This window comes from Ascaphus truei, chromosome 3, assembly GCF_040206685.1.
Source record: "Ascaphus truei isolate aAscTru1 chromosome 3, aAscTru1.hap1, whole genome shotgun sequence".
In the NCBI taxonomy this organism is placed as follows: domain Eukaryota; kingdom Metazoa; phylum Chordata; class Amphibia; order Anura; family Ascaphidae; genus Ascaphus; species Ascaphus truei.
This window is the reverse complement of record NC_134485.1, coordinates 204021854-204093942: the sequence shown is the minus strand read 5'-3', so window position 1 is coordinate 204093942 and position 72089 is coordinate 204021854. Positions and strand designations below refer to the sequence as shown.

Sequence of the window (72089 nt, the reverse complement as noted above, 5' to 3'; positions counted from 1 at the left end):
CTTGCTCCCTACAGGCTCTGGTGGAGGTGGCCATGAAAAATGCTCCAACTAAAGTTCATGCTGAGCAGAAGAATGTAGCTGGACCTCCGTGTGTCATCACAACTGAACCGAGTGTGAGCCCGTGTGCTCCGACCCAAATGGTCCCAGGACTGGGATCCCACGCTCCCGAGTTTCCAGCGAGTAAGTGGACTGCCCCAGAAGTGCCGGGGGCAGGTCCCAAGACAGCCGAGGTGGGAACTGACAGCGTCCCCGAGGACCTGTTGGCCACCGTGAATCACCGCAGTGGTAAGGTATCTACCCTTTACCCCCTGCCAGGTGAAACAGAGACTTTGCTGAAAGAGACATGGCCCATTGCTCGCTTCCCAGTGGAAGCCTCACCAGTATGTAGGGACAAAGACTGTGTAAAGAGGGATTTAGCGAAAATTGCCTCCTTGGAGCCCAAGAAGGTGCGCTCCATTCACCATGTGGTGGACCGCGGAAAAGGTCAAGACCTCCTGGCCTACTGCATCCATGCCACGGATGGCCGGGTAAAGGTCTGGCCCAGAGACATTGTACTCTTCCTTCCACCAGGGGGAGGAAGTAGTACAGAACCGGTGACTGTCACCCCAGAGTGTGCTCTCCAAGAGATTCACCAGGGGGAGGCTCACGGACGCAAAAGTGAGGTACCCCCACATGATCAGTTAGGGGCACCCCACAAATGGTCTCAGCAAGCAGCTAACACTCAGCTGGCCTTGGGTATTACTGTGTGTGATATGCCATGTATCCATGATGTTACAGTCAATATGTTACGTTGTACCGTTTATGCAATGCATTTTTATTGTGTAACTTTCTGTAATGTGATGCTGTTCTCCAAGCGGGGACGTTGGTATTTTCATTAGGGGGAGAGTGTAAGGGAGTCACCCCCGGTTCCCCTGATCTTCCTTTGCCCTCTGCCTTACCCCTGTGGCAGTGGGGGAAGGGGACGGCAACTGCTCCCGGCGGGCACCGCCCTCTTGGTTGTGGCGCGAGCTTCGCCCATGCGCAGTAAAGATCGCGCACACGGTCCCCATAGAAAAGAGCTGTACCAAGAACTACAATTCCCAGCAGCCTCTGGGGAATGCACTTTCACCCTTGTCACAGGCAGCATTGAAGCCAATAGAGCTGGCAGATTCTCATGCTGCAGAGTTGCAACAATGTTGTTTGCAGACAGGGTTTTTGTCAGTCAGAGACCGGAGCAGCCAAGGGAAGGAGGTAGGGTACAGGAGTCAGGAACTCCCTGTACTAGGCCAGCACCCCCAGGGCCCGAGGTAGCTAAATACCCCATGAGAGTGAGTGTTGCCAGGGACTGCCCTAGGTTAAGGGACCCTGTCACTCAGGTTTGCAAGTTGGAGCAGCGGAGCAGAAGGGGAAGGAAGGGTGCAAGGAGTGAGTGAAGTTCCTGCATCGCGTAAGGTCCCCTACATCCCAGGTAGGCCCCAACTCCCCACCAGGTTAGTGGGTAAGCGCTGAGGGACGGCCCAAGAGAGGGACGCTGCCCTTAGTGCGTTAGTGTGCTGTCTTGTCAGGGTCACGGCTGGCAGTGCTGTGAGGCCTGACAAGAAGGCATAGGGTTAGTGTGCAGCAAGTTGCTGTACGCATTCAGTAGGTTGTAGCGCGTAGCTACCCCATTAGTTAGTGTTAGGGAGAGTCAGGACTGGGAAGAGTAAGGGGAACGGAGCAGGTTATTAACCCCTTAGGTCCCAGAGAGGTCCTCACTCCCCAGTTTGTGGTGCTACAGGGACAGGCCCTAGGTTAGGGACCGTGTCATGTAGTGCCAGTCTTAGATAGGGATCAGCGGATGCTGCAGTTCCTTGAAAGAGATTTGGGCCCAAGTCGGTGCTCAAAGACAAAGACTATCTTCAGGGGGGGACCGCCCCTGGCGGACCCCAAGCAAGGATTCACCGGACCGGATCAGACGGGATCCCAGAACGACAGAGCCTTTGTGAAGTTCCTTGCAGGCCCGAGTGCAGGAGCACTCGGCAGGTACTCTACAAGTGCACCAACAGATCATAATATTCTATTAACACATAGTGGCAGCGCTGACCATGGGACAAGGGTTGGGCTGCGGGCACCGTGTGTGGATGTTATAATGTTGGCATGGTACTAGAGATGATGTAATAGTTGTCCTTGTTAGTGTTTGTTCATTCAGTAAACCTGTTATCCATAATACTGGTGTATGTGGTTTCTGAGTGGGATCCTATGTTAGGGTCATTCTACATTTCCCTAGAATCCTACATAGGTGGAGGCGCTGAAAGAAGAAACGTTCCAGAGGATTCACCCCAGGCTCTCACTAGCGGAGGCTCAGACCTCCTGTGAGCCTGCAGGTATACGCACCACACCGGTAACACCGCATGTTCTACTCACCCACACTATATATGCGATTGGGTGGGGTGGAATACCCGTTACATATATATATATATACATATATATATATCTATCTCCCTGTATATATATATATATATATATATATATATATATATATATATATATTTTTTTTGCATGATGAAGCCACTGTACAAATTCATGGGTGAAGGGTGGGTATCGGGCCAGTGTGGCTTAACCCCTTAATTACCTTTGTGGTTATTATCCAATAAGGTGTTTAAGGGGTTAATTGATATCTGATTGTAATTGCAATGTATTGGCTTTGTATTGGCTATGTATTTTGTGGGCAAGACAAGGATGTTGCTGGCGACGGAGACTTCTTATTGATGAGGTCAGTAGTACTTTATTTATTTGAATATGCTAGTTAATGTTTTTAATAATGGGCAAATAATCTATTATGCCTATCTGGATAATAGTTATTTTGCACATTATTGTACTGTAGGTGTCGGGGGGGGGGGGGGTGGGGGTGTATGTATTGAATGTATAGGCCAGGTTTATTTATTTTACATTCAGGGTTTGTTCCGTGGTTCTGCGTGAGACCTCTGGAGACCACCTGTGGTCTGCACGGGTATCTCACGGGTATCAGGCTGGTGGTTCCACGGGTGACACATGCGGGGATGAAGCGGTGGCCTCACATCTGTGGGGGCACCGCGGACCCGTAGTCTATGGGGATGAAGCGGTGGTCCCACATCCGTGTGGGCACCGCTGACTCATAGGTGCGGGGATTAAGCGGTGGTCCCACATCCGTGGGGACACCGCAGACCCTCAGTGAGCACTAGTGAGTTCCCCAGACCCCCGTGGGAACCATCCGAGGCCCCGCAGACACCTGTGGGTCTGACCCGGGGCTCCCAGACATCATTGGGCCTACCGTGGGGACCCAATTGTGGCCCACGGTGACCCAAGGAGACCCCCTGGGGGCCATGGCACTTGCGGGACCCACCACCAGGCCTCCAGAACCTGTTTGAAACGAGCTTCTGGTACCCTGTATGTCTGTCAGGTTCCCTGCCAGCCCACCAGGGACTCGCGTGGGGCTGTGTTATGAACCCTGTTTGTAAAAGGATAAATCTTGTATTTATGGGGGGGCACAGGGGGTGGGTAATGTATATAATAAATATAATGATGTTTATTGTGTGTCATTGTATTGTTTTTATTGTGGGTACTGGGGGTGGGGGGGGGTTTCCCCAACGGTATATGGGTAGGCCTCCCTTGTGGGTAGTGGGTGAGGGTGGTTAGGCCTCACGGGGTGGGGGGTTAGTGGGGGAGGGTATATAGGTGTCCCGAGTGGTGGGTGAGGGTGGGTTAACCCCTTAATGACTGTAGCAGTTAATAACCGCTATGGTGATTAAGGGGTTAAGGGACATTACATTGGATGTTTTCATTTTTGTGTCTGTTTTGCAGCAGCGGATGGGGCATTGGCAAGATGAAGAGGAGGATGGCCTTCATCATGGCAGCCGGAAATGGTGGTGAGTACTATATGTATTTAATGTATTTATTGTTGTTTATGTATTTGAAATACACAGTGGGTGTATGTTGTTTATTGCAATGTTTATTGGGGGCTAATGTCCCCAATAAACATGCTATTCTGCCTTAACCCCTTCATTGCCTTAGCGGCTATCCGCTATGGTAATGAAGCAGCATTTATGTATTTTTAATAATATTGTGCGGAAGCAGGGGGTCCCCTGAGCTGAACCGCATTGATTTGTGGCTCAGAGACCCCCTGCTTCCCGAGTTACAGGCCCCGGTTTGGGGCACCGGTGCCAGTGTCGCCACCATATTTATAGCGGACACGGCGCGAATGGGGTGCTATAAAGATGGTGGCGACACTGCCACCCGATGACACATTCCGGGGTCTGCAACTCGGGAAGCAGGGGGTCCCTGGTCCACAAAGCAACGCAGTTCAGCTCAGGGGACCCCTGCTCACTGTACACTATTATTAAAAATACATTCATGCTGCTTCGTTACCGTAGCACATAGCCACAAAGGTAAGGAATGATTGTTTATTGATATATGTGTTTTACTGATAGTGTAGATGTGCAGAGGGTCTCCGGAGCTGAACCGCTTTGGTTTTAGGTCCGGGGACCCCCTGCTTCCCGAGATACAGACCACTTTAGGGGGTGCCGGTATCCCTCTGCTTTGTTTACATTCCGCGGTCACGTGATCGGGACCTTGAAATGCTGAGGGATACCGGCACCTCATAAAGGGGTCTGTATCTCGGGAAGCAGGGGGTCCCCGGACCTGAAACCAATGCGGTTCAGCTCCGGAGACCCCCTGCACATGTACACTATCAGTAAAAGTTTTTTATAAATACTTTATTTTTTGCCGATGTTTGCGCTGAGAGAGCGGCTTGTCTCTCTCTGCTGCAAACACCTATCGGCAGAAAAGGCCTATCGGAAGGTTATCGGGAGCCAGGCTATATCGGCACAGGCTCATCGGCAGTTTTGCTTTCGCAGTGATTCGGCAGGGATCGGCATGGATTCGGCCCTTACTGAATACTGCGAGGGCAAATCGCCAAAAAAAGGCCTATCGGCAACACTTGCCGAAGAGATTTTATCGGGGCTTACTGCGTGAGGCCCTATGTTTTAACTATCACAGAAATCACCAGAGGGTAAGCTTGAGTGCTACAATTCGGTTTTGTTCTCCACAAGTTCTCTCTACATTATCACCCAATAGCACCGCTTACCTATATCACCATTGTGGCTGTAGCAGGGGCCCCCCTAGTTTTTCCTTCTAAGAATCTAAGACAGAGGGATCGCTTGGTACATCCAATGTACTGCTGCGGCCAAGTTTATTCGAGCATTTGCCCGTTCTTGGCCGCAGCAGTAGCCTGGCGCGCGCCCGAGAGTGACGGGCGCGCGCCGAAGCAGCGGAAGAGCGCCCTCCGATCGGGGCGCTCTCCCTACCGCTGCCGGGTCCGCCGGGTCCCCCGGAACCCCCTGCCGCTGTCCCGCGATCGCGGGACACCAGGGCTCCCTCGGGGAGCCCCTGGACGCGCGTGCAGGGGGCGCACGCTCCCGAAGACGCGTGACCGCGCGTCTATGACGCGCGGCACGCCGAGGGGCGGCCACTAGCAAGCCGGGAAATCTCCCGGCTTGCGGTACCGGCCACACTTTAATAAAGTGTGTCGGTAGTGTATTGGACAGGACAAGACAGGACATAAACCACATGAGTGGTTAAGCAGTGAATGGAACTTTTAATGGGGTATATATACCCATTGGAGGAAGTTTGAACAGATGAGGACACAATAAGATGTTTACACATAGTGCACCTGGATCTACCGCATTTTTGGTTACCAATATGGCCTTTATCTAGATCCGTAGTGGGAACTAGTTCCCGTAACCTACTGGTAACCAAAAATGCGGTAGATCCAGGTGCACCATGTGTAAATGACAAAAAACAACAGCACAAAACCGCAATAGTGAAGTATATCAAATTTAGTTTAGTAAAATAAAGGTGAGTATTCTGCATACATTTGATAGATAGATCATAGGCATATAGTGTATAATTACACAACAGGTTACCACACGATCGAACTGCGGCAGAAGGAATAAGCCCTCTGGTGATCTGGACTGGAATCGTGACGTCAGCTCCGCGATCCGTGCAGAGGACGCGCTGTGAACGCCGTCTTCCCCTTAGGCCATTAGAAATAACATCATATTGTGGCGACGATATATAGATGACATATTGGTCGTGTGGGATGGTGATCTTGAGTCTACCAATCTGTTCATGTCAGTATAATTATAATTTAACGTTCACTCACAAAACTGATTCTTTATCGGTTGAATTTCTAGATCTGAAATTGACCACTTCTGTAAATGGTGTTGTTAATACAGAAACATACTTCAAGGAGGTTGATATGAATAACCTCCTTATGGCCACAAGCAATCACAAATCCTCCTGGATCCGCAATATTCCAAGTGGACAATTTACACGATTGCGGAGAAACTGTAGTGATATCGAGGTCTTTGACCAACAGGCTGGAAAACTCCGTTTGAAATTTGTAGAGAGAGATTATTCTGCTGACCACCTCAAGAAAGAACTCGCAAGAGTGCGGCTTTTGGATTGTGATAATATGTTTGTCCCCAAAGATACGAACTATAATTCAGCACATAAAAATATTGAGAATATTATTAACAAATACTGGGGCATTCTATGTAACGATGCAATCTTGGGCACACATCTTGTGAAAATACCCAGATTCATCTATAGGAGAGCAAAGAATCTTAAAAATGTACTAGTTCCCAGCGATATTGGTAAGGGACTCTGCAATAGAGATAATAATAGTTGGTTAGGTGGAAAACTTTTTGGAAATTATGTATGTGGCAAATGTTCCATTTGCAAATATATGAATCCAGATACAAAACAGATAATTTCTAATACATCAAAGGAAGTTCACTATTAAAGATTTCATATTATGTTCTTCTACCTTCATAGTGTATCTGCTCGAATGTACATGTAGATTACAGTATGTTGGTAGGACTAAAAGGTGTCTTAAGACACGCATCCAGGAACATGTCATAAACATCAGGAGTGGTTTTGACAAACACAGTTTGTCATGGCACTGTTCAACACACCACAATAAAGATCCCTCAATGTTAACCTTTAAGGGTATACAGCATGTGCCATGGGATAGAAGGGGAGGGGATAGAATCAAAACTCTTTCAGCCCAAGAAACCTTCAGGATTCATAAGTTGGACACTATGTCCCCTAAAGGGTTAAATGAGGACATAGATGCCTGGGCCCTGTATTGATTATTGATTATATATTGTTCTTTCATCAGTTCTCTCTGCTTACTAGCTCATTATTGTACATTTATATTAGTAAGATGTCATTAATTATTTTCTCTTTTATTTTAGGTTAAATCTATTTTTAATAAATGTATATGCTTATATGCCGCCGCTGCTGCTGCTGACTTGATTGGCTATTTGTACTTAATTGGTTGGCCAATACGAGAGGCAGGGGGTGTATTTAGTGTCTCTAACCACTGGTGCTGATTTATTCCCTGATGAAGTAGCATTTACAGCTACGAAACGCGTTGGATTAATTAAATTAATTATTAATTGATTAATTAAATCAGCCTTTTATGATTATTGTGCTCCTTTTCTGCATTAAGGGAAGATTGGTTTGCATATTGCTACCTATATTGAGACACTGCCAAATGCCTAAGTGCCATTGAAGGGCTTCATTCGAGCCCTGTACTGTTGGGACTGATATTCCGCATCACGCATGCGCAATGGATTTTCCACTACGTGACCACTAACCATCGAGTGGCGACGCTGCTTTGCACTCTGGGACTCCAACTACTTCCGTCCTTGAGGGGGAGTTCCCACTGAGCAGATCAGGCCTAAGGGGAAGACGGAGTTCACAGCGCGTTCGCTGCACGGGTCGCAGAGCTGACGTCACAATTCCAGTCCAGATCACCAGAGGGCTTATTCCATCTGCCGCAGTTCAATAATGTGGTAACCTGGTATGTAATTATGCACTATATGCCTATGATCTATCTATCAAATGTACGCAGAATACTCACCTTTATTTTACTAAACTTAGTTTGATATACTTTACTAATGCGTTTTGCACTGTTGTTTTTTGTCATTTACTATAGAGTGCTGTCGGAGTGCTGAGCCGCCTCGCTTGATACAGCTGCAACCACCAATGACACGTATTATATATACTTTCTAACACAGAATTTGCTCTATAAGGGTTTATACAAGGGTGCACTTATTTACGTTTACACTAGTAAGTTATAGTACTAGAGGTTTATTTAGCTGCGCACTGTACTTTTCCACTTGTGCACTATGTGTAAACATCTTATTGTGTCCTCATCTGTTCAATTCTCCTCCAATGGGTCTATATACCCCATTAAAAGTTCCACTCATGTGGTTTATGTCCTGTCTTGCCCTTGCAATGTTCAATACTTTGGACGTACCAAGCGATCCTTCTGTCTTAGATTCTTAGAACACAGACGTGCGATCATTAAAGGAGTTCTCAATCATAGCTTTCCACGCCACTTTTTAAGTGTACATTCAAAAAATCCAGCGAGTCTAAGGATCATTGGAATCGAAAGTATCTCCAGCTTGAAACTGGGGAGAGATAGATTTAAACATCTATGTGTCATGGTTGTGCTCACCCCAAACCAGGACTGGACCGCGTGGCTGAGGTGGGGTTGTATAAGCACCGACCTTAGACCGCGCAGGCTGATCCGGATTGTGCAGTTCGTAGTCGTACATAGCAGAGTCGGGACTGGAGAGAGCAGCGTAGTCAGTGGACGCGTCAGGGTCAGGATTGGAGACATCATGGTAAACATAGTCCAAGCAGGGAATCGGCAACAGAAGATCAAGCAGGTCTTCCTGCTTCAACGAAATTGCTGCAGGTCGGGAACGGGGTTTGCACGAGTGGCGTCTATGGCCCATGGCGCCGGTCTCAGGAAGGAGAAGGCTGACCGGAGTGGGCACACCGCCAGGCAGCACTGGTAAAGCAATGCCTCAGCGCAGGAGTCCAGAAAGAGCCTGTGCGGGGAGAGAGAGTTGCAGGCCTCAGGACTCAGAGACAGACCTCTGCTATGGGAAGGGCAGCAGGTCTCAGGAAACAGGGAGCTGAAGTTACGCTGGAGATCCACCGCTTAAGCACAGGAACCAGGACACGGCCTCTGCATTGGAGAGAGAGCAGCAGGCCCCGGGAACTAGAGACAGGCTTCTGCTATGGGAAGGTTAGCAGGCCTCAGGAAACAGGAAGCTGAAGTTACGCTGGAGATCCACCACTTCAGCACAGGAACCAGGAACATGGGCTAGGAACAAAGGACATGAAACAGCAACAAGGTGGCCAAGACAGGTGGCTGTGGCAAACACAGAACAGCCAAGAAGGATTATGCTCGGCAGAGAAGCATTGTGGGAAAGCTGTATTTAAAGGTCAGCGAACCTATAGCAAAAGGGACGTGTGAGAGCATTGCTCTAATGACTGAACCCAAGCTGGGACTGCAGTAATAGCTTTCACAGCTGCAGAATATATCATGGGGAGTGTTCCAAGACTGCACAGGTCGGTAAGGCAAGGTAAGCAGTAAACCGAGGTGTGGATTCCTTACATTATGCATGCGTGAATCCTACTGGATTTACCAGTTAGTCACGTTGGCACCTCAGGGGTTAAATGAATGCATAGACACCAGCACTCTGGTGTAGTCTATCTTTGCAGTTCTATCAAGAATAGGATCAGTTCCATTTTCTTGCTTTTTCATTCCCTGCCTGCATCCAACAATAGATGGTAGTTTAACTATGTGATATATATATCTACAACCCCATACCACTTTCATTCTACCCTTTTTTAGATTGGTGTCTACATCTAGTGTTTATTCATTATGTCTCTTCTGTCACACTCTAGACTATCACATTTATATGTTCTATTCTTATCGGGATACTTGTATTATATTATTATAGGTTTTATTAAAATGGTTTCGTTTTATTATTAATTTTCTTAATATATATAATTTTTATTTTATAATTTTGCAAGACAATCATTACCATATTATACTTTAAGTTGGGTTAATTTATATCATCTCTAGTTGTATGGATAGAATACCTTTATTTATTGCTTATTTATAATTGTCTGCATTATTTATTATTTTTATATTAAGTTCTGTATTATCCTTTTACATTATATTCCTTTAGGTAGACATAGTATGGTGCTATATGCTTTTACTGTTATTACTGACAATTGTATTACTGTATGCTCAGCTAATGATGTGTATCTATTATTCCCATTAATGTGTATTATGTAACTATTGTACTGATGGGCTGAGCAGTCTCACAACATGATTGGCTGCAACCTCCCTGTCACAGCCAGATTCAATCTGGCACTATTACTGGTTAGGTAAATATAGACAGAGAAGCTGTCAGCCAATCATCCCTTGAAGAAGTCACTCACGTGACGAAACGCGTCAGACATTGTGACGCATGACGCACTGACGTCATCTGCTTAAGAGGAAGTTTGTATGCGGAATCTGCAGCAGCTACATGTGGTTTTGAATCAGCGTTTTTGTCGGACACAGAGTGAGAGGAGAGAGATAGATTTTACTGCATTGCTGGGGTGGCGCTCCTACATTGTGCTGTGTGGACATTCCCTTTGGTATGATGAGGGTCCCATCCAAGCGCCACGAGTGCCAATCCTTTGGATTCAGCTTCACCACCACTGAAGTGGATAACATCATCCCTCCCCTCATCTGTCTTGATGACATCTTATACTGATAAGTATCTGCCTTGTATACCCACAGCCTAGCATATTGCTCGGACTACATCTTGGCTGCACCTTCCCCTTTCCACAGTTCCTGGAAGCCTACAGATTGTCAACCATGAATGTTTTTTTTTATATTTGAAGTGAGTGCATGTCCTGGCGACCTCTCTTGAATTTGAATAAATTTGTTTTTTTTTACCACAGTATTATGCTATGGAGCTGGCGCTTCTTTTTCTCTTGTTCTTGTAGATATCGTTGATCTGGCTAGATCATATAGAAGCTTGCCTCCCCATACAGTGACTGGAACATCTTTCTGGACTTGTTTTCATCTACCATATTGGACTGGTCTGTTCTATTTTTATTTTTTTTTACTGGACACTGCTCTAATTACATATATTTTTTGTGTTATTTTTTTTATTTTTGTTATATATATATTATTATATTTATTTTCTCATTTTATCTTACACCATTACACATTTTTTATAACACAAATTGTTATTGCAGAATTCAAGAACATACTAACACCCACACACTGGTAGCGCTACTCTCTTTTTTGTATGTGTGTATATATAAATATATCTATATGACTTGGGCTGATGAATTGCTTGGGTAGCCACCCAGTTAAATAGGGCTGGAATATAAGTATACATATACGCCAAAGGGGAGCAGGTTTTGTTTGGCTCACTATTTTTCATATGTTTTGCTGTGTTTAAAGCGACAGGCACAATACAACTTTATTTTAATTTCACCTTAAAACAGTCTCCATTTCGTATCTCTGCACATGTCCTCTTACATATCATGTCAGAAGTGGGATGAGACGTGGCCCTTGATGTTCAAAGGGGTCCCAGAGACTGCCTGTGAATGTTTTGTGCTTTTGCCTGCATAATGTAGTTCCTGCAAACAGTCTGATCAACAAAACCAATGAAACACATCCAGGCAGCAAAACTGCACGGCCTGTGAAAAATTTTGTCCTTATTTTCCTGCATATAGTTCCTGCAAACAGCCTGAGCAACCAAGCAAAGAATCACATGCAGCAGGGACCAAAATTATAGGGCTACAGTACACTGCACTGAACAAAGTCACAAAACCACAGATGGACTCTTTTCCCCAATCCCAAGAGGAGAGTGAGAGACTGTACTGAAACAGGTAAACCTTACTTGCCTATCACAATAATGTGTAATATGGTTGTTGAAAAAGGGGCTTTGCCTTTCAGCAGTAGTCAGGGTTCAAGAAGTGAGTTAGTGCTCCAGAGGAGCTAGGCTTTGTTTATTTTTTTCTTTAAAAAAAAATTCATTTAAAAAAAAGGGTGTGAGGCTAATGCCTCTGCTGAAGCAAGGAAATGGGCAGCTTGCAAGCATTGTTTTTAAAGAAATAGTGTCCCAATAGGTCAAGGTGAAGAATACACCTGTGTGAAAGAAAGACAAAACCTGGGAATTTAAAATGGCAGCCCAGCTGAAGTCAAATACAGACACTGCAAAAATGGGGAAGAAAATGTGTTCCTGGTGTAAAGAACCCAAACACATGGCGCAGTGCCCCTTCAGGCCTTATTCAGACGATGAGAGAGAATGCATACACAGTACTGCTAATATTGTAAACCTTAAGAAAAAGTCTATAGAGATGCCTGTGAGATCTGCGACCTCTACAAGTAAAATATGCCCACCTGTAGGACTATCTCAATTTGGGGTTCTAGCAAATACAGTGATAACAGTTACAATAGTGCCTCCTGAGGTCAGGAAGAAAAATACACCTGATAGCCCCAAAATGGAGGACAAGATGTGGCGTTCCTGTAATGAACCCTATCCCACGGAAGAGTGGCCCTTCCAGTCCGATAAGGAGGAAGACATCTCTTACGGGGAACCCGAACCGAGTCACACCCACAAAAACACCCCAAGAATGGTGGGTGAACTCTGTATGAAACGAAAAGACCGCTCTCTATGATGACGAATGTGATCGGCAGGAGGAAGAGCGGGAACAGCAGATCGCTGAATATTTACGCCACCTAATGCAACTGCAAGGAAAACATGGCGGATACAGTGAAGCTGCTGAAGTTTCAAATAAAGATGGAGACCCCAGTATACCTGATGGGACGGAGTCATCAAAAACAAAAAGGCGGAAAAAGAAAAAGAAAAAAGGGGTCTTCACTTACCGTGGAGGGAACAGACACATCTGCAGATCCTGCTGAGGAAAAGGGGGTCCGAGATGCCCTGCAGCCTAGAGAAAATGGAGAATTCGTCCGCGGATGACCAAATATCCAGAGGGGCCAAGGCAGAAGTCGTGTACCCCAAAGAAGTGTCTGTCCGGTGCTAATAGTGAGAAACCCTCAACCAACCATACCAGGGAAGCGGAGCTGGAACCAATGAGTGACGATCTCTTGACCAGACCCTGAAAATTGCCAGGCGTGACTGTGATCTGCTCCGGGAACAATTGAAACTGGAGAGGGAAGATAATGCTGAGCTACAGAAGACTGTTCTCGCAATGTACTCTGAATCCGGGACCAACTTAGAGGATCTCAGGACAGATCTAGATACAGCAAAAGCTACTATTACCGCCATGGATGAAAAACAGAGCAAATCTGATAGACTGATTTCTAATCTGAAGCAGAAATATGAGGAGGCACTGAAAGAGATTACAGTCTTTCAGCAAGAGGTTCGCAAGTGCCATAGAGAGGTGAAAGTTTCTCAGAATGAGGTTCACACTCTCCGCATAGAACTGAATGCCTCACACCAGAAGGCCAACAGTGTCCGGACAGAGGTGGACATATCCCAGAAAGAGGTTCATACTCTCCGCACAGCACTGGATGGCTCACTGTCACACTGTGCAGCCCGGAGACCAGTCCCCTGTACTGAGGTGGGACGTAGAGTATACGCACCAACAGCAGAGGGGGTGTGTCCGTGATGTGGCGTAGTAGCGTAGCCAGGCCTGGATGTAGATAAGGAATGGTCAAGTATTTGCTGAGTCCGAGGATATAGAAAGTTCGGTAGTCAAAATCCGTAGCAGAGTCCGAGGGTCTTAGAGGTTAGAGTAGTCTGTAGGAAAGCCGAGTTCAGGAGACAGAGGGGGTATTCAGACGAGCCGGGTCAGTAGCTGTAAGGAATAAACACAAGAGAGCACGACACAGGTTCCAGGCAACACAGGTAGCAAGGAGCTATGCAGAGCAAGGAAGTGAAGGCAAAGCAGGATATTTAAAGCAACAGTGACCAATCCGGACGAGGGGCATGGCGGAGGCGTGTCGAGGAGCTGCTTGTGAGTGGCTGAGAGATCAGGAAGTAGTAGAGCACAGCTGAGAGTCTGTAACACCAGTGCCAGAATCCAAGATGGCGACGGCAGAGTTCAAGGTATGCACTGGGCGGTGGCATGGGTAGCGACGGGGGGCAGGGGCAGCAGCCGCTGCAGTACTGATAGTGGGTAAGGAGTGGTCACGCCACAAGGGACGTGGCCCCCGATTCCTTACACACACACCACGAGATCGGCAGCTGCCGCACAAAACTGGAAGTCTCCAAAAAGGAACTTCACAGTCTCGCTGAGGAGCTGGACAATTCTAAAAAAAATAATATATAATATAGATCTCAAAGTCTCTCAGAAGGAGCTTCAGACCCTCAACCTAGAGACAGAAGTCTCACTCCAGAAGACAGTCAGTCTCAAAGAAGAGATGCGAAAATGGAAGACGGACTATAAGGAGGCCATGAATATTACAGAGACTGGAAAAAGAGAAAATTTAAGACTAGAAAAAGAAAATTCTGAGTTGACAGACTACGTCAATAGAAAGAATGAAAAGCTCCACGAGCTGGAAAAAATAAAACACACCTCCAGAATGCAGAGGAGAAGCAGCGAACTCTGCAGGAAGAAAATTTGCAGGCTGCTAAAGAGGTACAAGCGCTGCAGGAACATCTGAATACCCAGTGTGTCCCCACAGAGCAGTATGAGGAGCTAAAGGCCACGCTGCATGTCACCAGAGCATCGTTGGAGGAGGAGCTTCGATACCAGGTGACTCTGTATGAGAGGGAGCGGGAGAAGGCCCAGAAATTGGAGCAAGAGCTGGAGAGACAGAGAGTCTGTTCAATCCCCTTGAGTCAGTACACCAAGGAGAAAACAGAAGAAACGGCAACCTTGACGACAAAAATTACAGAGCTCCAGAATATGAAGGAGACACTGATACAAACTCAGAGAAAGCAAAGTGCGCAGATAAATTCCCTGAGAAGAGACTTGCAAGACTCACTCAAAACAGAGATCTCTCGCAGATGAGATTACAGTACTACAAGGACAAGTATTGACCCTGACCAAGCATCAGTATCCCACAGCCACAAAAACCCAAAGAAAAAAGGGTACAATGAGAGCTGGGAACACCGCTCACCTAAAAAACAAGGTTGCAAAGTCTAAACCACCTAAGCAAGCACTAGCTAAACCTTCAGTGGCCCAACAGGCAACACAAAAAGGTATACGTGCCAAATCAAAACCAGAAAAATCCTTAGCTGGTGAAGCTGAGAAGATAGGATGTTCTCTGGAAAGGAAGGTGGAAGTGCAACTCAATCCCAAAGAAGCTGAACTGGCAACTCTGTTGAGTGGAGGAAGTGCAGAAAGACAGCTTCAAGGGCGGAAAACTCAAAGGACTATTCCTAACTGCTCTACAACTGTCACCATTCAGTTTATCTACAAAAAGAGGAGCGCCCGACGCAAGGGAAATCTCATGACCACGCACTCAGAAAGAAGACGATACTTGGGAAAAGTCCTCCTGGAGCGTCTGAGGAGTGCAGAGCTCCAGCACCTTCGGGAGGAGACACAAATAATCTGGAGAAAGGGCTCCAATCCCAGTGGGACTGAGGGTTCTCTTCCTCCATCCACTCTCATTTAAGTCACAGAAAGATCTCGAATGAGAGTGGAAGGATGGGCTTTGGCCGTGGCAAGCCCGAGCTTCCCACAAACAGGGGAGGTATGTAACAGGGGAACGTATCCCTGTTCAGAATATGCCGCTAATCCAGCAGTGTGTTGGTTAATTGGATCCAGCAGTTAACCAACTTCACCTGGCTGATTAGAGGTTTGTTAGAAAAGCCTGCCTTTGAGACAGGATGGAAGATTCTTCCTGAGCTCACACGTGAGCTGAACCAGGAAACAGATAGAGCAGAGGTTCCTGAGTCTCACAGGTGAGACTGACCGAGGCAACACAGAGATGTCTGGAGCTTGCAAGATACAACCCAGCTGACAAATAAGACTTCAAAACCTGGATGCTGATATATCTGGCGAAAAGGCAGCAACCCAGCAAACAGATAAGACTTTTCTTATTGGACTGTTTGCTATATCTGTATATATAAATATATCTACAAGAACAAGAGAAAAAGAAGCGCCAGCTCCATAGCATAATACTGTGGTAAAAAAAACAAATTTATTCAAATTCAAGAGAGGCCGCCAGGACATGCACTCACTTCAAATATATAAAAAACATTCATGGGAGACAATCTGTAGGCTTCCAGGAACTGTGAAAAGGGGAAGGTGCAGCCAAGGTTAAGACCGAGCAATATACTAGGCTGTGGGTATACAAGGCAGATACTTATCAGTATAAGATGTCATCAAGGCAGATGAGGGGAGGGATGATGTTATCCACTTCAGTGGTGGTGAAGCTGAATCCAAAGGATTGGCACTCGTGGCGCTTGGATGGGACACTCAGCATACCAAAGGGAATGTCCACACAGCACAATGTAGGAGTGCCACACCAGCAATGCAGTAAAATCTGCCTCTCTCCTCTCACTCTGTATATGATTTGTATATGATTTGGGCTGATGAATAGCTTGGGTAGCCACCCAGTTAAATAGGGCTGGAATATAAATATACATATACGCTAAAGTGGAGCAGGTTTTGTTTGGCTCACTATTTTTCATATGTTTTGCTGTGTTTAACACAACAGGCACAATAAAGCCTTATTTTAATTTCACCTTAAAACAGTCTCCATTGCGTACCTCTGCACATGTCCTCTTACACACCTACACACTTGTGAGTGCACATTTTTATGGTTACTCCAACCAATATATGAAATAAATTGAATTACGCTAGGGGACATGCATTTTTGCTTTTATGAGATATAGATATAACCCCTTGTTTATTCCCTCTATATTAATATGTAAATAAAGGGTGGGAGCCTGAATCAACCTCCCTGTTGGGGGTTAACATTTCTGTTAAATATAAGATGGGAAAGAGAGCCAGGCTGTCCCCCTAGTTTAACGGGGTATCAAAGTTTACAAACACAACTATTTTCCTCACTTCCCAGTGCTTGCGCAATTGTCCCAGTTTTCCCTGCGATATCCCTGGGGCCCCAGTTACTGGGTTGCACCAACTTGTGATGAGAACCATTGCAGGCCTGTGATATGGCAAACGGAGGGAGGGCAGCTGTTTATACAGTATGCTGAGATCCTCATAGGCAATTGTGCTTGCGCAGGTCACTCCCTTGTCACAAATTACTAACGCTTCTCTTCCCACTTATAGGCTCAGAGCAGCCCAGTTTCATGGGGAGCGGCAAATAAGGTGCTCTGTGCCACTGGAGAATCGTTCCCTGTCAGGCTGTCAGTCTTGCAGTCCTTGTAGGAATACCTGGACCTTCAGTTAGGATTAGTTGCTGCTTCCTTTTTGGGGGAAAGTCTTGTCCTGTGACCTTTTACCTCCTCTGCCATTGGTCGGAGCATTTCACTTGTTCCTATTACAGAAGCAGGGGCTTCTGGCAGTTGCAATCTGCTGCTGCTCAGTTTTTAGCTCATTCCCAGCAACACACAGAACAGCAGCAGGGAGAGATACAGGAATGGACTATCAAGGTGCTGAGGGCTGTGATAGGTCAAGAGATAGATTAGATTAATAGATAGGATAGATTGGACAGATTGATTTCTATATTGATACATAGATACTCTATACCTGTATTAAGAGTGTCTTTATTGTCTGTATTAATCCTTTATTGTTTTTTTTTCTCTATTCTCTTTCTATTGAGAAACATAATTTCTGGTTTTATTTCAGTGTTGAAATTCCAGAATAAAAGGTCATTAGGAAAAAATGTGTAGTGTGATTTAAGTAAAACGTGTGAAGCAAGTACAATGCAGATGTATTTTACAATTTAGTACAGAGGGGGGAGGGGAATAGGGTTATTAAGAGGTGCTTTTTGGGCAACATGGTTAATTCCAACAAACCTAAGGACCAAGAAGTGACAATGCACTATCCCCTGTTCCAAAACATCAATAACTTTACAGATTTGGTACCAGCAGGGCTGCACATTAACACCGCCTCTGGCTAATATACAGCAGAACGTAAATGCTCCACATTCATTCACCATTAACATGTTTTTCTCCAGCAGTGCAAAGTGGCTCTTTGAAATTGAAGGCCTGCATTGTATGAATGCTGTTCAAGGCTGGATATAAAAAGGCAGTGACATGATAGAGGAGAATTACTGTTGCATGAACCATTCACTCAAAAAACAGAAAAGGATTGGAAGAGACATGGATAGAGCCAGAGAGAGAAAAAGAATAGGAGAGAACAGAAAAGAAATGAGTGAAGTGTAACATACAAGGATGAAGATGAAAAGAGAATGAAGAGATGGTTGAATCTCTAAGCACACACAAAAAGTTTGCAGGAACAGTTTAGAATACTGCAGTCTGAAAGCTAAAGGCTTCATTGTGGAACAGCAAGATATGATGAATCAACAGACAGTATAAACGCAGAACTCAAATGGTTAACATATTGTATGAGAAAATGGGGCAAGTGCCAAAGGGCAGTTGGTGGAACACAAAAGCACTGAAGAGATAATGAGTGGCTATAACATTTTTCACACTGATGCGATAAGTAGGACTGAAATAATAAGCTGTAATACAGAGAAGAAAGAGGAATGATCTACAGTAGAGCAGAAACTCTTAACCTTTTAAGAATAGAAGCCCAGTTGCTAAATTAATCAAGAATCATAGACTGTTTATCACAACAATATAGAACATTGTGCTTATTATGGATTGTAATTTTTCTTCCGAGTAACCCACAAAAGCAAATGCTGTTAGGAATATTACTTAGAAACACAAATTCTATACATACTGTATTTTAGATTTGCAGTAAAGAATATCTTTCAGCAATCTCAAATGTTATGATATATGTGTACTATATCTTTCCTCAATTATTCCACACTGAGCATCCTTTTTATCCCTATACAATGTACTGTTTACCTGGTAGCCACTGACTACAACTCATCTAATGCTGAATCCCTAGTTTACAAGAGTGTTAAGAGAGGAGATCAGCACCTTCTAAAACTTGGCAATGTTTTTGAAACAGATTAAAGGAAGTAGACATTGTGCACAGATGCAGAATTTGAAGCATCCTATTAATTATGTTTAATGTAGCTCGACCCGGATTCCTCTTACTGAGAACAAATCACAAGTGTACCCCCACCCTCTAGGAGATGCTGCTGGCTACAAGTTGGTTGTTGGTGCACATACATGTGAGGACCAGGAGAGCGGAGTTGATCTGCGGTTTATTGGAGAGCAGGAATGGCTTTTGTTGATCCTTGAGATTCTTTCATGGTGCTAGCGCCTCCAGTTGTAGTGGGCTCCAGGGTTCCAGAGATCAGCCCCCACCACAATATACCTTCCATCTGCCCAGGGACTGACACTCAGACAGAGGTATAAAAGAACCAGTGCTTTATTAGCAGTCACTGCACATGATGGAGATACAGCGTTGCAGGGTTTCCTAGGATTCAGTCCTATGGGTGGTGCTGGATCCCCTTGAGAGTATTGGGTCCTCTATCAATCAATGTTTCCCCAGCCCCAAGGGCTGGGGTGGGCACGTTCATCCCTGATGGAAGAGGCTCACATCCCTACCAGTCTCTTCAACCTCCATACTGGGACTGACTAAATGTTAGGTACTTCCTCTCTGAGATCTGGAAGGGGAGGGCCTAGTGTCTGCACCTTATTGGCTGCTCGCAAACACCAGGTCACGCCTCTTCTGTCAGATGAGGAAGATAGAAAACAAAGCACTACTTCACTAGTGCATGGTAAATAAAAGGTTAAATCAAGTGCGTGCCCATAAAAAGTTGTTTATTGGTTCCAAATATAAAACAGCTACATGGAGAGGGTCCAGGGGCCCCTCACCAACGCGTTTCGACCGTTGGTCTTTCTCAAGGTGTCTACAGAAGTACTAACCTGGCGACTTTTGTACCCTCAGTGCGCGCCATCTCCACCCATCCAAATAACTTCCGGGAGTGACGTGGGGCTTGTGACATCATCGCGCACTGATGGAACATCACAGAATTTGAAAAACTTTATTGAACCTTAAAAAACAAACAAGAACATAGTCGCCAAGTAAGGAAATACATTGTTCATTTCTCAGACACCTAAACGATCTATAATGCAGCAAATAGACTAAAAAAACGTATGTGAAACAGCATTTGATTAAAAGAAGAATATTAATTCAGAAAGGATCTATATGTTTATGCAGACAAAGATCGAATGATGTCTGTATCTAACCTCTCTCTTATAAATGATGTTAGTTAAAGAGGGAACATATTAAAACACTTTAAAAAAAGTTTTTTCTTTGAACAACACTTTTTCTTGTAGAGGCCCCATGAGCTGTATATAACCAATCAGAAATGAGATAGATAGGTGACAATCTTCAGAGGTGTAAATTGAAAAAGAATTATTGTAAGACAATTATAAGACAATTATATGCAAGCTCATAAAGTGGACTTTTCCTGTAGGAAAACAAATCCCAACAATATAAACCGCACATAAACAATAAAAAGAGGAAAATTAATCATATGCAATCACATGTTATAATGATGTTCTACACAGGAAAAATCCATAATTGATACAGTAAAGACATAAATGCATAAAAGACATTCAAAAAATGAAATATAAAAAGTAACACTAAACATAAATGAAAATATTAATATAAGATATTTCATATATGCCTTAGGTGTTCCATAATGCGGATTTTTAATGCACGTGTAGTGCGACCTACATACTGTTTACCACACCTGCAGCCTAACAAGTAAACTACAAATGTGGTATTACAGTTGATGAACGATCGAATGGGAAAATCTAATCTCATACTTGTAGAAAAGAAGCTGGATCCTGGAGTCATATATTTACAGAATTTACATTTACTGCATCTATAACTTCTCATAGGTAAATTGTTATGCCTAGTGTTAGTTACTGAGGAGAACATACTTGGAGAAACAAAATTAGCAATAGTTTTGCCCTTTCTAAATGCAAAACGAGGGCCTTCAGCATATATCCTTTTTAAAAGGGGGTCAGTTGAGAGAACACCCCAATGTTCTGATCTGATTAGATTGTATATTATGTTGAGAAATGAATAGTGGAATTTGATTACCACATCTATCTTTATCACTTCTATTTTGGTTCAACAAGTCTGTCCTTGTCATATTACATACTATTACTCTCTCTAGCAGGTGATATTGAAACTAACCCAGGTCCTCCCATTTCAGCTCTGTCCCATGCCCCTGAGAATTCCACCTTTAAATTCCAAAAAGGGCTATCTGTTGCCCATATAAACATCCGGAGCCTGCTGCCCAAACTAGACGAACTAAGGGCATGGTGCCTTATGCATAAACCCAAAGCCATCGTTCTTACAGAAACATGGCTATCCTCTAAAACCCCTGATGCAAATATCGCCATTCAGGGATACTCCATTTTTAGGAGAGATAGGTCAAAGAGAGGAGGAGGGGTGTTATTTTATATTGCAGACACCTTACAATTTACACTGCTACATTGCCCACCAAGTCCACCCTCTTTTGAAACTCTAGTTGGCAAAATCTGCCTCCCCTTTTCTAAGCCCATCTTGCTTGCTGGCATCTACCGCCCCCCTAAAGCCCTTCTACAATCCTTGACTGATATCACCCAATTTCTTGCCTCCATTTCCTCTCTGAATGAGAAGAGTGAGCTGCTAGTTCTTGGGGATTTCAACTTCAATTGGCTTGACCCTAAAAACCACAAAATCCAGATACAACTCAAGTCACTTAACCTATCGCAACTCATTTCCCAACCCACACGAATAAACCTGAAGTCGCATAACCATTCCTTGCTAGACTGGATTCTCTCCTCAAACCCCAGCAGAATCCAATCCTCTGGCATCCTTCCTGACATTTTCAGTGACCATGCAATAGTGTACTGTGTAAGGAAAATTAAACCGCCCCATTCAAGCCCCAAAGTTCTCCTCACTAGAACATTTAAAAACTTTAACCCACAACAGTTTCTGGATGACCTTACCAACTGCCCATGGCACAGAATCGATTTAATTCCCGACCCTGATTCTGCGCTCGACTATTTCCAATCCGAGTTCTTAAAACTCTGCGATACCCATGCTCCACTACGCAAAATAAGGGTACGGGGGGCCCACCTTCCATGGGTTACACCTGACCTTATAGCACTCTACCAGTTCAGGGATGCCTTGTGGAAAAGCTACAAAGTAACTGGCACTACCAAGGATCTCAATCACTACAGATGCCTGCGGAACGTGTGCACAAGGCAAACAAGGCATGCAAAAGCACAATATTACTCTGACAATCTCCTCCAGAATACATCAAACCCAGCTAATTTCTGGAAGGTTATCAACAATATATTCCAGCCTCCTAACCATCAACAACCAAGTAATATCACTAAGGGGGATATTACTCTGACAAACCCCACTGACATTGCAAATGCATTCAATGATTACTTTGTGGGGTGTGCCACTAACTTATTAGCGAAACGCAGCACAAACCCCAAACCTGAATCTCATCCTGGGAGTACCCCTATAGTCCCACCCCCTCCCAACACTGCCCACAATTTTCAATTTAGCCCAGTATCTGAAGAGGAGATTACACAAGCGCTCCTCAAACTAAAACTAAGCAGCCAATGTGGACCCGACTTACTACAATCTAGGTTCCTACGACTTGGTGCCCCAGCCATTGCCAAACCAATTGCGTCCATAGTCAACTCTATCCTGTCTGCAGGCCATATCCCTAAGACCTGGAAAACTGCCAGAGTTGTCCCAATCTTCAAAAGTGGGGACAAAAACACTGTCTCAAACTACAGGCCAATCTCACTTCTCCCAATTCTATCCAAAGTTATGGAAAAATGTGTCCACTCCCAATTAAGCGAGTTCTACACCAAGACAAATTTCCCTAGCCAATTCCAGTCTGGGTTTCGTCCCAAACACTCCACCGTAAATACCCTGCTAAAAGTTTGCAATGAAATCCAGTGTGGAATGGAACGGGGACAACTCACTGGTGCAGTATTCCTAGATTTTGCAAAGGCTTTTGACACAGTTGATCATGCTATCCTGCTTAACAAACTCCAGAGCTCTGGAATAGGGAAACATGCTTTAAACTGGTTTCAGTCCTACCTATCAGGAAGATCCCAACATGTGTCCATCTCAGGCTCTAACTCCAACCCCCTGGATATCACCTGTGGTGTCCCGCAAGGCTCTGTTCTGGGGCCCCTACTCTTCTCAGTGTTCATTAATGATCTTCCCACAGCTTGTAAGGAAGCCTCAATACACATGTATGCAGATGACACAATCCTGTATGCACACAGCCATAGCCTCTCTGACCTTCAACACATACTTCAGTCTGACTTTTTGAGACTCGAAAACTGGATTTCCCAAAACAAACTGTTTTTAAACACTGACAAGACTGTAACAATGGTATTTGGGACCAAGACTAAATTTGTAAAGCTTCCAGTGACTGAGCTCCTGATTAGAACCAACGCTAAAACCACCCTAACACCTGTCACTAGTTTTAAATACCTGGGCTTATGGTTTGACTCCCACTTAACATTCGGGATGCACATTGATACCCTGACAACCAAGACCTATGCCAAACTAGGGGTACTTTACAGGAACAAATCCTCCCTAAGTCTCCTGGTCAGAAAGCGTATTGCACAACAGATGCTAATGCCAATTATTGACTATGGAGACATAGTATATGGCTCGGCTCCTCAAACCCACCTTAGCAAACTTGACACCCTCTACAATTCAATTTGTCGTTTTGTTCTCCAATGCAACTACAACACACATCACTGCGAAATGCTCAAAGAACTAGATTGGTCATCACTAGAGTCTAGGCGCAAAGTTCACCTTTCCTGTCTCACCCTCAAATACTTTCTGGGCAAGCTACCCAGCTACCTGAACAAGCTCCTCACCCCTACCACATGCAGTACCTATCACCTGAGATCAGACTCCAAAAGACTATTCATGGTCCCAAGACTCAACAAAGTATCCGGACGTTCCTCCTTCTCCTTCCGTGCACCCCAAAACTGGAACAACCTACCAGAGACTCTCATATCCACCACCAGCTTAAGTTCTTTCAAATCTAAGGCTGTCTCACACTTTAATCTGGTCTGTAACTGTTTCATACGCTCATAATATATATTTTCTTTAACTGTGCATGCAATGTCTTGTATATAAATGTATACCTTGTTCATTTATGTAACTGTATTTGTAACCATGTATTATTTGTTTTACTCTGTGCCCAGGACATACTTGAAAACGAGAGGTAACTCTCAATGTATTACTTCCTGGTAAAATATTTTATAAATAAATAAATAAATAATAAATAATATTATTCACTTCCTCAAACAATCTTTTGAGGTCCCTTTGTGAGTACCCTCTATCCTCATATCTGGCCAGGAGGTCATTGGATTGCTTAATGAAATCCTCTTCAGTAGAGCATATCCTTTTTAATCTAATTAATTGTCCCTTAGGTATACCTTTAATAAGGGATTTGGGATGGCAGCTGTCAGCTCTCAAATAAGTGTTACATGAGTTGGGTTTTCGGTATACATCTGAGCCGATACCCATGTCCATGTTAATAAATAACAATAAATCTAAATAGTGAATATGGTGAAAATCATAATTGTGTGTGAATTGTAAATTAAGATTGTTGTGATTAAGATAATTAATAAAAGAAAATAATGTGTCAACATCACCCTCCCAAATAAAAATCAAATCGTCAATATACCTATTTTAAAAAGTGATAAATTGTCGATAGGGGTTTCCATCTCCAAACAAGTGAACTGACTCCCACCAACCTAAAAATAGGTTTGCGTAGGAGGGGGCAAAACTTGTGCCCATAGCAGTTCCACGTGTTTGGAGATAGAAAGCCCCAAACAAAAAATAATTGTGAGTGAGAGGAAAATAAATAGCACCTGAAATGAAGTGCTTTGTGTGAGTGATAAAGAAGAGTGATTAAGATAAAAGTTGACAGCTGCCATCCCTTGCTCGTGAGCAATGCTTATATATAAAGATGTTATATCTAGAGTAACCCAAATATAACCTCTCTGCAAGGTGATTGTAGTTGCTCAAGTAAGTCCCCACTATCTTTAATATATGATGGTAATGTATGTACAAAAGATTGAAGGTAATGATCTATATACCTAGAAACACCATCTCCCAAAGACCCAATACTGGAGACTATTGGCCTCCCCGGCAGGGAGACCAATGTCTTATGGATCTTTGGGAGATGGTGAAATATTGGTATAGTGAAGTAGTGCTTTGTTTTCTATCTTCCTCATCTGCAAGCTACTGAAGACGAAGGCACACGGTTATCCTGAAAGATGGATGCTTATATCTGAATAACTATACCCCACAAAAACGTGAGTTATTACACTCTGGTTTTTATATATTTTGTATATCCACTCTGATGGTACTTTGACTGGACACCAGTGGTGTGGATTCTCACCGCAGTGCAAGTGGAATCCTGGCCAGCTATTCGGAATAATTGTAGAGTCATAATATACTATTCCAGAGGAAAAGTGGGGTATATCATTTTGTTCATGGAGAATATCACACTTATGCATTTATTCTATAATGCTTAAAGACTGCGAATTAATTTGTCTGGAGTTTGGAGCATCACACAGCTATTTGCAATCCACGCCTCTTCTGTCACTCAGAGAGTAGCAGGAGGGGGTCAAAAGCCCCTAAAATGGGCCTATCATAGCCTGTAGTTCAGGACTTAGATGACAGGAGGCAGAGAGGCAGACTGGACCAGCCTAGGCTACACAAGCTAACACAAATGGGGCAAAATTTTGATTAATCGATGCTACTGTAGCTGTAATGTTATGTTATCTTTAAGGACACTGAAAGTACCATCCAATCCATCCTTAACATAACATTAAAGCATATAAACATTTATTTGGAAGAGGTTAGGTCAGCAATTTAATTCAGTCACTAATGCACACCTACACAGAACATACTGATTTTTGCTTAAGGTATGTCTACAGATGTTACCAACTTCATTGGTTGCTTTGAGGAAATATGTTGTTTGTCTCTATATCATATTATGCTGCACCAGCATTGACACTGAATTCTGCAGATACCCTTTTGTATAGGGATTTATAACTAATGCTTTTATCCTGTCTGCTTGTATTAACTTTTAAAACAGGTTAGCCAGTTGATAATTATCAGCTGTGATATTTTAATTATACATTTCTCTCTCTAGCTTCTCTGTCTCCTCTTATGGAGTTAGTATAAATTAAGATGTTTCTTGCGGACAACAATAGCACATCTTCAGTGCACATCCCAAGTGTCACGTTAAAGTGTCGGAGGAGATGTGCAGGTATTTTGCAGGAAATTTGAAAAGGATTTCACTATCTTGGTTTTTACCTTTGGATTGAATCTGAATATGCACAGCAGCTTCCTAAGCTTCATAGCTTCAACAGGCCAACAATGTTGCCAAATTAGTCAACTTTGAGCAAAATATCGCCAGACAGTTTGCCAAATAAAGGTGTTTGTGCCCTATTTAAAGTCTCAGCATTAAGACAATATAGCAATTTTAGAGAATTTCGCTAGCAAAAATTTAGCAATTTTACAAAATTTCAGAAAATAGTATTGTCACAGGAGACCAGCACTTTTAACACCTTTTTACCTTACCGGGATCATTCACTAAGCAGAACAAGATTATTGAATAAATTGCGTTTATTCAGGCAAGCCCGCAGACATGCATAGATTGCACAAAATACAGTAAATACATACCAACTGCGGATCTGGGGGCGAAAACTAGCCTCAAATAGGTGCAGGGCATCCTGGTTTGGAACAGAAACAAAAAATGATCGAGTGGACTACCGCTTGCTATGAAAAGAAGTTGGGGAACTCACCAGATTTGAAGGTTAAAAAAGTCTTTAATGAAAACTACATAAAATGACAAAACTCCTCCTACATGTTTCACGCCCACTATGGAGCTTTGTCAAGGAGTGTGCACTGGAAGACAACAGTGCTATTATATACCTATCCCACAACAAAATTCAGCTGCTGGTAATTATCTAAATGACACATCTATATATGTAATTAGATCAGATTTAAATTATAAAGGTCAGCATTGTCAATCATAAGCATCCACTGTGCAAGTGTCCCTTCCCCACCACCGTGTGCACCCCACATCGTGTCCAATGTACTGGACCAGTCCCTTGGTCACTTAACCTTTAGTGTCCCCAAGAAACCCACCCCCCAAGGCTGGATCAGCGCCTGTTGGTACCGGTGTTGGTGCACTTTATAATAATACCTGCCGGGCGCTCCAGCATCCGGTCGCTGATACTTCGAAAAGGATCCGCAGATCCAGCGTCGTCTCTCACGAGTAGTTCATCGCTGTCAGGGAAGTCTCTCACGAGGCTTGACTCCGCAATGCAGTCTGATCCCAAACTACAGATCACCTTGTAGCTCAGGAAGATGCTGTGTCCCTGACTGCTACTATTAGTAAATGGTAAAGTCCCTATCTAGGGCTGTTCCCTGCAGTACCACAAGCTGGTGGTGACTCAGGGCCTGCGCTGGGGCCTAGGGGAATTTTCTGGCCTATGCAGTGAGTCACTGACCCCCTGCACTATGCACCTCCTCTCCCCTTGCCTCCCAGCACCAACTGACACCAACTGCCTGTTTTCTCCAGCGCGGAATGTTTCAGAATCAGAGAGCAGAGAGTTCTGACAACCCCATTGGCTGCTGTGACCACCTGGTATCCCAACTCCCTGTGGCTCATGGGACTTGTAGTCCCACACAGAGCCTTCCCTGGTAATGGCCGCCGCTGGGGATGCTCCTATCTAAAATGGCCACCTCTTCAGTATCACTGCGCATGCGCAACTTTATCTGTAGGGGCCGCCGCAACTATCGTGCTACTGCGCATGTGCTAATCGTGCATAACATGGCGGCGCCCTGAGCCAATACCTCCGGGAGTCCCCAGCGCCGCGGCCGCCCCGGCAGATCCCACTAGCACCAGGGTAAGAAGGGGTGGTACCGGTGGACCTGGCTACACACTATTTGCGGGTAACATATCAGTATTACCTGTATCTCTGATAAGCAACACTTTACACCGTTTTTAACTCTATTTGCCCCCAACATCCACCCTTAAACTTCTGTTCCCAAAGTCCTGGCAGCTATTTCCTAACAGGGGCCCTAACCACACTTGGCATCCCTAGCTTATAACCCTACAGGGGACATTTCAATGGGAACATAGGTACAAGGAAACACATTATATTACTTTACTGGACCCAAGAGTTGACACTTGGCCCATTACACACGGTTTTCAGGGGCAGCCTAATGCTTGTTGAATCACTTGCAAACTATGACTCATGGATAGAGAATAGGTGCACTTTGTTGTCTAGACAAGGTACACTGAGAAAGGTCTCTAATTATGGCGCACTGCAGACCAATTTATAATGTAATAAGGTCAAAGGTACAGCTGGATATTAACAGTTAAAATACAATTTATTAATAGACGTAATGTAATAGTAAAAATAGATATAAATCCTAATTAAGAGGAATAGGATTTATCTATGGAAGAAAACTCTCAAGATGGAAATCCATATGTAGCTAGTACAGTAGTTAAGGCATCCTGAAAATTCAAGAATACCTATATCCTAGATGTAGATATCAAATGACTAGATAGTATCTCCTGTGTATGCTTATCATATCTCAGCTGCTTATATGTACAGAGGAGGATTAATACTCCCAGGGATATAGTGAATCTGATTATATCCCCTGTTAAGCAGGTAGCTCAGTACTGGGGGAGTCTGAAGTTATATAATCCTCAGATGGAGGATTTGATAGTCCCTTGTTTAGATTAATGTCTACTTCGTTTTGTAACCTCCTAAGTATCTCCTTACCCAAACTGAAATCGTCAGTTTACTAATGGTTTATTAAAGTAGTTAAACAGAGCAGTTTAAGGAAATGCAGCTGGTTGTCTATATAAGCATGATTTCATCATATCCTGTGTGTCAGCTTATAGTATATAGATCAGTAAAACCATGTTCTCATACATTTAGTACAAAGTCTAATAATGTGATCTGCGCCTGCGCAGTAACTTCCGTATCGGATGTCATGCGCAATAGTGTAGTTGTGCTCACAGATACCGTTCCTGAACAAAATGTAGGTAGAGAGCTAATCTCTCACCCTCATACCATATTCAGGAAGAGACCTTTCTAAAAAACTGGGATGAGATCATTTGCAAATGTTCTAGAGACCTTATGAACCTACTGATAGAAAACGAACTCATTGAAAGTAAATGTAGAAGTAGAAAAAAAATAAACTTGAAGCCCCCAAATGGAAAGAATTTCCTATATGAAGCATATGAGAACATACTGTATCTGGATCCAGATATAATCCTTTTTCCATGTTCTAGCTCTGACCAGGGGGTCCGTTTTTTGTATCCTAGGCAGCCCCCTATGTGTGATTGACTATTTTTACATAGGGTATTATACATCACGTCATATCCTTTTGGTCAGCGCTACCTTTTTTGTTGTGTTTATATGAGAACATACTACAAAAGACTACTGACAAATATGTTAAAGAAATAAAAGAAAGAAAACACAATAAATTCCTACGAGACAGTGGTGACTTCACAAAAGGGAAAATCTACAAGCACCATTTCGAGGTCGCAAAACCTAAAGCTCAAAAACAGAGCGAATCTTCCACAGACTGGGAGATGTCAGAGAATGACGAGAACAACAGCTATCAGCACGAATTCACGAATAAAATAACAACAACAAGGTCTAAAACTAGAACCAATAAAAATCATACATCCTCAGAATCTGATTTTTTAGAATCAGCTCAGGAGAGAGTAGATTATGCAGAAATAGAAAGCTGTCCTGCGCTCAAGCTAATGATCCAGCACTGATAGTAACAGTATGAGCCACTTGGAAAGGAGACAGGGTAAACATTGGACCAGCATAGAGGTCAGAGCTAGATAAGAGTTTACTTACCAGTAATAAGCTCACTTCAGACCTCGGTCCTGCCTTACCCTGTTCTGTAATCCTGGCGTGCAGCCTTCAGTGTGAGTAGCTGGCAGAGAGAAAAGGTCCGGCGCCACAGCCAGTGACTAGAATGGAGGAACTTCCGGTTTGGAATGAAAAAACTTTATTGAACGCACAAACAGACACTGTTGAACACAGGCTACACCACAGTCTCCCCCTCAACACGTTTCACGCTCTAGATGGTGCTTCGTCTTGGAGTGGGGAGCTGTGGTCTAAGCCTGTGTATTTATAGTAAAAAAGCCCGCGAAAAACGGAGTTAAAACAATGTTCACACATATTTAACCACTAATACAATAAATTGTCATAGTGCTGTTAGCCATAATCCCATCATTAATAATAAACTGGTAAATAAACATAAGCCTTAATTTTCTTAGCATTATGTTGTGGGAAAATGTACTGCACATAAAATATCACAGGAAATGATACTCTCTATCGTGGTTAGTTGTCCTATGAACACACATATAAAAAGCTGTACACAACAGATCAAAGTGTATAAGACTCTAAGGATCATTCATAAATGTAACCCTTTAATTAAACCAAGGTCTAATAAAAGATCTTGATGTCTTGACTCTTAGTGTCAAAAACGACAGTATAAACAGTACAATCGTAATAAATTAAATAAATGGGTAATTTGATCCTTATACTGAAAAAAAGGTGGGGGGTAAAGAAATATGTTCCAACCCCACACTCTAATGTTCCAATTGAACCCAATGGGCAAGTATTGAAATGGTGCGATACCGGATGCAACAAATCTTTCATTCGTATGAGCCTCAGGTGTTCTAAAACACGCACCTTCAGAAGTCTACTTGTAAGGCCCACATATTGTTTGGTACATTTACACCTCAAAAGATAAATAACAAAATCCGTCTGACATGAGATATAAGATTGAATTTGGAACCTGCGTGTTCCTTCTCTATCTGAAAAATGAGTTGTTTTAATCATATTCGGACAAATCGTGCATCGTCCACATTTGTATGAGCCTAAAAGTTTGGGAAACAGGGTAATGAGGTTCCTATTTGACTTTAAAGGACGAAGCATACTCGGAAATAATTTATTACCTATGGTAGCTGCTTTACGAAACACCACCCGTGGACCCGTGGATAACATATTCTGCATCAATGGATCCAGAGCTAAAGTGCCCCAGTGTTTATGAATGATGGATCTGATGGCACCTGCCTGATCACTATAATCAGTGACAAAGTATGGTACCTCCGAGCTCCCGACAAGATTCTTTTGTCTGGATTGACTCGCATTCATATCAATCATAGACTCCCTGTCCATAGAGAGAGCCGATTCGTATGCTTGCTCCAGCACTTGGGCATTGTATCCCCTTGAAAGGAACCTACCTCTCATCTCATCCGCCCTTCGAACAAAGTCCTCCATCGAGGAACAATTCCTGCGCAGTCGCAAGAATTGCCCTCTTGGGATTCCCTCGATCAGAGGGCGGGAATGACAGCTTTTGGCATGTAACAGAAAATTCCTGGCATTATCTTTTCTAAAGATATCAGTCTGAAGTTTACATTCTATGTCTATAAAGAGCTCAAGGTCCATAAATTGGATACTCTGTTTATCATGACTGTGTGTAAACCAAAGATTTATTGAGATCATCTTCCCCACCACTCCAGATCAAAAGCAGGTCATCAATATAGTGCTTGTAAAACACTATGGGCCTCATGCAGTAAGCGTTGATAAGGATTTTTTCGGCATTTTATAGCCAAAATTGGGTTTGAGATTCAGTAAGCGCCGATAAGTGCTTGATTTCGGCAGGTTTCGTAGCCGATAATTTTGTTATGGCCAGTCGGCTGGCGATAAGCCTGTTTTCGCCACTGATCGCCACTTTTTTAAATCGGCTGGATTCAAGAACCAAAATCAGCTTATCGGGGCTGATCGGCACTACGAAATTGAGATGTTATGGCCAATTTCTCCTGCCAACTAAAGTTGGCAGGTTGGAGGGGAGAACAATCGCTAAGGCTGCCGGAACGGCACTTAGAAAAAAAAAATCTTCTGTACATCAATGGAGTCAATGGAGCGGGGACGTATAACAGTATAGTACTGTTTACGTTTCATTGCTAACAATACAAACGTCATTTGCATTACAGTGTGGGGGGCATTCCCTGCATTGTGTCACAGCTGACGTGTATTATTTGCATAACATTGTACTTTTACATGTTTTCAGCATTTGCGTGTCACATTACTCATCATGTGATGATGTGTCAAGGGAAAATACTATACTCAACTCTTAAAGGAGAACCTCACATCATATCACACATTTTACTGAACTGAGCGACAATTATTTACATGATGTTACACGTCACACATGTCACACATACACCGTATATTCATGTTCCTTTACATTACACAATGCTTGTAATGTGTGACGCATCTTTAAACGTTCATGTACATCTTTATTCTCATGTTTACATCTAGTTTTGGGTCCTCCCTATTTTCATGACGTCACTTATTGGACGCTCAATCACATTGCATGTTTACATTGTAACCGTTGCATTACAAGCACTTCAACCTAACTTCTACACACATGTACAGTAATTAATCATTGTGACACCTTGTAAACTCATTCTATAGCAACTATCCTCATTACAGAAATGCATGCATATGCACACGACAATTCATTGTTGTCAACATGTGACAATAACATGGCTAATTACACATGTTACAGCAAACTTTTCCCACGTCAATCTCAGCCTTTTTGTCTAATTACATGACTGACTGTTGCGTTCAGAAGTGTTACATGCATTGCACATTAAACTATTTAATTTCAAGCAATGTTTGTACAAAGCTTCACGTCACATCATTGGCAAATATCATCATTCCCTGCAGAATACACACAACAAATACTTCTAACATCAACTGCACACAGCTTGGCACAGAAGTACTTTATTATGTTAATGTAACACCTTGCATTTTACAATGTCACCTGACATCATCACATACCTATTTAAAGGACGCCTATTACCTGCTCATTCACAGCTACTCATTTCAAAATGTTGCGATTGTTTAGGAGACGGAGGAACATTCTTTTCTATGACATGCTTGCTGATCAAGAGAATGATATAGGGCAAGGGAGGGACAGACCGAGGGACAGTGACAGGGACAGGCACGTGGATACGACAGGGACAGGGAGAGGGACAGGCCGAGGGACAGGTAGAGGGACAGGAGATCAGAGGAGAAGACAGAGGAGACAAATTGTGCCTCGTCCGCGTGTGTACAGGGAGAGAACCCTGTTAGATGGGATGAGTGAGGAGGAGATAGTAAGTCGCTATCGTTTGAGTTCAGCAGCAATCTTATCTCTTTATGAGGAGATAAGGGGAGATTTAGATTTTTTGACAGCCAGAGGTCGTGCAGTCCCTGGGCTTGTTAAAATGCTGTGCTCATTACATTATCTTGCTTCCGCGTCATTCCAGACAACTGTGGGCATAGTGGGTGGGGTCTCGCAATCTACATTCTCGCGGGCCTTTACCCAGTTTCTCTATGCACTCAATAGACGCGCAAGGAATTATATTCATTTTCCTACAGAGGCGACAGAGTGGCTGGAAGTCAGGAATGGCTTTTATAATATAGCAGGGATACCATGTGTGCTGGGTGCAATCGATTGCACACATGTTGCGTTGATTGCACCTAGTCAGAGAGAGCATGTTTACCGCAATCGTAAGCACTACCATTCACTCAATGTACAGGTGGTATGTGATGCCACGATGAGGATAATGCATGTGGTACCCAAATTCCCTGGTTCCAGTCACGATTCCTCTATCCTGAGGAACTCTTCAGTCTTCCATGCGTTCGAAGAGGGACATTTTGAACATGGTTGGCTGCTGGGTGAGTACACATTTGGATGTTGTAACACAAAACACATTTTTCTTTAGGAATGTTTTCATTGTAGAATCTTATCACTAATGTAAGCTTATCTGTGCTCCATTCATTATAGGTGACTCAGGATACGGAATTAGGCCGTGGCTCTTGACTCCGGTGCTAAACCCTCAAACTGAAGCAGAGGAGAGGTACAATGCAGCCCATATATCTACAAGATCTGTTATAGAGAGGACATTTGGCCTACTCAAGACCAGATTTAGGTGTCTCGACAGAACTGGTGGGGCTCTTCTATACAAGCCTCAAAAAGTGTCTGATATTATCCTTGCCTGTTGCATTTTGCACAATGTTGCGCTCAGGCACAATGTACAATCAGACCTAGCTGAGCCTTTGGTAGACGAGCATCCCACCCATGTAGCTGCTGAAAATGAACAAACAGCCAGTGGTGGCCAGACACGCCAGAATCTCATCAATTCATTTTTTTCTTGTAAGTAAAAACATATATGTTCCTAGTACTACTTTTATAGTTAAATTATGTTATATTAACAATAATGTTTCTTTATATAACCTTCTGTTAGGACACAGATGAATATGGGTTGCACACCTTTCTTTTCTCTGCTGTGTGCACAAAGGGATGTGGCACCGGTATGTTATTGTTGCACAGGTTATATAATCCCTCTTCAATTGTACATTAGTTGGGTGTATGTGAATACAACTGGGGTAACAAAGCAGTAATATTTTAGCATTGTGTTGTTCCTTATGCAAACACAATACACATAGTATGCCCATAGTCATTCATTCTTCTAGTATGCTTACCTACTGCACCGACACACTTTATTCGAGCAAATACCCGGTATGTACCTGGCAGATACCTGGAATGCGCCGCTCCTCACCTCTGACAAGCCCCGTTGTATTTGCCTTCCCAGCCTGGGTTCATGCCTGGCTGATGGGCGGCTGATCTGTTAAATGATAATGATTAGGATTTAATAGGCTGCAATGCTTCGCGTGTCTACCAGATGGCATAAATTCATGAATTGTAATGCAGTATATATATATATACTGTGCAGTATTGCAGCCAGCTGGAATAAAATGCTTCAATCCCGGCTTGGAAAATAACTCAATGCACTCGGGCAGAAAACAGTCACAAACCTCAATACACCCGGGTATACCCGAATTCGTGGGACTAGCCGAGCTCGAATAAAGTGTGTCGCCAGTGTACAATGTTATTGGTGAGGTGTAACATGTACATCCATATGATGTGTACACCAGGCTGCTTTACATTTTGAATGTGATTAAATATACATGGTGTTGCACATTTAACACCAAATACACACTTTGCTGTGTTGCTTACGGTACTGAAGATGGCATGTCAATGTTTGCAATTTATATATTGTTCCATTGCATTATAGGTATATCTCCAGTATGACTGATCATGGTATGTATATTTGCTGACATCTCTCATAAGATGTGCCTACCTCAATCTTCCTATAATTATTTGAAGTAAAAACCCAACATATTGGTTTAAAGACAAATGTAACATACATGTACTTTCTGTATCATGTATATGCATTTAGCTACTCTTGAGGTTTCATGTGCATTGTATTAGAAAATGATTACTCCCATGTCATCACATTTTATGTATGTTTCCTTATAAATTCCATTAATGTAATATAGAGGTGTTTGGAGAAAAGGGGATAACTGTATTTATTTGTTTACTTACGGGAGCTCATTCATCACGGATGCAATTGACTGATCATAACACTCCATGCATGAATGCCTGTAATCACAACAACGTGTGTGGATGTGACCTACATGTACCAAGTGTCAAACTGTTAACAGAAACCACAATTTTGTCGCAAATGTTACTGTAATTTTGCATTTCTAATTTCCCACTATGACAATGTTGGTAATATATTTGGAATGTCATTCACGTCACTTCATCATTATCATGATGATAATTATCAAGTATTCTCAAAATTTAAACGTCAATCACGTGCACATTAGCATAGGCACACTTTTTTAGACAACTGTTTGTGTCTGTATCAATTTGTGTAGGATCCATGTATAACACCGACAAATGATAACAGCAGCTTTATTATGGTAGCTTATATCATCATATTGACTGTACTATTTATTTTTAGAACATTTAATAAACACAGTAAACTATAGTTAGTTAGGTAAATGAAATATACACAGAAACGTACTTCATTACATGATGTTGATGTACAGTAGCGACATCTTTTATTCGAGTAAATGCCGGCGGCATGCCGGGATCTACCCCAGCTGCCGCCAGTCAGAAACGCGCGCCGCCGCGTTTCCCCCACGCACCCCCCCTCCACATCGCGCGCAATTACCCCCCCAAAGACACCCCGAACCCGGCTTCTACTCTGCCCCTCTGCTTCCCCGCACCCCCGCTTACCTAGATTTGAACTCCAGGGGTGTCGGGGAAGCCTGGGGAAGCCGGGGAAGACGGGGAAGCCGGGCGCGCTTGTGACCGTGACGTCACAGTGCGCCGCCACGCGCCGCGGCTACCCGCTTCCCAGCCTCATTCAGCCAGCGGCATTTGCTCGAATAAGAGCTGCCGCTGCTGTAATATTCAGAACATCATGCATTGTAGGGGACCACAACATCTAGGCAATAACATTATTTGCTACAGTCCCAAACCATTTTATCAACATACCCATGTAACAAGAGATTTTTAACAAGAAATGGCTAGTTGGTTGTAAGTGTCCTTTACTTTGGGAGAAGGAGTGGCCAGTGAGTAAAGACACACACTGGCACTGAGAGTTTGAAGCAGGTGAGTCTGGTTCAAATCCCGGTGTCGGCTCCTTGTGACCTTGGCCAAGTCACTTTATCTCCCTGTGCCTCAGGCGGCAAAAAATAAATTGTACGCTCCACGGGCCAGGGACCTCAGCCTGAAAAATGTGTCTGTAAAGCGCTGCGTACAACTAGCAGCGCTATACATGAACATGCTCATATTATTATTATTATTATTGTTACATAGTTTCGACAGTCATACGTTCCATTACACAATAGAATACACAAATGTGTTAGCAGAGTGGGAATGGTTGTTATATATAAAACACACCATGCCATAAAATGTTAGTAGTAATTAAAGAACACTCAATAAAAATTCATGAGGCACTCTTTTGCAACATCATTATGTTAATTAAGTGCTTATGCAATATAGGCATAAGGGTATCACATTTTTAATTGTTTGTTAATAAGCGCTGCAAGCAATATAAAATTAGTTCCATATGTAGTATAGTAGTCGGTGGCTCCTCCTCACAATCATCTCATATAAAGGTAGACTCTTCTGAAATCATACATTGATCCGATTGTATCTTCCCCGACATCTCTGAAATACAGCAAACACATGATGGTCAAACATGGCACCTTACTATATATGTATCCGTGAAAACGCGTTACACAGCTCTATATGATTGTGTAGATACACACGTCAGTCACTTATATGTTAGAACTACAAGTGTACATCATTATGTAATCTGTCATTAAATTAGGAGCAGGCATAACTATGTATATGAAGTGAACGTTGCCTGTATACTGAAAAATGTGCGCGCACATCTTAGTGTGCGCACGCACTTCACGCTTGGGTCGACTAACTGTTAGCGCATGCGCAAAACAATGCGTACGTTGTGCGTTCAATACATGTTGAAAATACCATTAACCATAAAATATTTATTTCAAATACTATGAAGGCGAAACTACATTCGTTCTAAACGAGTACATCTGTATTCTTTTTAAACAGACGTGTGTGGACAGAAAGCACGGCCGATAACACAATGCGCAAATGCAATACGTGTGACGTCATGTTAAGGCAGCGTGAAGCGCACGCAAACACTCCTCCCACTCAATTAACATTCGGCTAACGCCCAGTGTACGCCTACAAACACTGAGCCGCACGCATGACACACTGCAGTTACCGTAACTATAACAAAACAACACAGCCAATAGGCTGTGACGCGCGCACATCATTTGGGGGCGAGACTTACATCCGTAATCCTTTTTAAGGACGCCTTGGCACATGACAAGGGTCCCACGTCATACGTGGTCGACCCGGTTTTGTATTTTGTAGATGTTGCATGATAACAAAACAGGTATGTGTTAGAGTTATGGTAACATGTTGCTAATATGTTTAAATGGATAGGAAAGTACGTATATTTATTCCGTCAGCAATGTGTACTACTCTTTCAGGTTCTACTATATTGTAAAAGGAAACAATTTGTTTGTGATCGCTACATGTTATGCAGTCTGCAATGTTACGGTGTATCCACGCATTTAAAGTGAAAATGGTGGTTCGGAAAAAAATAAAAAAAAATAAACGCAGAGTCAACGCATAACGATTGTTATATTTACCATTCTTGTAGAATTAACACTTCATCTGGCTGCAACTGGTCGCTCCAGAAAAACAAGGCATTTGCATCCACGCTTGACCCAAACGCTGAATCCTGTATGACACACATCTCCTCCATGAAGCGCTCATAGGAATCGCCACAGCTTTCTTCAAACAATTGGTCCGGAGGTAGGTTCATTTCTTCGGGTACCCATTCCAATGCATTTTCAGCAGAAAGGCTTGGTACATAATCATAGTAGTTATGTTATTGTACAATGTGGGTTTCAGGAATGGAGGGTGCAGATATTGCAGCAGGTATCGATTCACACGGAACAGTAGTAGCGGATCCATTGCTATTGGCATTAGGAATAAATATGCCATTTAGCACAATATGTGTGCCCTCTTTCACGGTGAAATATTTTTCCTTAGCAAGCTTCCAAAAACCATACCTGTCTTGTAGCTTATCCTGCACACGTTCAAAACAGTCATTAGTTGATAAAGTGAATCTTACTGAGGATTTAAAATTTCGCGCATGCCCAGGTTCTTGGTAATAAGGATACTTGGCTCTAATCAAATCATAGATTTGGCCCGTGTTGGCTTTGTGTCCCGACGCGGACAAAATCGCTTCTGCTATCATGAATTTGTATCCTTTGTGCGGATGCATATTTTTTAATAATTCATCAGCCATTGCAGATTAACAGAAAAGATGTCTGCAGTTCTCTGTTCTTTGCTCATAAGAATGAAACTGCTCAATTGCTAACTATTTGCTGTCTTTCCTTTTCAAGGTCATAAAAAGTATCAACTTGTACTCCTTGTTTGAAGCACCAATTGGATGTGTAGAAATAATTGGTTTCACGTTTGTGGTTTGTGATAGCCGTTTGTCAGACCAACATGTATCATTTTTTTATCTACTTTCTCACAACATTGCTAGACTTTTAATTAAGAAACATTGTGGGTTGAGGAAAAATAACATTGACCACTGTCTGAAAATAGTGCTTACACAGCCATATAATGAAATACACACACACCTGCAAAAGTAAATGTTTTTTTTCCTCATAAATTTCTGTGTGTATTTGAAAGTCTGGTTAACTCCCTGTCTGCATCAGTTTAACTACGTGTCTATATGTATATATATATATCTCTCTCATAAATATATATATATATATATATATATATATATATATATATATATATATATATAGCAGTATATATATATATATATATATATATATATATATATATATATATATATATATATATATATATATATATATACTGCTATATATATATATATATATATATATATATATATATACTGCTATATATATATATATATACTGCTATATATATATATATACTGCTATATACTGCTATATATATATATATATATATATATATATATATATATATATATATATACTGCTATATATATATATACTGCTATATACTGCTATATATATATATATACTGCTATATATATATATATATATATATATAACTACTGCTATATATATATATATATATATATATATATATATATATATATATATATATTACAATATGTCTGTAAAAACAAACTGTACATGTCTGTGTGTGTATATTACAACTTTTAAGGGCTTATATGTAAAGAGGGATTTTTATATTGGTGTGATTTATTTAAAGGTTAACATAATAGAGGCTTAAACTTTTATGGCCTATTGCATTGACCTGAAAAACGAACTAGTGTAATGTACACAGTGCACTCTGTAGGATATCTGCTCACACTGAGTGTGAGCAGAAATCCTACAGAGTGCACTGTGTACATTACACTAGTGTTTCCCAACATTTGTTTCACTCCCTGCTGAAAAAAGTATTTGTTCCTCAAACCCCTAATTGATACAAGTTAATGCCGACCCATCAAACTGTTTGCCTGATCCCAAATGGTATAGGGCTGAGGGGCGCAAGATTTTTCAGGGGGGGCGCAGCGGTTGAAGAGGCCCTGGCGCTCTTCCCCCAAGGCATTTAAATTAATGCCGGGGGATCGCGTGAGGCCCCTGCAACTTCGCTTACCTTTTCTGCGACCATGGCAACGTGACATCACGTGACCCCGCAGCGGCATTTGACGCAGAGAGCTGGAGACAAGGACGACATTACAAGCTATCCCTACAGAGAAGACCAGGAAAGTTCCACTTCAGACCAGCGGAGAAGTCAAGTACAAGAGGAAGAAAAACAGAAGATACAACAGCAAGAGAAAAGATACCTTGATGTGAAAGCATTTACACAAGGCCGTGTAAGTGTTTATGTTATTTTACACTTTAGTTCACATCACAGTTATTAAACACTTTATTATCGATATATTTGTTTAGTACCTCAACCTGTGCTCCCCCATTTTTGTTCGTTTTTCTGTACCATTAAGGACTCTGGATAGGTCCTATTTGGGGTCTCGAGCAACAGGAAGAGTTTCGGAAGGAGAGGGGACCCTTAATTACTATTTAAGGTTGTATTGTTCTATTTTTAGATTCTCACCACCCCTTAGTTTATCCCATTAGGGTAGCGCCCGGGCTTTTTTTGCACATATACTATTGCATTGACCTGTATGGTAAATGTGATTTACCATCAAAAAAATGTTTCTTTTTTATTTAGAAGGGCTGTAGTGTTAAAACCAATAATATATATATATATATATAATACATGAGTACACACAACATATTGATGCCAGTAAGTAGGCCTTGTATGAAACCTATTTAAATGGTGATAAACATGAGTGAATTAAGTAATAAAAATGTATTTTAGGCCAATACTGTTATAGGCTCACAGGTAGTATAGTTCACAAACATTAGGCCTGTATTATTAAAATACTGTGTTTTCACAAGGAAGCATGAAGTGTATGTTTTTTGTAAATACATCTATACCAGTTTAGATAGTACTATATATACATACATACACACACACACACACACACAGTGTGTGTGTGTGTGTGTGTGTGTGTGTGTGTGTGTGTGTGTGTGTGTGTGTGTGTGTGTGTGTGTGTGTGTGTGTGTATGCATATATCCATACATACTACATATATATTAGTATACATTCAGGGATGTTCTTGAAACAAGAATACATAAATGATTAAAGGACAACATTACAATGGCCAAGCAAGGCAAAGGTAAGTAATATTTAACACATAATCCTGCTGTACACGGACAAGAAAGATGTTTGCAGTTAAATAGATGTGTGTTTTTAATTGCATGTGAATAATATGCACATGCAATGATTACATAAAGTAACACACCCAAATACAATGTTTTGCAGGTAAGTCAATGGCAGATTCTCTAAACATATCTACTGACTCCTGGTGGACCATTACTGAACAGACGATTAATACATCAATATTAATAACACTATTCATTAATTAGGACTGTTAACATTTCCAAAACTTCACGTGTACAAGAACATACTTGAAAGTTTGGAAACAACACAGTCTTCAGCATACATACAATATTAATTAGATAATCTGAAGTCAACAAAACAAGGCCAAACACATATTTAGTGAATTATAACATTTATTTTTTTTGTTCCTTTTGAGAGCGAGTAACAGGCCTACTTGTTGTCTCTTGGATTTTCCTTTTTCGTTTTGCAACAACTTTAGCCACAACAGAGCCACTTTGAGTGGCCCCTGGCACTTCACGGGCAGGGCTTGTGGCCAGTGACTCACCTACAGGGCTTTTGGCCAGTGACTCACCTACAGGGCTTTTGGGCAGTGACTGTTCACCGACAGGGCTTTTGGCCAGTGACTCACCTACAGGGCTTGTGGGCAGTGACTGTTCACCGACAGGGCTTGTGGGCAGTGACTCACCAACAGGGCTTGTGGCCAGTGACTCACCGACAGGGCTTTTGGGCAGTGACTGTTCACCGACAGGGCTTGTGGGCAGTGACACATGTGAGCAAGTTGGTACACCGTGCACAACACATGGTTGGTCCGTTTCATCTTTCCTGGTCAGTAGTAACTGCTTGTGCTGTTTTGTTTTTGTCGCCTCCTTTGTAGGTGTCAGCTCTTGATTTTCTACAGATGGCAGCGGTAGGATGTCGTCAGGAACCTGCACAGCAATGTCTGCTACTTGAGCGGTAACATTCGGACCTGGGGAATGAAGATCAGATGCATGTGGTGAAAAATTACCAGCATGTAAAGATCCTGCCTGTGAGGTGTTGAAGTTGAAATGTGGTACAGTAGTCATTCTCAAGTAATTAGCTTGGGTTTGCTGAACAACTAATGCTTCGAATGAGGTGTTGATTTTTTGCAACTGTTTAGGCACTTCAATGAAGACTCTGTGGAGATGTGCCAATTGTGATATCGTTTCTTCCTGCAGTGCAATCATCCTTTCCAGCACTGTCATCAGATCAGAATGGCGACGATTTTCTGCTTCCACAATTTTTCCCTCAGAAGCTACTATTGCATCGTATGTGTTAGTTGATGGACGATTTGGCGGTATAACTGTTTCAATTGGAACCTCTTCATGGTCACTTGATTGTATTTCTGTGTCTATGGCGGCATCATCATCATCATCTTCATCATCATGTTCTAAAAATAAATGTACACATTATTAAATGGCATGTTCATCTCTGCTGTTTTACTATGTCATTATACTGTGTCATAAGTAACACCTAACATGTTTCCATACGTTTCATAACCTCACATTAAAATCTACCTTGACTTACGAATAATGTTTGGACTCAGTATGAAATATGAATGAATGAACACTTGCTCTAAACTCAGAACTCCTACATGATAGTTCACATCACTAACACAATACATGTTGCCTTACACTTCATTTTCACTGACACTAAGTAATCCTATTTAAAGAACATGTACAAAACAAATAATGAACATGACAACATAACATATAGAAGTGCACATATTATATGGCCACCAACTGATACACTCACCTTCTAGGTGTGTTGAGCTGCATGACCCAGGTGAAGACACTTGTTCCGTCTCAGGTGACACATGTCCTCCAGGGGCAACTATATATAACAATAACATTAGTTGTACATTTACATGTGTAAATATTGAACAAACAGTTATTGTATGTTCTGTATTTATGAGTACCTAACAGCATCAGTTCCTTAACCAAAAATGTGTGTGTGAAAGTGAACATAAATAGTTGTAATAACAATGTACATGCCTGTGTACTTAGAACTTTTGAGTTCCCTAACATACAACATACTATGTTTCTGCAGTAATGCGTGAGGATAAATTGATTAAATTTGTACATAAAAATCATATGTTGTGTAGTCATATCAGTATCATAATGTACATAACTATCATGAGATGAACATTCACAATGGTTATCATGAAGGTGGTCATATTGCAAAAAGTTTTGTTTTTGGTACAGGATATGTGTGGTACATTAATAGAAGATGTGGCACACCTGAATGTGGCTGTCACTCAACAAGACAACACATGCAATGTGTGATAATGTGTCATTGATAGCAGTTCAACTATAGATATGAGTGAACTAATGTGTGACGTACGGTTTGATAACTAATGACTTGTTGGGGCATTTAGTAGCTAGAGTTAAGCTTTCAAATGAGTGTGATTAACTTCAGTTGTGCTAGTCAGGTTGTAAGAACGGTATTCCCTTCCCAAAAAAGCCTAATCAGCCAGACCTTTCAATTACTTCAAACAGGTGAAAATGGTGTGAACTAAGTTGACCCTAAGATGACCCTGTAATTTGTGTGTGTGCTGAACCCCACCCCCTCTGTTGACGTGTATGCAGTGATGAGATATTCATTGCAGCTGCTTTAACACAATGGTAGAGGAGCTAAATAGTCGTCTGCAGTGTTTAAGTTATGAACACAATGACATAACATATGCTACGTGTGCCTCATTATGCTGTCTGTATATGACATAAAGCAAAAATGGACCTTTTCATAAACAACTATAGATGTGTTAGTGCAAGTGATGTTTGTAGGACGTTGCATGCAATATATTTGATGCATGCTTAGAATAGGCAGTAATGTCGTGTTTGTAGGAGTAAAATAAATAAAATACACAATAATATTATACATATTTATGTTCTGTACCTGTAGCTAGTAATAATTTCTCATTAGCATGTGTTACACATGTGTACTACCCTGTTGTTCCCCATCTTCGCCCACCATCAATTGCTTCCACTGCAGCAATGCATTTTGGGAATTCACATGTAAATGACCACGCAATGGCACGTGCTATATTAGTTACTGCTTTTAGTAGGACTACAACATATATGTCTATTTTGAGATATATATATATATATACAGAATCAGACATATACATATATAGATGCAGGTATGCTTATATTGTGAAGACAGTATAAAAAGCAGCGGAAATATGCAAAATAACTGTAAGCAACGACACGCCTAGTACAGTAATATTTCTCACCTGGTGGAAATTGTGAGGGATAAATTCCAATATCACGGTCACCGGCCAAGCCCTCCACGACGACGGGAAGTAATTTTGCCCGAAGCAGCTCCTCCAATGGAGTTAATATCAGACGTTGTGGTGTCGGCCCACCTCCAGTGCCAGTAGCATGCACGCGATGGTCTTGTATTTTCTGTTTTAATTTTGACCGAATATCGTCAAATCTCTTGCGACAATTATCCTTGACCCTGACACTATTCCCACACGCATTGACACCAATGACTATTGTGTCCCACATTTCTTTTTTGCTTGATGAACTTGTCCGCCCTTGAAAAACATAGAAAATATATGAGGTTAATTAATAATAATACAAGCACCAGTTTCCTACACTGCTAGCTGTTCCAAGAGATAGCAAACATGCTGTTTTAGGTGTAATATGTGAAGCACATGAGCATTCACTACTAAACCTAGACATGTAAGCAAGCTTGCATTCATATTGTAAGCAGTTATGGCAAATTGAACGCCTGTGTTTAGTTGTCGTTGTAACGCATGATAAAAAGCTGTGTTTCCACAATAATTAACATAGACAGATATTCTGTACCCATATTTGCATATGAACAAAACTCAGATGACCTAGGATCACATGTATTTGAAGAATAAATGGAAAGGTACACTTACCTACTAAATGTCGATCGATACTGTCATAGTGCTCCAGAATCCCAGTGACAAGAGCTCTATTTTCCTGGTCATTGAAGCGAGGATTACGTGGCTTCTCCACACGTTTCTTCCGAGCAGGTTTAGGCTCAGAGCTTGGCTGGTGCTAACTGGACTCTCCTTCTTCCAATGGAAGAGACTCCAAAAGCTGGCCACCAGCAAGCACGCCACCACCAGACACCCCATCAGCAACTGCGCCACCAGCAGCACTCCCAGCACCAGCACTCCCACTCCCAGCAACAGCACTCGCACTCCTAGCACCAGCACTCCCACTCCCAGCAACAGCACTCGCACTCCTAGCACCAGCACTCCCACTCCCAGCACCAGCACTCCCACTCCCAGCAACAGCACTCCCACTCCCAGCAACAGCACTCACACTCCCAGCAACACCACTCGCAGCAACAGCACTCGCACTCCTAGCAACATCAGTCCCCTGAACAGTACGTACACTCTGACGCGTACTCGCACGAGTAGCACTCCCACTCCCACCAGCATCACTCTTCCCACGCTTTGCGGGCATACTTACAGCACTCACAAAAAAACAGAAAAGAAATGTACAGCCAATCACACGAAACACTTCCACATATAAAACAAGACAAAGATGTAAACAAAACAACAAAGGACAAAGCTCTCACAATACACAACAAGTCTCTCAGTCAATATGCAAATCTTAAATCACCCAGCTCTGTGCGTCTCTCTCTCTCTCTCACTCCCAACAACACAGAGAATGATTACCAGTACACGTTGCCTTTAAATATGGCGCGCTATCCAATACATGCTTGCTTCGCCTGATTCAGCAAGATTTGTGATTGGGCAACCTAACAGCACCCCGCCACGCACACCGATACACCTGTGTGTGATCGGCAAATCATCGTGAGAGTGGGCGGATTTGTTTTCGGCTTGATTTTGAATGTATTCGGCACTTACTGCATACGGAGAGGGAAAATCGCCAATAACATGACTAATCGGTAAGCTTGCCGATTTCACATATTCGTCGCTTACTGCATGAGGCCCTATATGATGACGGACAGGGTTTAAATCTCCAAACACATGGGACGTCTCCCACCAACCCATGAATAGGTTGGCGTAAGAAGGGGCAAAAGAAGTCCCCATAGCCAATGGGCTAAATATTGAATGGGACCTGCGTTGTTTCCTTTGATGTATGTTTTTTGATTCTGCTGAGCTACATTATGAGAAAATCATCCTTTTTTAAAAACAATTGTGGTACTATTTGAGATATATTTGTTTGCCTTAGTCTGGTGTACTTTCACCTTTCTGCCCTTTACTTTCTTTACCCACCCCCCCTTCGCCTTTCCCCCCCCTCCCCTTTTCCCCCATCCTTCCCCCCCCTTTCCCTCCCCCTCCCCTCCCTGTTCCCTTCCCCCTCTTTCCCCCTCCCCCCAAGCCCCCCCCTTTTTTCAGTACGCATTGAGGGGGAGACTGAGGTGTAGCCTGTGTTCAACAGTGTCCGTTTGTGCGTTCAATAAAGTTTTTTCATTCCAAACCGGAAGTTCCTCCGTTCTAGTCACTGGCTGTGGCGCCGGACCTTTTCTCTCTGAGAGTAGATTATGGGCCAGAAAAACGAGGAGAGGATGGACAATGGAGAGGAAGGGGAAGAAGAGGATGGTCACATTACAGGGGACAGAGAAGAAGGAGGTGCTAGTCACAGCCAAGGCCAATAGAAATGAAGACACGAGTAGAGTCATCAACCTCACTTAGACAGCATTTACAGAGGCTCAAATGACACTATTCGGCAAAGGTCTATCATTCGTACCCATGAGCAAATTTGATCTCTTTGAAACAGTGAAAGACATGAACCTGTTTGCGAGAAAAATGCTCCTACATAAACATTTTAAACATAGAGAGAGAAACAGAACCGCAGGAGAACACGACGACTGGATGGATACACAAGATCAAGACCATCTTGCCAACCTTGTCAGTCTCCTTGAAGATTGGGAAAAGAACCCGGGGGATGGCCCCCACACCTCACTAAAACCCCCAAGTCGGTTCACACCACATCAGCATACATGCTACAACATTTCAATCTTTCTCAATATGGTCACAAAAGAACTAGAAGAGTTAAGTGTTAAGAAAGGGAGCAACAATCTTAATCACAAAGAAGAAAGAGCGCTCAAGGAAATCAAAAACATGGAAGAGATCACAATAAAACCGGCTGATAAAGGCGGGAACCTGGTCATACTAAAAACAGAAGACTATCTGGCTGAAAATCTGAAATTACTAGGAGTAACGATGTTATAAAATCCTGGAAAGGGACCCCACTGAGATTTTTCAAAAAGAACTATGTAAACTTTTGGACAGGGGTGCACTAACCAAAGTTATCTCCAAGCAAGAACAAGAATTTATGATGAGTAAACATCCCATCATAGCCACATTCTATAGTATCCCAAAAATACACAAGAACAACACAAAATAGGCAGGCAGACCCATAGTATCGGGCATCGGCTCCTTGACAGAGAACTCTAGTATCTACATAGATAAAGTACTTAGAAATTTTGTCACTGCCCTACCATCCTATGTTCAGGACACCAAAGATGTGTTAAAACGACTGGAAGGCGTCCAGGTCAGTAAGGAAACTCTACTAGTCAGTTTTGACATAGAGTCCCTATACACCAGCATTCAGCATGATGTGGGTCTCTGGGCAATAAAGTATTTTCTATCCACACGGAGTCATTTGTTTATTGAACACAACTCATTAATCTTTGAGCTTTTGGAGTTTATTCTCCAACATAACTATTTTCTCTTCAACTCCAAATACTATCTGCAGATACAAGGTACGGCAATGGGCACCACGTGTGCCCCTACCTACGCTAACCTCTACCTAGGATGGTGGGAGGAGGTTAGCGTATTCTCTGAAGCAATGTCTCAATATACTGTACACATTGATATGTGGATCAGATATATTGATGACATTATGTTACTGTGGCAGGGGAGCAGACAGGAACTGAAAAAATTCCTGGGTCTGCTAAACGCCACTGAACACAATCTTAAATTGACTTCGGAGATTTGCAAAGATAGTATAACCTTCCTAGATCTGAAAATAACAAAAACTCATGATGGTTCTCTCTCCACCTGTAACTATAAGAAAAAGACAGCGACTAACAGTTACCTGATGGCGGATAGTTTCCATCCTAAACCTCTCATCAGAGGGATCCCCACAGGCCAGTATCTCCGCATCAGACGGAACTGCTCTGACCTGTCAACCTTTAAAGAACAAGCAAAAGAAATGAGAGAGAATTTTCTGACTCGCGGCTAATCTAAGGCACAATTGAAGTTAGCCTACCACTGGGCTGTGACTACACCCAGGGAGGATCTCCTTATAGACAAATTAAAGACTGATGAGAAAAAAGAGATTTGATGTATCAGCACATACAATGGTCAGTGGAAAGACATCAACTCTATACTGAAAAGACACTGGCATATACTTACCTGTGATGAGGATCTGAAATTGGTCCTCAGAGACAGGCCATCTGTAGTCTGGAGGCAATCCAAAAACATCAGGGACCATCTTGTACACAGTCACTTCACAAGACACAAAAAAAGCAGAACATGGCTCACCATAAAAGTTTTTTACAAATGTCACAACTCTAAAGCTTGCGAGTTCATGAAGGAAAGTAAAACCTTCATGAACACACAAAACACAAAAACCTTCACTATTAATGATTTCATCAACTACAAAAGCATAGGAGTTATTTATCTTATCACCTGCTCCTGCGGTATGAAATATGTGGGGAAAACTAAACGAGAATTAAGGAGACGAGTCCTAGAACATCTGGGCTCTATCAGAAATTCCATCGACACCCCTGTTTCTAGACATGTCCATGAAAAACATGCGGGAGACATGGGTACCCTAACGTTCCAATGAATTGACCATATTGCCCCCAATATCCGTAAAGGCAATTGGGACAAAAAACTCCTATAGTGTGAAGCCAGATGGATTTATACATTACACATTCAATATCCATCTGGCTTGAATGAAGGTTTTGTGTATATCCCTTTTTTATGAACTAAGGGAGTTCTTTTCATCACATTCCCTATCTCAAATTAATAGCATTGGGCTCTTCATGCAGCCAGGGTCACACAATGTGACCATCACATGTAAAACAAGGTCAGGATAAAAGACTGTATCAGCTATGAATCACTATGCAACCTGAGTGCAGTACCTATGCACCACCACTACGATACATGGCATTAACTAGCGTCTATGGGTTGCCACGGCAACCGCTACGTATATAGGGGCCGACATAGATGCAGCAACGTCCACCCCGGAAGAAGTCGCGAGTAGTGTCTGGATAATAGTTATTTTGCACAATATTGTACTGTATGTGTTAGGAGGAGTATTTAGTTAGAAATAATGTTTAGTACAACATTGGTACCGCAGGCCCACAGGTACCCCGGGACTCCTGTGGGGACTCCGGGACGGCCGCGGGGTCAGCCGGGGACACCCGCGCGACCCCGGCCTCCCTCAGGGACCCCCGCGGGGTCAGCCGGGGACACCCGCCGGCCTGTTGTATGGGTTTTGCGCCTGCAAAAAGGTAAACAAAGAATTTTTTCTAAGTCCTGCTTTTTTTATCACCTGCCTTTAGCTGGTGAGCTTTATTCAGCGCAACTTTCACATATGATAAGTTTGCGTTGCTTAGTGAATCCCACAGAAGGGCGGGATTCAGCGCAAACAGTTCATCGTACGAGCAAAGTTGGACTTAGAAAAATTTCCAGGAAAAAGTCAGTTTTAGAGCGCAAAGTGCCTGTTTGCGCGGCTTAGTGAATAGCGCTCGGCGGAACTTCACGTTCTAAGAGCACTTTGCGCTCTTAAAACGACTTATCACTGCTTAGTGCATAGCCCCCTATGTATGCAGTAACATACCGCTGAATGACAAAACCTCTTTACTGCTATAGAGGCATTTCAGGTCTGTTCCCTGACTATATAGCATAACACTGAAAGTAATTCTGCTGTGGGCTAATTCTCCACTGACGATGGAACAAGGTACTAAGTGCTAACAGCGTAACAAACTGTCTTTCAAGTATAAACTAAACAGGGACAGGAGTCAGTCTGCTCTATTTTGACCTAACCCTATTTTATGTATCTCTATGTATTAAAATCATGACTCTGTAGATTCATTGGAACTCACCAACCTGACACTATATAGAATTTTGGGAGTCCCTGCAGCTTCATATGGTGTATGTATTATATCAACTGTAATACCATAAAGCTCTCACTTGATTGATACTCACAATTAGGAGAAAGGGCTCTCTACCTACATTTCGTTCAGGAACAGTATCTGTGAGCACAACTACACTATTGCACAGGACATCCGATACGGAACATACTGCGCATGCGCAGATCACATTATTGGAATCTGTAATAAATGTATGAGAACATGGTTTTACTGATCTATACACTATAAGCTGACACACAGGATATGATGAAATCATGCTTATATAGACAACCAGCTGCATTTCCTTAAACTGCTCTGTTTAACTACTTTAATAAACCATTAGTAAACTGACGATTTCAGTTTGGGTAAGGAGATACTTAGGAGGTTACAAAACGAAGTACACATTAATCTAACCAAGGGACTATCAAATCCTCCATCTGAGGATTATATAACTTCAGACTCCCCCAGTACTGAGCTACCTGCTTAACAGGGGATATAATCAGATTCACTATATCCCTGGGAGTATTAATCCTCCTCTGTACATATAAGCAGCTGAGATATGATAAGCATACACAGGAGATACTATCTAGTAATTTGTTATCTACATCTAGGATATAGGCATTCTTGAATTTTCAGGATGCCTTAACTACTAGCTACATATGGATTTCCATATTGAGGGTTTTCTTCCATAGATATATCCTATTCCTCTTAATCAGGATTTATATCTATTTTTACTATTACATTACATCTATTAATAAATTGTAGTTTAACTGTTAATATCCAGCTGTACCTTTGACCTTATTATATTATAAATTGGTCTGCAGTGCGCCATAATTAGGGACCTTTCTCAGTGTACTTTGTCTAGACAACAAAGTGCACCTACTCTCTATCTATCCTACCCACTCCCAGGCGGCACGCAGCTATCCATATCTGGGGTTTGAGCGAGGTTTCCGTTTACTTTAAACTCTGACTCATGCGCAGCTTTTTTTGTGACTCACAAAGGGCACATTTGTCATGTTTTACAAAGGTTTGGTAAATGAACTAAAGGCATGGTGAGTTTTTATAAACCTTACCCATAATTCTTATTGAAGTATTGTGGGGTCCCAAAACACTTGAGGCATCTATCTCCGTTCAGGGATATTCAATATTTAGAATAGATCAGACAAAAATTACTGATTATTAGTTGAATTTTATGGTGTTAAATAAGCCTGTGGCCCTTCCTAATTTAAAAACATATTTGGTCAAATGTGCCACCCTTTCTCTAAGCCTATCATTATAACTGGTATCGACAGCTCCTTTAGGCTCCACTACAATCCCTAGCTTATGTGACTAATTTTCTCCACAACATTTTTTCTCAAAATAGAAATAGTGACCTGTTTTTGGTTACTTCAAGCTTATTTGGTTTGACCCTAAAATCAACAAAACCTGCACATAAGTCAATAATGAACTCAACTAATTTTGAGCCAACTCAACAATCTAAATTCCAGCAGCCACCTATTGTTAGACTGGATCTTATCTTCCTGTCCCAGCAGAATCCAATCCTCTGGTATTTTACTTGACTTGTGAGTGATCATGCATTAGTGCATGGGGTTTATAAACTTAGACCAGTAAAATCCTGCCCTATAGTCCTACTCACTAGAACATTAGTATACAGTAGAGGCAACGCTTATTCTAACATTTGCTTTAAACTAGCCGGGTTACATTCTGGGTATGTGCTGGGTATGTGCTGGGTATGTTCTGGGCTAGTTTGAGGCACGTTTAAAGCATTTCTGCATTGACTAACGACCCATAGGATTAACACAGCAGGGATCCCTGGCAGTCCAATTCAGTTTGAATGGGACTGCCAGGGACCCCCGCTGTTAATCTGATAGGCCATTAATCAATGCAGAAATGCTGTGGCTAGTTTAAGGAAAGTTTAAGGCATGTATTCAGAATGTACCTGGGTGTACCTGGGTCTTTTGGGGAATTGCCACTGGTTTTTGTTAGAATAAGCGTTGCCTCTACTGTATTTACATTTCAACATTTTCTTGATGACATTGACAACTGCCCTTAGCTTCAGTTTGAAACAAGGTCCCATTCTTGCATTGAGTATTTCCAGTCAAAGTTCTTGCATTTCTTTGATATCCACACTTCATTACTCAGAATTAGAGTCCAGGGCCGCCAACAGAAATCGTGGGGCCCAGGACAAACATTTTAAGTATGGCCCCCCACCCACCCGTGTCGGTGGTATTGCAAGCCGCCCCCTCCCATTTCACACCTCACGAGTCCCCTCTCTTCCCCCCCTCTTCCCATGTATTTCTCTCCCCTGCGTCCCACTCTTACTCCCTCTTTTCCTCACTCACCCCCTCTCTCCTCTCCCTCCGTCAATTACCCCATGCTCACTCATTCCCTCCCCCCTCACACAATTCCCCCCAAAAGATATATACCAAAAAACTTCCACCCCCAATGTGAAAATCTTCCCACCCCCAAATACATACAAAAAAATCCCCCCCCAAATGCATACAAAAAAACCACCTACCCAATACATATATATATAAAAAAAACAATACATATAGCCCCCCATACATACACACACCATATAAAAAAAAACCAACCTTCCCAATACATATTAAAAATACCCCCACCCATATAAAAATACCCCCAAGCCCAAATACATATAAAAAATACCCCAACCCATATAAAAATACCCCCAAGCCCCCAATAAATATAAAAATTCTTCCAAGCCCCAAAATATAAAAAAATATCCCAACCCATATAAAAATACCCCCAAGCCCCCAATACATATAAAAATACTCCCAAGCACCCAAATACATATACAAATTCCCCTAAGCCCGAAATACATATAAAAAGACCCCCCTTTCCCCAATACATATTAAAAGACCCCCACTCCCTCCAATACATATAAAGAGACCCCACTCCCCCCCAATACATATAAAAGACCCCCACTCCCCCAATACATATTAAAAAAAAACCACTCCCCAAATACATATAAAAAGACCTCACTCCCCACAATACATATAAAAAGACCCTCACTCCCCCCAATAATATAAAAAAGTAGACATACCTTGGGTCGGGACAAGGGGCTACGTGGTCCAGCTGCCGGTGGGGGATCTGAGGAGCCACCTGGCTGGGGAGGGGACTGGGGGGAAGGATCCTAGTAGGGCCTGGGATAGAGGGGTGGGGAAGGACGCCGGGTGGTAGGTCCTGGATGGGGGATTCGAGGGGATGGCAGTAGGGGCCTGAAGATGGTGGAGGGGCCTGGAGATAGTGGGGGGGAGGAGGGGCTGAGGAGCATGGCTGGGGAGAGCGTAGGTGAAGGCCCGCCTGCCAGGGCCCCTACTGCAGGGGGAGCTGAGGCCGACTGGATGCCGGTAGGGGCCTGGGGACCGTGGAGAGGCCTGGGGTTGGTGGGGGGAGAGGGGCTGAGGAGCATGGCTGGGGAGCGTACGGGTGAAGGCCCGCTCGCCCGGAGCTGATGCCAAAGGGATGTCGGTTGGGGCCTGGGGAGGGGCCTGGGGACAGTGGGGGGAGGGGGGCTGAGGAGAGTGGCTGGGGAGAGCGTGGGTGAAGGCCCGCCCGGGCCCCTACTGCAGGGGGAGCTGAGGCCGAGGGGATGCTGGAAGGGGCCTGGGGATGGTGGGGAGGGGCCTGGGGATGGTGGGGAGGGGCCGAGCAGCATGGTTGGGGAGAGCTCGGGTTAAGGCACGCCTGCCCAGACCCCTACAGCAGGGGGAGCCAAGGGGATGACAGTGGAGGGGGCTGGGGATGGTGGGAAGGCTGAAGAGCACGGCTGGGGGCTCGGGGACTTGGGTTAAGGCCCGGCTGCCAAGTCCCCTACTGCAGGGGGAGCAAAAATGACGGCCATTTTTTTCAGACACTTTTTTTTTACACGGGCCCGGGGCGCCAACCCCGGCAGACTCCCCCTGTTGGCAGCCCTCTTAGAGTCTGAAGGCCTCACTATCCCTGGATAATAACCCAATTAAAACATGCAATGAGATCCAGTTTGGAATGGAACATGGACAGTTGACTGATCCATATAATATTCCTAGATTTACAAAGGCTTGTGATACTGTTGACCACATTATGATGTAAAAAAATCTTCAGTGCTCTGGAATTTGATCACATGCTCAAAACTGGTTTCACTCTTATTTATCAGGAAGATCCCAATGTTTGTCTATTTCTGTCTCTAACTCTAGCCATGAAGCCCTGTTTAGGGACCCTCACCATTTTCTGTCTTTATATATGACATGCCAACAGTTTTGTAAGACAGACTACATACATATGGAGAAGGAATGGTTCAGTGAGTAAAGACACTGGCTGGCACTGAGTTTGAAGCAGGGCAACCTGGTTCCATTCTCGGTGTCAGCTTGGGCAAGTCACCCCATCTCCCTGTGCCCCAGGCATCAGAAACAGATTGTTAATTCCACCTGTGCCTGCAAAATGTCTCTGTAAAGCTCTATGTAAAACTAGCAGCGCTATTCAAGAACATGCTATTATTATTAGTAGTCAAAGTGAAGGAATAGGAGCCAGAGTTCCTATGCAATGCTCACAGGAAACAGCCATGCAATATAAACAATGAAAAAATTCCAAATCACACAGCTCAATGTAATTGTATCCTTGTCACTAGTAACCCTTAATGCCACTCTTTGTGGACTCCCACTAACCTCTATATAAGGGTATATTTTATATGGGTGTCACAGGCAATGAGTGCAGTGCAAACAGGAGAAAGGAAACTCACAAGTCTCTTGAGATCCAGGTGCTGTGGGGCGTGCTCCTACCGGGTTGGTGTTCAATACAGAAGTTGCTTGGATGGCGGAGCAGCTGCCTTGAAAAAATTTGTGGGACCAAAATTGCAATGAGCTGTGTACAAAACGTTTAATGGCACATAAAAAACAGCAACAGACAAACTCTGACGCGTTTCAGCCGCCAAGGGCCTTGGCGGCTGAAACGCGTCAGAGTTTGTCTGTTGCTGTTTTTTATGTGCCATTAAACGTTTTGTACCCAGCACATTGCAATTTTGGTCCCACAAATTTTTTCAAGGCAGCTACTCCGCCATCCAAGCAACTTCTGTATTATTATTAGTATGCTGTTGATATTATTCTACTGTATATGCATGCAGTTCCAACCTTGAAAATGTACTGTAACCTGGTTTCTCAAACGTTGAAAGCTGGATCACTGAAAACAAACATCAGTAAACACTGTCAAAACAGTAACTATAGTATTTGGGACAACAGCTAAGCTTTTAAATCTTCAAATAATGCAGTTACTGATTAGAGCCAACTCTATCAGCATTATATCCTGTTTCCAGCATTAAATATGTGAGTTTATGTAAACTCCAATCTAACCTTTGGTTTGCATATTGACAAGCTGACATCTAAAACCTACAGCAAACTGAGCATACGTTATAGTCTCAAGGTCAGAAAGTGCATTGCACAACAGATGCTAATTATAAATGGGCAATTTTGGGGGGGTGGATTTGGATCCGTTGCAAATCGGCTGGTTCCTTTGGTCCGTGGATCAATTTAAAAAAAGACGATATGACTTTTCCAGAATTTTTTTCTTTAATTATTGACCGTCCAATCAGCAATACGATGGTGGATTTTAAGAATCCAATCCGTGGATTGCACGGATTGCTGAATCTGCGGATTGTATCAAATTGTGTTTTTTTAATTAATCCGCACATATTGAAACTGGAACAATCCGCTAATGGATTTTACACCGCGGAACAGATTTTTAACGGAAAGCTAAGGAAATGCCACAAAACTGATTGACAGTTCCACCCATTTCTAATGCTAATGACAATATTTAACTATGGGGACATAGGGTAGAGCACCACAAATTCACCTTTGCAAACTTCACATTCTTCTATACAACTCAAATGCCTTTTTGTTTGTTTTTTAAAATGCAATTTAATACAACACCCATCATTGTGATACATTAACAGGACTAGTTATCCTTGGACTCCAGATGTAAGGTACATTTTTTGGAAGTTTCAAATACTTTCTGGACATTTAAATCAATTATCTGAGCAGGCTTCCCACCCCTACAGAACACAGCACTTCTCACATACGATCAGCTTCCTGAAGCCTGCTTATAGGCCAAGGTTCAAGAAAGAAACTGGTTGTTCTTTCTTTACTTACTGGGCACCTCACTTATTTGTCTCTCAAAATCCACGACCTATTTAACATCATTCAATACTTCTTTGGTGTCATACTTTAAACATACTTGTAACTGTAATAAATAATCAAAATATGCTATACCCAAGACATACAGTACTGGATAAAAAACAAGAGCAAGCTCTCAATGTATTTTCTCCTTGTAAAATATTTAATAAATAAATAAAGTAAGATACTCCTTCACCTGTGATGCCTTTTAATGAACCAGCAGATAAATGTTGTAAGCTTTTGAGACTGCAGAGATCTCTTCACCATACAGTATGATCATGACCAAGACGGCTGCCAGCACCCTTCAATAAATAAATACACACATACTGGGCTGTGTAGAGTTACCACAAGGAACACAGATGTGGACTACAATTTTACTTTTTCTAAACTGCATAGTGATGCTTTACCATTTATGAGCTTGTAATCGACAGCCTGTATATCGTCTCTTTAAGGATGGCTTGTGCTAAAGGAACTGTAATATGACATATTCTTGTGGCCTGTGACACTTAAACGAACAGGTGTAAAGGAAAGAAATGCGAGAAAGCTATTTTCTTGTAAAAGTGAGATTATAATTGTTCTGTGTCTGTTCCACTGCAAAGGTGTTGGGAGAATTTGTTTTAAGGGGAAAAAATGGGTTAACGACGACATGAATACAACAGTGTTTACATGTGTATCCTGTAAGGTTTCCAAAGGAAAAAAAATGTGATTCTATTTCAGTTTTTGCTTCACAAACTAACCAGGTTCTGAACCCAGCATATGAGAGACTGTTAATCATTCTGCATAGTACTGTACCACTCATGGCCAATACTTTCTGAAATGACATTTTTCAGTCACTCACACACTTCATACCATATTGAAAATGTCCCTCGGTATTAGAACATGTTTTTCACATAACATAGCATTTTTACACACTGGGTTGCAGAGCCTCTGTGTTCAGAACTTGGTTTGGTTATGAAGTTAAAAAAATAAATAAAAAACATTCTATCATTATTAACAGGGCAGTCACGTGTAGCGGATGTTTGCAAAACAATATGTATAGGTCTGACATTTTGAAAGAATAAAATTAAAATAGTACTAATCTTTACAATTTTCATGGGCAGCCGGATACTATTTAAATGTATTCTCTATTGTCTCAGTTTTTACGGCAATCTGTTTTAAAGAATACCTGGATGATGAAAGCAAAAGCTGGACACTTTTTATTGTTTTTGGCAAAACAATGTGGATATTTGTTCCAACTGCATACAGTATAAGATGTCATTTTACAAGTGCAATACAAAAAGCATCTTTTGCCATAACAAATCCAATTTTTATTGACCAGCTGCTACATTTATTAGTTTCTTTTATGTGATTACTTTTTATTCTATTTTATTGTCTTGACACCTGCAATTACGATATTTTGTATTCAGATCCTGATGTCAATACAACATTTACAGTATAGTATCAAATACATCTAATCATGACTGTCTCTTAGAAACTCATTCACAAAGGGTAAATGTTTTGTTGAAGTCGACAAACAAATTTAAACATCCACTAGCACAGAATAGTAGTTAAAGAGAGACCATGATAACATGGGTAATGGAAGTTGCTGGAGTGACATCATCTGAAGAATAACTAATGTGCAGTACGGTACATCACAAAGGGGCCAGAACGATCCATTCTTCCAATCTCATACCATTATTCCCACTTTCTGTTGTCACTGCTCTGATGCAGCCAAATGTGACCAACACTGTACTGATCATGCTGGTACATAAGAAAAAGTACTAAGAGATTGAAATCAAGAAGTGGTCAAAATGTAAACCACCCTGTAAACCACACTGTAAGGAGAGAAAACGTGAACGAGCAAAAGAAATAGAAAGCACTTATCTGTCAAGCGATTTAAGGGGCAACTCGAGCAAAATCTCTGGTCATCAATTCAGAACGTGAAGTTGCCTCTTAAACAGATACTGGAGAAAAGGAAGTACCATAGACTTTATTTTACTTTGGGAACTGGCCTGAAGATGGGGTTTAACCCCTGAAACATTCCCCCCTCCCCTTTAGTTTTCTCCGGTGTTTGTATTCTCTCCTGACATCCTTTTTTTCTGAGCATTTCTATGTATACCCAACATTATCCTATCGAGTCCGAACGCTCTAGTTTGACAGATAAGTGCTTTATATTTATTTTGTTCGTTCACATTAACTCACCTCACAGTGACCTATACTTATGCGGCTGCTTAATTTTTTGACCACTTGTCGAGTTCATGCATCTTTGCATTAAATTATTGTGTTATTTTTGTTGTACGTGCTTTTTCAGTAAATTCTACTTTTTTAACATATTGTCTGTTCATGATTGTTGCTAGGAACTTCTTTGTTTAATTATATGACAGCTGAGAGTTGAGGGCATCTCTTTTGTTCCTGTGCACATTGACACTATTGTTACAATCATTCTACTGTATGACTCATTTAGACGGGGCCACAAACAGATTTCCCGGGGCCCAGGACTAAAGTTACGACCGGGTCCCCTCACCCCTGTGCCGGCGGTCTTGTGAGCCTCCTCTATTCACCCCTCCCCCCCCGCTTCCCATGTATTTCTCTCCCCTCCGTCTCACTTCCTCTCTTCCTCACTCACCCCCTCGCACTCTCCTCCTCCATCAATTACCCCACTCTCACTCAATCCCTCCCCAACTCACATGCATTTCTCTCCCCTGCATCTCACTGTTATTCTCACTCTCTTACTCTCACTTCTCTCCTCTCACTTTCCCCCTCCCCCTCTCTCCTCTCACTCTCCCCCTCCATCAATTACCCCATTCCTCACTCATTCCCTCCCCCCACAAAATACATACCAAAAAAACTCACCCCCCAAATATAAGAAAACTTCCCACCCCCAAATACATGCAACAAAAAAACCCAAATACATATTAACCCACCCCACAAATGCATATAAAATACAGACTTACCCTGGCAATGGTCTCAGGCCTCTGGCTGGGCCGGCTGGCAGTCCTCTAGTTGCCGCCAGGCTCCAGCTCTCCCATAGCTGCGCACCTCCCTCACTGACTGTCCCACGCTGAGCTTCTGACGTTAGCGCTCACCGGGCCTCTCTCTCATACCAGTGCACACCAGAAGCTGATCCCAGCTTGCTTCAGGCACGTGCCAACTAGAATAGTGCCCCAAAACTGACGAGGAGCAGCGATGTGATATTCGTCTCTCTCAAAAGTTCCCTCCCGTGGATCTGCAGTGATCTGGCCCAGCTGCATAGAGAGCTGCACAGAGTTTTAAAGGATGTGACATCATAATAATAATAGTAATAATAATAATACTGTAATAATAATAATAATAATAATAATAATAATAATAATAGCATGTTCTTGTATAGCGCTGCAAATTTTACGTTGCGCTTTACAGAGACATTTTGCAGGCACAGTCCCTGCCCCGTGGAGCTTACAATCTATGTTTTTTGGTGTCTGAGGCACAGGGAGATAAAGCGCCTTGCCCAAGGTCACAAGGAGCAGACACCGGGAATTGAACCAGGCTCCCCTGCTTCACACTCAGTGTCAGTCAGTGTCTTTACTCACTGAGCACCCCTCCTTCATCCCTTAAAGTGATGTCACATCCTTTTTAACAAATGGAGCATATCACATGGTACAGGAACCAATGAGATTGTCTTCAATCCCATTGGCTATAATACCATGTGATATGAGCCATGTAGTTTTAAGGATGTGATTTAACCCCCTTGGAGATGACGTCACATTCTTAAAAACAAAAAAGACGGTCATGATACAGCGTCCAATCAGATTTGAGCTGTACCATCTGACCATAAAATGTGATGTCACAGGCCCTATATAAAGCCTGTTCCGTCTCATTTTAGCTCAAGAAGACAATGAGGCAACTTCCGTTGTAGGATTTACCATGGGGTTCTATTGGATTACAAAGAAAGAAGATTAAAGAAAAGAAGAAAAGAATGACAGAAGAAGATAGAAGAAGGTGAACAAAGATTGTTCTACCTGATGCTGATCTTCAAGGAGGATGGAGTTGGATTGCATTGGATGATGTTATGGGTTGACAGCTTCCTGATACGCCGGGATTCGGAGGGTGATGACTTCTAAACATAAGATAACTATTGAATGTATGTAATCGTCTCTTTCAGTTTTTGTACTGTATTTATTTCTTTTTATGTTTTACATTGCCCATTGACTGCTAATGTATTAATCTGTGCCCCTTTGTGACCGGCAATGCATTTTGCGGCAAATGCTTGTTTACAATTGATTGTTATTTTTTCTATTTCTGTTTATTGTTTTCATTAAATTGTTTGATATTTGGATGGCTTGTTTGTATTACATTTTAGTATTCAATTGTTTAGTTGGTTAGGTGTTTATTTAATTGTATTCTGGTATTTTGGTATAACATAATTTTTATTCCTTTGCGGTTTAGTGTTATAATAATTTTATTGATGTGTAGTTGAGGCTTTTTAGTTCTTTTATTCTTGTGGTGTTTAGGTGCTTGTGTATTTCTGTAATTGTTTTGTATTTTTCTTCTTGATGATTTTTTGTATAATTTGGCCATTAACTGCAGTAGTGGCTTATCATGTCCATATTATATGGGTATGATGTACCACTGTGCCAATCAATTGGTAGACGGTGGAGGTGCTTTTGCCGGGGTGGTAGGTTAGGCCTCCCGGGTGGGTAGCGGGGGAGGGTTGGTTAACCACTTAATTACTATAGCGGTTATTAACCGCTAAGGTGATTAAAGGGTTAGGGGCCATTAGATTGTATTTTTTCCTTGTACTCTTGCTGCCAACGGAGGACATGGAGCTGGAGTATGGTGATGAGGACGCTCTTCATCATGGCAGGGGTAAGTAGAAGTCTTATTTACTTTATTTATGCTAGCTGGCTAATGTTTGATTTTGAATGGGCAAATGAGCTATTATCCATATCTGGATACTGTATGTGTTGGGGGGGTTGTTAGGGGTAGAGGAGGTGGGTAGTAGGGTTGTTGTGTTTTTCAATGTCTATTGTGGGTAGCGAGGAAGGGTTAAGTTGGCATTTGACCCTTGCTGGGTGTTTATACCTACCGGATGGGTAGCAGGAGGGGTTAACCTCTTCATTACAATAGCGGTATTAACCGCTAAAATAATGAAGCGGTTAACTCCTCCCGCACCCCCCCCCCCCCACCTGCAAGGCCTAAACACCCACCAAGGGCCAAATACCACCTTCATCCACACCCGCTACCCACAATAAACATGGAGCCAGTAGTTATCCCCTTCATTGCCTTAGCAGTTAGCCGCTAAGGTAATGAAGTTGCCTGTAAATGCATTTTTATTGCATCGGATTCATGCCGGGGGACTACGGTGCTGGTATTCATGTGTATCAGATCCGGAGACCCCCAGCATCAATCCAATGCAGGAAATATGCATTTTTTTTTCTAAGTCCCTTTCTCACCAACTTCACGCCAACGTTTTCTGGCGAGCGGAATTTGAGAGAAAATCGCCATTCTAGAACCTCGATAACCTAATCGAGGCTACTAGAATTGCATAAATTTGAAGACTGGCGATAAGGGGCTTATCGCAGCACACATGCCGATGTGTTTTGGACGAGAGCTAAAAATAGCGATCAATGCTTTCGCCGCCCACTTATCGAGGCTTTCTGAATCGCTGTAGCTATTTTGGGCCGATAACAGCTAAAATGCCTTGATAAGTGGGTTATGAAGGCTACTGGAATAGACCCCTAAAAAGGTACACTTCCCATTTTCTCTCTTTTGTGCTTTCTCTCCTCATTTTTATTCCATCATTCTATCTAATCCTTTTACCTAATGTTAAAGATCTGATACCATACCCACCTTGCCCCCACTTCTGAGCAACTGCATGTGCCCTTTTATTACGTACAAATGAGCACAGTTTTTTCAATAGTGCTATTTGCGATCACCAGTGGTCCCACCTTTTGCTTCGTCCTTTGAACACTGTAGATAGTGTCCCAGTCAAACTACAGAGAGTTAAGCAATGAAACCTTATAGTGGGTTCCATTTGCCCCCTCTAATCAATCTACATGTGTGCTTGCTCCGGGAAGCATGATGTTACCTTTTTGTTACATGTTAACATATTTATTCATAGATAAAACACCCTTTAAGAAAAACAAACCCCTTGAACGGTGGACGATGCACCATTCATACACATCACTTCCTTGTTGGAGTAAATACCGTAAACATGTTACTTTTGTTACATAGCCTGCACTATATAGGCAAATAGCACAAACTCTAACAGCTGTTCTCAAAGCCTAGAAAATTATATTTGCCACTTCATTTATCCAGTGAATCAACATTCAGAGAGTGTGCATTGCATCTGGAGCAAAAAAAGAAGTGCTTGCTTAAATTATGCATGCATAGCTCCATATTTGCCTAATAAGAAAAATACAGTAGAACCTGTTCTTAAAAACACCTGCCAAAAAAAGGGCACTTGGGTAATAATTACACACATTAACTGTAAATATGACATTTGCATGATCAAACCACCTGTCCAAATAACTCAATAATTTGACTAACAGTAGTACTTATAACTTGCAAAGTTCATATCAATTTCCAACTAAATCTAGCATACTGTATAAACACATGTCCTCATTCAGTAGCAGAACATATAAAATATGCATTTGAGTCATATCAATAGCCCGTTACCATGAAAATTAATTTAGACTAAATGTTATTGTCTTGCCTGTGACTAGTGCATATAATGTAAATAGCTAAGCATAAAATTTCTAGCGGAAATTTTTTTAAAGGTTTGAATAAGCCAGCAAAGGAGACATTTTGGAATGCAATCCCTGGATAGTATCACAGGAAATTACATTATAAAATATGCTTAACGTAGGACTCAAGATGTGCAAACCAGACCCAATTTGCAACTTACTGTATACAAATCGAGGGTTAAAGTTAAAAAAAAATCCAGTAATTCCACAATACTGCAAATTGATTGTTGTAGGAAAAGTCAAGAATGAGAGAGCAAAGTGGGTGCTTCTGACCAGAGACCTGCATATGATTTTGAGTGAAAGTAAATCACAAGATTTTTGGTACTTCACTATTGGGGAAATAAATAAGTGTAACAGAATAATTGCAAATAAAATAAAAATCACCTAGAATGGTTCTTGGTTAAAAAAAATAATTCAAAATCATATAATATATGATCATAACCTGAACACCAGACCTTATTAACAATGCTATAAAACGGACATAAATCATCAATGAACAACGAATGACAACCCTTTGACTTTATTTGTGAATAAGAAGTGACAGTTGTTAACAGGTAATGACCACATTCCCGCATAATTTGTCCCTGCAAAACTGCTGTTAAAAGACAAGCAATAAGTGCACAAGCACTTGACAGTCATTAATCTCCCTGCGGAGGTGGCAGCAGAACCAGAATAACATGCTGAAGCCTATCTGAAGGTTGTTTGTAGATTCATTTTTGCATTACTGTTTTAGTTGCTGACTTCTCTTGCCCACACACAATATTTACTGCTGTCACTATTTCCTTTGACAATTATTAGCTTTCTTGAACCTTGGATGCTAATTATTGTGACAGTTACACTCTTAAGATGAATTGAACTCATCTTGCCTGGATGAAGTGCCGCCTTGTACTAACCATTGTTTGTCAGACATTTCCACAATGGGCTTTCCTCTCCTGAGTTGATGGGGAGTTGGAGACGCTATGGCATTTTTGGCTTCAGCCCCATACTGCTGAGTTATCTACCTACATTTTTAAAGCCAAATTAGCAAGTCTAAATCAGTTCCTCATTAATCAGCTTCACTCGTGTATTTCAGCTCATTTGTATAACAATAGAAATAGGCCGTCATTCTAATTGTTTTCTTAGTTTGCCAAATCGTGGCTCCTGAAATATTATCATCGGTTTATAGTTCACCTGTTTTACTTTACATATCTTCCAGAAGTTAATACATAACATGACTGAAATCAAAAATCAACACACAAAACAACTGGTTCTCTCAAAACAAAATCCTAAACAAGATAGCTGCCTAAATAAAATCTTAAGACATGTTGTGGACCCCACTAAAGTGAGTTTTTTTTTTTTAATTTTGTATCTCGACATTATTTTTCCAGCACTTGTTGAGGATCACACAAACCCTCAGTACAAACTGGTATTAGCCTTCAATGGAGATGCTAACAGACAGAACAGTAAGGGCCTCATGCAGTAATCGACGAAGATGTGAAATCGGCAAGCTTACCGATTAGCCATGTTGTTGGCGATTTTCCCTCTCTGTATGCAGTAAGTGCCGAATCCCTTCAGAATCAAGCCGAAAACCATTCCGCCCACTCTCACGATGATTTGCCGATCACACACAGGTGTATCGGCGTGCATGGCGGGGTGCTGTTAGGTTCGCCAATCAAAATTTTTGCTGAATCAGGCGAAGCAAGCATGTATTGGATAGCGCGCCATATTTAAAGACAACGTGTACTGTTAATCATTCTCTGAGTTGTTGGGAGTGAGAGAGAGAGAGACGCATAGAGCTGGGCGATTTAATATTTGCATATTGACTGAGAGAGTTTTTGTGTATTGTGAGAGCTTTGTCCTTTGTTGTTTTGTTTACATCTTTGTCTTGTTTTGTATGTGGAAGTGTTTCGTGTGATTGGCTGTACATTTGTTTTTTGTTTTTTGTGAGTGCTAGAGGTATGGCCGCAAAGCGTGGGAAGAGTGATGCTGGTGTGAGTGGTAGTGCTACTCGTGCGAGTACGCATCGGAGTGAACGTACTATTCAGGGGAGTGATGTTGCTAGGAGTGCGAGTGCTGTTGCTGGGAGTGCAAGTGCTGTTGCTGGGAGTGTGAGTGCTGTTGCTGGGAGTGCGAGTGCTGTTGCTGGGAGTGCGAGTGCTGTTGCTGGGAGTGTGAGTGCTGCTGGTGGCTCAGTTGCTGATGGGGTGTCTGGTGGTGGCGTGCTTGCTGGTGGTCAGCTTTTGGAGTCTCTTCCATTGGAACAAGGAGAGTCCAGTCAGCAGCAGGCAAGCTCTGAGCCTAAACGTGCTCAGAAGAAACGTGTGGAGCATCCACGTAATCCTCGCTTCAAAGTCCAGGAAAATACAGCTCTTGTCACTGGGATTCTGGAGCACTATGACAGTCTGTATGGCCATTTAGTAGGCAAGTGTACCTTTCCATTCATTCTTTAAATACATGTTATCCTAGGTCATGTGAGTTTTGTTAATATGCAAATATGGGTCCATAATATCTATCAATGTTAATTATTGTGGAAACACATCTTTTTATCATGCGTTACAACGACAAGAAAACTCAGGCGTTCAATTAACGCTAACTGCATACAATATTAATGCAAGCTTCATTACATGTCTAGGTTTAGAAGTTAATGCTCATGTGCTTCACATATTACACCTAAACCAGCATGTTTGCTATCTCTTGGGACAGCTAGCAGTGTAGGAAACTGGTGGTTGTATTATTATGAATTAACGTCATATATTTTGTATGTATTTCTAGTGCGGACAAGTTCATCAAGCAAAAAAGAAATGTGGGACAAAATAATAATTGGTGTGAATGCGTGTGGGAATCGGGTCAGAAACAAGATGAATTGTCGCAAGAGATTTGACGATATTAGGGCTAAATTAAAAAGATAATACAAGACCAACGCGTGCATGCTTCTGCCACAGGAGGTGGGCCACCAGCACAACGTCTCATCTTAACTCCATTGGAGGAGCTGCTTCGGGAAAAATTACTTCCCGTCGTCGTGGAGGGTTTGCCCGGTGACAGAGACATCGGAATTTATTCCTCACAATTTCCACCAGGTGAGAAATGTTACTGTACTAGGCGTGTCGTTGCTTACAGTTATTTTACACATTTCCGCTGCTATTTATACTTTCTTCCCAATATAAGCATACCTACATCTATATATGTATATATGTCTGTGTCTCTCTCTCTATATATATATATATATATATATCAAAATATACATATATGTTGTAATCCTACTAAAAGCAGTAAATAATATACCACGTGGCATTGCGTGCTCATTTGCATGTCAATTCCCACAATCCTTTGCTGCAGTGGAAGCAATTTATAGTGGACGAATATGGGGAACAACAGGGTAGCACACATGTGTAAGACATGCTAATGAGAAAATATTACTAGGTACTGGTGCAGAACATACATATATATAATATTAATGTGTATTTTATTTATTTAACTCCTACAAACACGACATTACTGCCTCTTCAAATCATGCATCGAATATATTGCATGCAACGGCCAACAAACATCACTTGCACTAACAAATGTGTTTTGGTTTATTAAAAGGTCCTTTTTTGCTTCATGTCATATACAGACAGCATAATGAGGCACAAGTAGCATATGTTATGTCATTGTGTTCATAGCTTGCACACTTCAGACTACTATTTTGCTCATCTACCATTGTGTTAAAGCAGCTGCAATTAATATGTCATCACAGCATACACGTCAACAGAGGGGTGGGGTTCAGCACACAGCCAAATAATAGGGTCATGTTACGGTCAACTTTGTTGACACCATTTTCACCTGCTTCAAGTAATTGAAAGGTCTGGGTGATTACTGTTTTTGGGGGAGGGACTACCTTTCTTACAACCTGACTAGCAAAACAGAAGGTAATCACAGTCATTTGAAAGGTTAACTCTAGGTACTAAATCATCCAACAATCCATTAGGTATGAAACCGTACGTCACACATTCATTCACTCAGATCTATAGTTCAACTGATATCAACACCACATTATCACACACTGCATGTGTTGCGTTGTTGAGTGGCAGCCACATTCAGCCGTGCAACAGCTTCTATTAATGTACCACACATATCCTCTAACAAAAACAATTACTTTTCCAATATGACCTTATTAATGATAAGCATTGTGAAAGTTCATCTCATGATAGTTATGTACATTATTATTGTGATATGAGTACACAACATATGCAGTGTATGTCCAATATTAATTCTATTATCCTAACGCATTACTGCATAAACATAGTATGTTGTATGTTACAGAACTAAAAAGTCCTAAGTACACTGGCATGTACATTGTAATTACAAATATTTATGTTCACTTTGCCACACACATTTTCAGTTCAGGAACTGATGCTGTTAGTTAGCCATAAAAACTCAACATACAGTAACTCTATCTTCAATATTTACACATGTCAATTAACAACTGATGTTATTGTTCTATATAGTTGCTCCTGGAGGACATGTGTCACCTGAGACTGAACAATTGTCTTCACCTGGGTCATGCAGCTCATCACACCTGGAAGATGAGTGTATGAGGTGCAGAAAATATAATATGTTCACTTCTATATGTTAGGTTAAAAAAGTTCATTATTTGTTTTGCACATGTTATTTAAATAGGATTACTTACTGTCAGTGAAAATGAAGTTTTTTAAGACAACATGTATTGTGTTTGTGATGTTAAGGTACCCCAGGGCTCTGTCCTGGGACCCCTTCTCTTTTCTCTCTACACACTCTCTCTAGGTGACCTAATCACATCTTTTGGGTTTAAATATCACCTCTATGCTGACGACACACAAATTTACCTTTCAACCCCTGACCTTACACCTGCTATACAGACCAAAGTTTCTGAATGCCTCTCTGGAATATCATCCTGGATGGCCATCCGCCGACTGAAACTTAACATGGCAAAAACAGAGCTCCTTATACTACCTCCCAAACCTGGCCCTACTACATCCTTCCACATTGCTATTGGAAATACGATCATTCACCCAGTAGCCCAAGCACGCTGCGTAGGGGTCACACTTGATTCCTCTCTCTCATTCTCCTCTCATATTCAAAACGTTTCTAAAACTTGTCGCTTTTTCCTCCGCAATATCACAAAGATACGCCCTTTCCTCTGTTACTCAACTGCTAAAACTCTGACTCAGGCCCTCATTCTCTCACGTCTCGATTACTGCAACCTCCTGCTGTCCAGCCTTCCTACCTCTCACCTGTCTCCCCTACAATCTATCCTAAACACTGCTGCCAGAATCACTCTACTCTTTCCTAAATCTGTCTCAGCGTCTCCTCTGCTGAAATCCCTCTCCTGGCTTCCGATTAAATCGCGTATCTCACACTCAATTCTACTGCTCACTTTTAAAGCTTTACATTCTTCTGCCCCTCATTACATCTCAGCCCTAATTTCTCGCTATGCACCATCACGACTCTTGCGTTCTTCTCAAGGATGTCTTCTTTCTACCCCCTTTGTATCTAAAGCTCTCTCCCTCCTTAAACCTTTCTCACTTTCTGCCCCACACCTCTGGAATGCCCTTCCCCTCAATACCCGAGTAGCCCCCTCGCTATCCACCTTTAAGACCCACCTTAAGACACATCTGTTTAAAGAAGCATATGAGTAGCACTGGATAATCATGGACACATGACACAAAGCTTGGCCCCCTGCAGACGCACTTACTAGTATTCCCTCCTACTGTCTCTGTACGTTCTCCCTACCTACCAATTAGATTGTAAGCTCCTCGGAGCAGGGACTCCTTACTTAATGTTACTTTTACAGTATGTCTGAAGCACTTATTCCCATGATCTGTTATTTATATTTGTTATTTATATGACATGTATTACTACTGTGAAGCGCTATGTACATTTTATGGCGCTATACAAATAAAGACATACATACATACATACATACATACATTAAGTATCATGTAGGAGTTGTGAGTTTTGAACAACTTTTCATTCATTCTTATTTCACACTGAGTCCAAACAGAATTCGTAAGTCAAGGTACATTTTAACGTGACGTTATAAAACGTATGAAAACATGTTAGGTGTTAGTTATCACAGTGTATAATTACATAGTAAAACAGCTGAGATTAACATGCCATTTCATTATGTGTACATTTATTTGTAGCACATGATGATAATGATGATGATGATGATGATGATGATGATGATGATGATGATGATGATGATGATGATGATGATGCCGCCAAAGACACAGAAATGCAATCAAGTGACCATGAAGAGGTTCCCATTCAAAGAGTTACACAGGCTATTCCTACAGCAAGTAACACATACGCTGCAATAGTAGCTTCTGAAGAAATAATTGTTGAAGCAGAAAATGGTCGCCATTCAGATCTGATGTCAGTGCACGAAAGGATGATATCACTGCAGGAAGAAACGATATCACAATTGTCACATCTCCACAGAGTCTTCATTGAAGTGCCTAAACAAATGCAAAAATTAAACACGACATTAGAAGCAGTAGTTGTTCAGCTAACCCAAGCTAATCACTTGAGAATGACTACAGCAGCACATCAATTCAACTTTACACCATCAGAGGATGGATGTTTACGTGCTGCTACTTTTTCACCCCATTCATCTGATCTTCATTCCCCAGGTCGGGATGTTACCGGTAAAGTAGATGAAAGTTCTGTGCATGTTCCTGACAACATCCTACCGCTGCCATCTGTAGAAAATCTGGAGCTGACACCTACAAAGGAGGCACCAAAAAGAAAAATGCACAAGCAGTTACTACTGACCAGTTTTTGGACACAAACCAAAAAACCCAAACATGAAACGGAGCAAGCATCAGTTGTGCACTGTGTACCAACTTGTTCACAAATGTCACTGGCCACAAGCCCTGCCCGTGAACAGTCACTGGCCACAAGCCCTGCCCGTGAACAGTCACTGGCCACAAGCCCTGCCCGTGAACAGTCACTGGCCACAAGCCCTGCCCGTGAACAGTCACTGGCCACAAGCCCTACCCGTGAACAGTCACTGGCCACAAGCCCTGCCCGTGAACAGTCACTGGCCACAAGCCGTGCCCCTGAAGTACCACAGGCCAGTCAAAGTGGCTCTGTTGTGCTTAAAGTTGTAGCCAAATGTAAAAGAAAAATCCAAGAGACAACAAGCAGGCCTGTGACTCGGTCTCAAAAGGAAAAAAAAGAATAAATGTTATAATTAACTATATCTGTATTTGGCCTTGTTTTGTTCACTTGAGATTATCTAATGAATATTGTATGTATGATGAAGACCTGTTGTTTCCAAACATTCAAGTATGTCCTTGTACACGTGAAGGTTTGGAAATGTTAACAGTCCTAATGAATGGATAATTTTATTAATATTTATGTATTAATCATCTGTTCAGTAATGGTCCAACATTACCCAGTTGCTATGTTTAGAGAAGCTGCAATTCACTTAGCTGCAAAACATTGTATTTGGGTGTGTTTGATAGGTATTTTAGGTAGTCATTGCATGTTAATATTATTCACATGCAACTTAAATCAAACATCTATTTAACTGCTAACATCTTTATTGTCCGTGTATAGCAGGATTAAGTGTTAAATATTACTTACCTTCACCTTGCTTGAACCTTCTTAATGTTGTCCTTTCATCATGTATGAGTACTGGTTTCAATCCCATATCTATGAATGTTTAGTAATATACATGTAGTATGTATGGATATATGTACACACACACACACAGTGTAATATATATATATATATATATATATATATATATATATATATATTTTTTTTTTTTTTTTTTTTTTTTTTTTTTTTAACTATCTAAAATGGTATATATTTTTTTTTCTCACAACATTCACTTGATTCTTCCTTGTGAAAACACAGTATTATAATAAAGGGCTAATGTTAGTGAAATATACATAATCTGAGCCTATAACACTATGGGCCTAAAATTATTACTAATCACATAATTCACTCATCTTGATCACCATTTAAATAGGTTTCATACAAGGCCTACTTACTGCCATCAATTTGTTCAGTGTACAACTGGATTCAATAGATATATTATAGGTTCTAACACTACAGGCTTCTAAACTCACAAAAGGCCTTGTTTGATGGTAAATCTAAATTTGACACAGCTGAATGTAATAGGCCCTCAAACATACTAACCCTGTAATATTTAAACATTTCAGGAAGTCTGAGCAATATAAAAAATCCTGTTTACATATAAGCCCTTAAATACAGTAATATACACACACATATTTACATATTGGTTATAGAGACATATATATATATATTGTGCAATATACATATATATTATATATATATCTCTACATATACACACATAGTTAAACTCTGTGACACAGACAGGGAGTTAACCAGACAGAAAGATACACAGTGAAATGTTGCTAAAAAGAGAGACAAAAAAACATTAGCAGGTGTGTGTATATCTCATTATATGTCTGTGTAAGCACTATTTTCATAATGCCAACACTGTTTATTTCCTCACCCACATTGTTATTTAATGAAAAACCGACACTTGTTTTGAGAATGTAGATAAAAAAACCTTAATTTGACTTTCACAGTGAAATGGCAATCAGAACCCACAAATGTCTGCCAATTATTTCTACACAATCGAATTGGTGTTTGCAAAAAGGAGTGAAACATGTAACTTTTATGCTGACCTTGAGTACAAACCCACAAAACAGATAACATTTACATACTTTCACATTCTCAAGAGAGAACGTGCAACTCCACTCACATTATTTGAGACGCTGCAATGGCTGAGGATCTAATTCTCAACAGCCATCCACACAAAGCGTATAAAGTAATGATTGCGGAGGCGATCATATCAACTCAAGAAAACAAAGCCAACGTGGGCCAGATCTATGATTTGATCAGAACAAAATATCCTTATTACCAAGACCCGGGCCGCGCAGGAAATGTT

General features: G+C 42.0%; 1 protein-coding gene across 1 annotated transcript; it reads right to left on the bottom strand.

Moving 5' to 3' along the window:
- Positions 1-30796: 30796 nt before the first annotated feature.
- On the bottom strand, positions 30797-44726 carry LOC142490696 (uncharacterized). The gene is made up of 4 exons (XM_075593114.1): positions 44426-44726; positions 42949-43026; positions 42102-42583; positions 30797-30838 (listed from the first exon to the last, which is right to left on the bottom strand). The coding sequence occupies exons 1-4, from the start codon at positions 44700-44702 to the stop codon at positions 30797-30799; spliced, it is 879 nt and encodes a 292-aa protein (XP_075449229.1). The 5' UTR covers positions 44703-44726.
- Between the last annotated feature and the right edge of the window lie 27363 nt (positions 44727-72089).

Coding starts and splice junctions, on each gene's coding strand:
- LOC142490696 (XM_075593114.1), bottom strand. CDS start 44,702: ATGTGGGACACAATAGTCATTGGTGTCAATGCGTGTGGGAATAGTGTC. Junction 42,584..42,948: donor CAGCTCAACACACCTAGAAG/GTGAGTGTATCA, acceptor ATTTATTTTTAG/AACATGATGATGAAGATGAT. Junction 30,839..42,101: donor TAGCAGACATTGCTGTGCAG/GTTCCTGACGAC, acceptor CCAAACTTTTAG/GCTCATACAAATGTGGACGA.